General features: G+C 40.2%; 4 protein-coding genes and 1 long non-coding RNA gene across 11 annotated transcripts in view; 1 reads left to right on the top strand and 4 right to left on the bottom strand.

Annotated features, from left to right (window-relative positions):
* The window catches only part of LOC127355195 (receptor-type tyrosine-protein phosphatase mu), a 137,154-nt gene extending 124,890 nt beyond the window's left edge, over positions 1-12,264 (bottom strand). Inside the window, exon 1 of the mRNA XM_051385797.1 lies at positions 11,892-12,264. Within this exon, the coding sequence (XP_051241757.1) occupies positions 11,892-11,979 (88 nt within the window). The 5' untranslated portion in view covers positions 11,980-12,264. The remainder of the gene's footprint in view (positions 1-11,891) is intronic.
* An 8,927-nt stretch (positions 12,265-21,191) lies between these two features.
* On the bottom strand, positions 21,192-29,162 carry LOC127355225 (leucine-rich repeat-containing protein 30-like). Of its 4 annotated transcripts, none has more exons than XM_051385900.1 (9): positions 28,966-29,162; positions 27,226-27,729; positions 25,644-25,775; positions 23,497-23,610; positions 22,876-23,010; positions 21,961-22,094; positions 21,622-21,670; positions 21,418-21,552; positions 21,192-21,335 (listed from the first exon to the last, which is right to left on the bottom strand). In XM_051385900.1, the coding sequence occupies exons 2-9, from the start codon at positions 27,376-27,378 to the stop codon at positions 21,321-21,323; spliced, it is 867 nt and encodes a 288-aa protein (XP_051241860.1). In that variant the 5' UTR covers positions 27,379-27,729; positions 28,966-29,162; the 3' UTR covers positions 21,192-21,320. The 4 variants fall into 4 exon arrangements, with proteins under 4 accessions (XP_051241860.1, XP_051241859.1, XP_051241858.1 ...); XM_051385899.1 differs by adding an exon at positions 28,628-28,693 and having other exon boundaries at positions 21,192-21,552; positions 28,966-29,161; XM_051385898.1 differs by having other exon boundaries at positions 21,192-21,552; positions 28,966-29,161.
* A 1,418-nt stretch (positions 29,163-30,580) lies between these two features.
* LOC127354891 (protein NLRC3) lies at positions 30,581-60,646 on the bottom strand. Its single transcript, XM_051385189.1, has 16 exons — positions 60,573-60,646; positions 56,008-56,243; positions 54,086-55,847; positions 53,676-53,852; positions 52,056-52,229; positions 49,830-50,003; positions 48,228-48,404; positions 47,995-48,114; positions 46,601-46,644; positions 35,488-35,630; positions 35,151-35,206; positions 34,488-34,705; positions 33,096-33,361; positions 32,882-32,995; positions 32,638-32,779; positions 30,581-31,411 (listed from the first exon to the last, which is right to left on the bottom strand). Exons 1-16 carry the CDS (start codon positions 60,644-60,646, stop codon positions 31,107-31,109), a joined length of 4,182 nt encoding a protein of 1,393 aa, XP_051241149.1. The 3' UTR covers positions 30,581-31,106.
* A 3,365-nt stretch (positions 60,647-64,011) lies between these two features.
* On the top strand, positions 64,012-68,071 carry LOC127355260 (uncharacterized). 2 transcript variants are annotated; one of them, XR_007881719.1, is made up of 3 exons: positions 64,012-64,197; positions 66,276-66,391; positions 67,220-68,071. It is a non-coding gene; the product is annotated as an uncharacterized LOC127355260 (long non-coding RNA). The 2 variants fall into 2 exon arrangements; XR_007881718.1 differs by lacking the exon at positions 67,220-68,071 and having other exon boundaries at positions 66,276-67,104.
* A 1,842-nt stretch (positions 68,072-69,913) lies between these two features.
* gcm2 (glial cells missing transcription factor 2) overlaps positions 69,914-72,089 on the bottom strand; it is an 11,084-nt gene continuing 8,908 nt past the window's right edge. For 2 of the 3 annotated variants that reach the window (XM_051385870.1, XM_051385871.1), the window contains one exon: positions 69,914-71,978. In XM_051385870.1, the coding sequence (XP_051241830.1) occupies positions 71,664-71,978 (315 nt within the window). In that variant the 3' untranslated portion in view covers positions 69,914-71,663. The remainder of the gene's footprint in view (positions 71,979-72,089) is intronic. The other variant, XM_051385872.1, reaches the window with a different exon arrangement.

Here is a 72,089-nt window from a genome sequence, read left to right as displayed (position 1 = left end):
GATTCACTGTGAGCAACTTCCTGTCTGTAATGTGAAGTCGTTGTGGTGTCTGATCAGCCAGCATCAGTAATCAATACACAGATTATTAAAGCATTAATCAAACTAATACTGTCAGACAACCTTATAAGACTTCAGCAGTGTTTCTGTAATATTTAATAAAGTTTACATCCAAATTTAACTTAACAGAAACTTTAACAGAAAATCCTCCAAATCACCTCTTTCACAGCAGCCATTTTGACATAAATAGTAGGGTAAAATCAGGTGTTACCAATGATTGATCTGTTCCATTCATGGTGCTTTTATTGTGCTTTACCAGATAGAATGGAATTTACCCTACTATTTCACATCAAAAGAGCTGCTGTGAAAAATAACTCTTTTACTGTAAATTCCAAACATCTCTCTCTCAGAACAGTTTCATTGTCGTCTGTGACCAGAGGCACAGACAGCAGGTGTTTGTTAGCACACCAGACTCCATAGAGAAATCAGAGGATTTTGGAGTGGACAATGAATACAACAAACGACTGGACGGCACACGCACACAGCGGTGTAAATGTCATGGATGATGAAGAGTACACCAGAGTCTGCATCTCACCCTCTGACACCCCCTCCTCACCCCCACTCACCCCACCATACAGAAGGTCATCGCTAACCTCCAGCAGCGAGAGAGCGGGGGGGATCATTCAGCCTGGCAGAGGCTGAAAAGGTCTTCTCCCACAGGACTCACTAACACACCAACACACACTCTCACAGTAACACACTCTCACAGTAACAGCAGGTGTGAGGCTGTTGGGCTTCAGGGAGCAGAGATATGAACAAAAAGTCAAAATGTGGCAGCAAAAGATGCAACTGGTGGCTGCAGAGAAGGAGGAGAGAGGAGGTGATTCAATGCAAGGTGCATATTGAGAAAATCCAGTCTTCCCAAGATCTGTCAAAGTGATAATAAAGTTGTGTTTTTCTACGGCGATGATAAAGTTGTGTGTTTGTACAGTAATCAGTGAGATCCGCTAGCTAGCCATGCTGTTAGCTAGCTAGCTAACTAATGAATCTTCACTCTGTGTGGCTAACAGTTGCAGATTGATTGAATGTTGTGATATCATTGGTTTCAGTTAGTTCATGCTGACGTAAGCACGCATCACATTTTGTTTTACAGACACAATGATTGGATTCTGATATAAAAATACAGAGAAACTGAGTTTGTGTGAATGTTTTGTCAAACATTGTTAAATAGGGGTACGATAAAACTGAGGATGTGATCTTAAAGGCTTAAAATGACATTTTTCATTTCACCTGGACTTTAAAAAGCAAACACTAACTAACAGAGCCGACACAGAGCAGGTTACAGAGATCTGCTGGCAGTTCAGCCAGTATCACTTTAACAATAAAAATGTTCCAGTGCTGGTTAATGGAGGAGGCAGCATGCAGATACAATACGTCACTGTAATCAATCACAGACAACAAAGTAGCTTCCACAAGTTGTTTCTTGGCAGTAAAACCAATTTTCAGTTTGAGCTTCCAAACTAGATTATGTACATTAAATACAGTTTTTCTCAATTGTTTACACACAAATACTGGTACTTGAGACACAATGACCACAACATGTAACTCATGCACCAACCCTCTGAACCAATTCTGCTAAACTATAAGCACAATTCCTGCTTTACACTCAAATTGCAGTTCTTAAACACACTTTTTTCAAAACACTACACACAATTCTCTGCATTCGGCACAATTTTCATGAAGAAAATATCTTGTTTTCACAAAGAACACACTGTCATTAAAAATTCTAAAGTTAATTGCCCTACCATGCACACTGACTCATCACACGGGCAAACACCTGTCACACAGTTTTACAATTAGCAATCAGAGCTTTAGCATAAAAGGGCAACAAGTTAGGGTTAGATATAGCAGTTGATGCTTTTCATGGCTGGATTCGCCATGCTAGGCGATATTTCTCCCACTGCTTGGCCAGGGAAAACATTGCTTGTGATGTGGATGAGGTGCTGTGGCCAGACCCAAACAGAAGAGAGGATGCAGCATGTTTTTTTTTTTGTTTTTACTGTAACTGTATACAGTAAATTCTTCTGTTGTTTTGTATGTAGACCACTGTATGTGCAACTTTGTGTTGGTTGGGATGTACACTGTGTACATTGTTTTTGTGGGAAAAATAAAATATATTTGTTATCGTGTATTTGTGTGTTCTGAGTATAAAAACGATATTCTCAAATATTTTACAACACACTTACTACTGTCTGTAGTAAGTGTAACACTGAACAAAAAAAAAAGTGTGTGTTTTCCATTCATCATAGTGTTTTACATTGAGCACATCAGTGTTCAACTGGTTCTTATAAATGTTTATTCATATGATGGTTTGTGTGTGTCATTAGAAAACAAAATACCATTTTGAGAAGAAATAACATTGTTTTGAATGTAAAGTTTCATTTTGCAGGAGAATTGAGGGGTTTTGCCCATTGTGTGTGTTTTTTGATTCGTGTGTAGAGTTCTGAGAGTATGAAGCATGCTTTCAGAAAATGTGTGTAAACAATCGAGAAAAACTGTAAAATCTTGTTATCAGTGGATTTGCCATCAGATGCTAAAATACTAAAATCATCAAGCAACTGTAAGCAAGCTTTAGAGAAGACCATGAGCTGAGCATTTAAAACCAATTTAAGACTCAGCAGAGTAGTTTGTAATGACTGGAATAAATTACTGTGTCATCGACATAGAAGTGTATTTTTGTCATTTATACTTTTAATTAAAAATACAAAACAAAATAGGTCCCAAACTGGTACCCTGGGGGACACCTTAAGCTATCTCAAGAAAATCTGATATGTGGCCCTCTGAGTGGACACACCGAGTTCAATCTGCTAAATAATATATAATTGTATATTGTAATATTATTTAATACAGTATATGCAACAAGAAAACATTCAATCCTGGCAGTATGTGATCTACACATATACCGGTTGTTATACAAATTGGTGAAATGTGCCGCTGGAGCTGCTGTAGAGGGGGCGCTGTCGAGCCATGTTGCCACGCCCATGATGTGCTGAGGTCCACAGAATATGTAATTCTTCCTTACTCCTAACATGTGTGCCACGTTTCATGAGGTTTGCAGCACGTTGCAGCCTGTAATAAGAACATCAGCTGATTGATGGTTGCTAAATTTTTTTAGGTTTTATTTAATAATTAGTAGAAACATTATTATGTGATTAAAAAGTAATAAAGCTCTGAAATAATAATGTTGGATTTGTTCTGTGTTTAATTACGTAAAACTAATAACTTGTGTGAAACAGTCAGTTAACGCCGTCACCAGCAGTAGAAGACGACTGAATCTGTGTAAAATATACAAACACAGACAGGATCGGATGTGAGACTGTCTGTAGAGAGACAGACAGGTAGAAGCAGAGGGTGGGTGGGGTTGAGGGGAGGTCTAAGTGCCCCCCAGGCTTGGCTCACAGCACATTTGCATTAGTGGCCGACCGCCATAAGGGAGCTGCAGGGAAAAGAGAGAGAGCTCATAATGGTCTAAGAGTGTGTGTGTGGACCTGTATTACTCATATTGTGGGGACACACGTTTGTTTACACAGTGACAATGTGGGGACTCAGTTTAGGGTTCGTCTATAATTCTGTGCGTGGAGCCTAATTGCTGCCAGAAAGACACAGCTCCAGCTATGCTAAGGTAACTGCAGCTCTCACAAGACTGAATGTTGTAAGCCACTACCGCTGTCCAGCGCCGCCGCCAATCTACCAGCCAGATCAGCCCCAGGAGTCTTAGCTGCTGTTAACTAATGTTGGGGACATTCAGCATGGCTGGATTAACATTAGCTTCCCCAAACAGTGAATGTTGTAACAACAATAAATGATGTTGCGGTACAAAGCTATGGTGTATACGTATATATTTCCTTGTGATGGTTGGGTGAGGCGAGGGACAGGAAGCAGCTTTGTTTCATGTTTTAAAAACAGTTAGGAGATAAATCAGGTCAAATAAAAGTTGTTTTACCTACAAATGAATTAAAAGATCTGAAAATATCAGCAGGAATAACTGATCCAACCTCTCCCTGCGCGTCTTTAACCTCTCTTAACCTCGGCCAATCCCAGAGGTGATTCTTGGTTTCCCGCGGTTACGGTCTGACACACATACAGCCAATCATTAATCAGAGTGTGGTGGCATATTAAGAGTCTGGAGCAGCCCGAGGACACACACACACACACACACTGTGACCCAAAAACTCGTCCTCAGTACAAAGACGTCTCAGAAAGCAGGAGGTCGACACACACTGAGCGCGCTCAGCTGGATGGCCGCGTGAAGCCGCTCCGATCTGCCAGCAGCGCTCATGTTTACAGACGGCAGCGAACGCACCGACTGAAGGCTGGCAGTCAGAGTGTCAGTTTGATGTGACGGAAAATATCCACAAAAAATGTACTTTTCTGCGTGTGGAGCCCAGTGATGCCTTCACTGTCAGTCCGTTTTCTCCGGATTCATTGGCCAATCAGGGTCCAACTCTGGTGCATTTATTTCAACTAGTAAATATCAACGTTTCCGCCTCCTCAGGGTCAAACACTAACTGGGACAGTGAGGAAAACAACCAGTATAAACCAGTAAGACAGCTTTTAGTTGGATTCAAACTGCTAATATGAATCATTTTTAATGTTTTGTCTCAACTACAGAAACACTAGCTAACTGCTAAAGTCTGATATGGTTGATTAATGCTTTAATAATAGGAGTATTGATTACTGACACTGATCAGTTTCTAACAGGAGTGTGCTGTAAATGGTTGCCCTTTGTGTGCCTGTTTTTAAACTACTTTCCTAATTAAACATTATGTTATTAATTGTGTTATTAATGGATGACTGTGTGTGAACAAGAGTTTTTAACCAAACTAAAAAAGCTGTGATTTTAGCTTCTGAGGACCACCAGACCTGAGATGCAAACCAGGACCAGGACCTGGACCAGGACTCACAGCTACCCGCAGCTGACTGCTGATTGGTTGGTTGTTGTTGTGTTCATTTCGACTTGGTTGAGTGAACACCTGCTTCAAACTGTGAGCGGCTGAATCCAGCGCTGCCGAGCCCGAAACATGATTAATATTTAAACACACACACAGTACACACACACACACACACACACACACACACACTCAGATATTAGCTGCGTATGAATATTTACTGTAGTAATATAGGTTAAATAGCAGCTTCTGGGCCTGAAGTCCCTGTAGGCTTTACTGTGTGTGTGTGTGTGTGTGTGTGTGTGTGTGTGTGTGTGTGTGTGCGTGTGTGCGTGCGTGTGTGTGTGTGTGTTATCTGTTAGCTGGCAGCACTGTTCAGATAATTATCATAACGATTATGATAAAAAGGAAAAAGAGAAAGCTTTAAAATCTTAATAAAATATTTATCCTTCCCCTTCCTTCCTTTGGTTTCACCAACGGCACAGACAGAGAGACAGACAGACAGACAGATTTGTATAAAGTGGTGGGAGGTGAGATGATGTCTTTAATATTAATCTGATAATAATTTTTCACACAGGGCAATATTAAAAAGTGATGACACAAACTAACTGTCGATCACAGCACCTGAATGCAACACAGCCTCAACGACACCTGAACATAACACAGCCTAAACGACACCTGAACGCAACTTCAACAGACCGTCCACAGTTCCTGGTTTACTGGTCTGGTCTGGTCTGGTCTGGCAGGTCAGCTACAGTCAGTCAGATCTGTAGACTGTTAGCCTTCATGCTCAGCTAGTTTCATTAATAAGTCAAAGTGTCTCTGCAGAAATAAAATTAATCATCTGTCAAACTGCTGAGAATCACCATGAAGATGGTAGTGATGAAGATGATGGTGGTGATGAAGATGAAACTGATGATTATTTATTTAATAAAAGTCTAAATAATAATAATCGTCAGACTTTCATTGTAGGTTTGATATCAGGTTGTTCTTCTTCTGTGGTGTTTTGAGTGCTGTTTGATCCCGACCTCCTCCTCCTCTACACATTCTATCCTCTGTGAATAAAACATGCCGTTAATCTCCAGCTCTGAATTTACTCGATCTGCTCTTCCTCGTTCTTGCGCTCACCTCCCGCCCGCACTCTCACGCTTCATGTTTGTACTTCAGTAATTTAAAAAATGCAGAATTCTTTGTTCGCTTTAATCTCCCCACAAATCCACATCACAGCTGGAATTATCTGCCGCAGCAGAAGAAGGAAAGTTCCAGTTTTCCACTTCATAAAGCGCCACTTCCTTCGCGTGTTTGCGCTCGGTCCAGTCGGATTAAAGCCGTTAGCGAAAGGATCCCCGGCGGCGGGTTGAGACGCCGCGATCGGCCCCGGTGGCCTCTGGGATTAATGTGCCGCCTTCAGACGCAGCGTCTGCAAACCCAGCGGGGATTAAAGGAGCCGGATTAAGACTCCTTTTGTTTAACGTGTGAGATGAGATAGAAGCCATGGAGGAGGATTTGTGTCTCTGAGAGCGCACACAGGGGGGCTGGTGTCAGCCCTAAGCCCTGTCACAGAGATCCAAATCTCCCTCAGTCCCTGAACTCACCACAGGACAGTCACACACTTTGAACACTCGATGTGAGGTTCACTGACACAAAGACGCATTTTACTACACCTCCAAAATATCACCTGGAACCTCAAACGTACCACAAATCATACAACATCCATTCAAACTGTCGTACAAATAAGCCCCGCCCCTTCATTGACATCACTCGTTAGTCAGCTAGCGTTCAGCTAATATTAGCTCACTTAAGATGTGACTACATATGTAGCTAATTAGTTATCTAGGTAGCTAGCATTCTGGTGGCATTAGCTAATTTAGGATGTGAGAATGTGTGTTGGTCACCTGACTGAATGTTTACTGAGGGTGACGCCTGTCGTGGCAACGCAGCGTCTCCCTGACAGCAGACAGGTTGTTGTATTTTCGCTTTAGATTAATGAAATTATCTCTCTGACATCAGATTATACAAACAGTCGGTGTGTCTTCAAGAGATTACAACACACTGCTGAGTGAGTGTGTGTGTGTGTGTGTGTGTGTGTGTGTAATCCCTGTCCAGAGATGTCAGTCTGATTAGTGTTGTGGCCCAAATCCCTGATCATATTCATAGGATTATTGTTTGAAGATGTGTGTGTGTGATGACTTGAAGACAGCGATTAGTGTGTGTGTGTGTGTGTGTGTGTGTTATCAGTATAATCTGTGTTAAGATGCTTCCTGCCTGTTCAGCAGCTCTTAAACTTAAAGAACTCATTAAACACACAAACATGCTGGTATATTAACACAGGTTGATAACAAAGATAAAAATTAAAGTTACAGTTTGTCATTTCTGGACCAATCAGCAACCTGAATGCAGAATAAGGGATCAGGAGGTCTGCGACATAGGAGGGGCGGGCCAGGAAGGGATTTATAGACAAACAGGAGAGCCTAGGTCTACGTGGGAGGATTTAAAGGTGTGGACAACATGAACTTGCTTTAAAGGCGGAATCAAATATTACAGCAAGGACGTGAGGTTTAACAAGGGTGGACAGGTTGTCACCTCGATGGATTCAGGGGACCAAATAAAACAATTTCTGACTTGGTTTCATGCCAAGAACAGCTCCTCACAAACCTATGGGGGACGTCACCAAGACTACAGACTTTTGATTACACAGTGTAACCATCTGTGACATCCGATGACAGCAGCTGTACTGTAACTGAACAGCAGAGTATCATCAGCATAATGGATGACAAACACTATAACTGGTAGACTACACACCTGGGCACGCGGGGGTTCAGCGGATAAATCAGTTCCTTTTACTAAGTTCACTACACAGAAAATCCAAAAAAGCAAGCACAGATAACACGTAAGAGATTGACAATAACCTCGCCGAGTGGGACCATGATTGACCCTCGTAGAAACCCCCTGAGAAAATCCAAGATGGGGACGGCCGAACACACTGAGCTTCACAACGGTCCTTCAGGAACCGGAGGGGGACGTCAGCGAGACTGTTCATTATACATTACACACAGTGCAGACGTATGGATGCAGCAAACACTATTCACTCTTATTACTTTCTTTCTTCACACACACACACACACACACACACACCAGGAGCTGACAGGATCAATGTGACCACACACTGCTGAGAACACTAACACTGTTAAAGGTTACTGTGTGTGTGCGCAGCAGCTAAATTGGCTTAAGAAGCAGCCTGAGAACGACGGACAAGAAGTCATATGATCGCCTTCACACACACACACACACACACACACACAGTTTTATGAGTCATACATTCAAACTACAGGAGACCTGATTCTGACTCGTCTGTTTCTGCACTGTAAAACTCGATGAGTTACATCAACTCAATCAACTTTAACCGTTTAGGTTCATTAACTCAAACAATTTAGATCTGTAAAATTAAGTTAATTGTACTAATTTCATTCAGTTAATTTAAGTTACTCTCATATGCAGAATTTCACCAAACTGCTGCTGGAGCAGCAAAAAACACAGTAAAATAACCCCAAAAAAAAACCAACTCATAAAAGTACAGTAAATCTCTATAATTAAATACAGTTTTTAGCTTTAATTTTACATTAAATCTTTTTAATGTTTAATTAAAAATATTTACAGTGTAAAACAATGATCTATAAATCCAGGTGAACTCTGCTATAATACAAATAATCAGGTTACATTTACAGCAGAGTGCTGTTATTATTGGATTGTTATTATTTTAATGTGAATGTTAAAATTTATAGAACTGTAATAACAGTCATTATCTTCCTTAAATAATCAGTAATTTTATGATTATTTACAGTTACAGGTTTATATTTTTCTTTGTATTTTACATTAAATTCACAAGAAATTTTTTGTGATTTTATTAATATTTCTATGTATTTAACAAATACAAAACAAATCTGTAAAATAAACCGTAAACTAACAGATTATTGTTACAGAGAAGAGCTGTAACTTTAAATGATTTCCATCGTTCAACCTTCGACTGCAGCTCTTCAACGACTCGTCGACTCGTTGAAACGGATCTGTCGGTCTGAATGAGACCGGACAAAGAAACAGGACAAGAAAGAGAGGAAGGAAATAGAGGAAGGAAGTCTCAGAGGTTTGAGGGGAGATAATGAACTCACTGAGGACCCTCAACACACACACACACACACACACACACACACACACACACACACTGTCTTTAATCTGTGAGTTTCATTAAAACCCTGACGAGACAGAACAAAGAGCTGACTGCACCTGAACACACTCACACTCAGGAGGAAAAGGTAAAGTCCTGAATCAGCGACAGTCCTGAACCTGGACACACCGGGTCATCTGGGAGTGTGTGTGTGTGTGTGTGTGTGTGTGTGTGTGTGTGTGTGTGTGTTGCTGAGTTAACAGTCGGCCTAGTGCTGTAATTACAGACACCTCTCTTTACTCCAGCTCTCAGGTTTGAGTCTTCTGCTATTTTATTTTATCCCTAACAATTAACATAAACATGTTAATTGTTATGTTTATTTTATCATGTTTAAACCAGAGACAGAAAACCACCGCAAAGGGACAAAAAAGCTGCGGTAAAGTTATGTTTTATCAAACACTTCATACAATTTTTCAAGTAATGAACACAGGACACCTCGAGCAAGATGGAATTATTTATATACCTTATTAATTATTGTGATTATCAATAAATGTGAAACTTTTTCATTAATAATTAATAGATAGTTCAGGAGGTGTTGTTGCCTGAAGCTCAGCGACCACCGACGCTAATGGTTGAAGGTAAAAACAATAAATAACATCCGAGCCAGGAAACTGACCAACAAACTGCCGTTGCCCCCGACGACGCTCATTAGCTACGCTCCATTGCCACGGTTATCAGGGCGTGGCGGCCATCTTGGACCTGGGCCGCAGAGAGTTTAATTTCATTCTCTGCTGCTTCACCCACACACACACACACACACACACACACACACACACACACACACACACACAGCCCACCATATGTGCAGCAGAGAGGGATGGACAGGAGGAGGAATCCAACACACCCCAAGGCCGCAGACACTCACTGAGAGCCTAGATCTATATCCACTGATTGATTGATCAATAGTTTAGTTACAGTGGAACCAGTCTGTTAATAATCGTCACAAACAGGAGTTCAGTGAACTCATCCTCGACTGTTTATCAGGGACGCCTCGCTCAACTGCTGTTTCTCTTATTTTGTCCACCCCAGTTCAGTGAGGGCACCACCCATTACAGATCATACTGACAATCTATACAGACAATTAGCTTCATCTCTGGGGGGGGACAACAGCCGACTGACCATCATCTTCATCATCATCATCCGGACGCAGGAACCAGCAGTCAGCAGAACCAAAGCGCCAGTTCAAAGAGTTCCCACTGTCTGAAGGGGACAATGAACGCCTCTAACCTCATTCTAGTTAATCAATATCTATGTATTGATCGGTAAATCGAAAACCGGAGCGTGGCCCGAATGAGCCACGGAACCGGAGCAGGGCCCGAATGAGCCGCAGAACCGAAGCGGGGCGGACCAACTGAGGCCGGCTGATGTCCAGCGGCTCCGACCAGGACTCTGACTCTGGGGATGAAGACCCGGCGGGTTCAGGCAGCGACAGGAGAGGAATGAAAGTGAGGAAGAGAGCCAGTTTGTAGCCAGTTAATTAGTCAGTAACTGTTAACATTATCAATCATCCATCGTATCGATCAGCCAGGATCAGTTTCAGTAAGTTGGAAGTTATTGAACAACCAGACTGTGTGATGTCCAAATGCTGCTTCAGTTTCTTTACAGCAGTTCCTTTATGATTATTATATCTTATTGTTTATACCATTTATTTACAGTATTTGTTGACAGTATTTGCAGTATTTGTTTACAGTATTTGTTTGCAGTATTTGTTTGCAGTATTTACAGTATTTGTTTGCAGTATTTACAGTATTTGTTTGCAGTATTTACAGTATTTGTTTACAGTATTTGCAGTATTTGTTTGCAGTATTTACAGTATTTGTTTACAGTATTTGTTTACAGTATTTGCAGTATTTGTTTGCAGTATTTACAGTATTTGTTTGCAGTATTTGCAGTATTTGCAGTATTTGTTTGCAGTATTTACAGTATTTGTTTACAGTATTTGTTTACAGTATTTGCAGTATTTGTTTGCAGTATTTACAGTATTTGTTTACAGTATTTGTTTACAGTATTTGCAGTATTTGTTTGCAGTATTTACAGTATTTGTTTACAGTATTTACAGTATTTGCAGTATTTGTTTGCAGTATTTGCAGTATTTGTTTGCAGTATTTACAGTATTTGTTTACAGTATTTGTTTACAGTATTTGCAGTATTTGTTTGCAGTATTTACAGTATTTGTTTGCAGTATTTGCAGTATTTGTTTGCAGTATTTACAGTATTTGTTTGCAGTATTTACAGTATTTGTTTGCAGTATTTGCAGTATTTGTTTGCAGTATTTACAGTATTTGTTTACAGTATTTGCAGTATTTGTTTGCAGTATTTACAGTATTTGCAGTATTTGTTTGCAGTATTTGTTTGCAGTATTTACAGTATTTGTTTACAGTATTTGTTTACAGTATTTGCAGTATTTGTTTGCAGTATTTACAGTATTTGTTTACAGTATTTGTTTGCAGTATTTCTGCTTTGTCTTCGGTTCTGACGCAGATTGTGTTTTATGAAAGTTTTCCTGGTCTGAGATCAGCTGAAAGTTGAAGGAGAGAAAGAGAAGAGAAAGAAGGAGAGGAGGAAGAAGAGGAGGAGGAAGAGGAGGAGGAGATTTTCCAGCTGGAAACTTGGATACCGACACACAGAAACAACTCCCATGTTCCCCCTTCCTCCCCCCGGGCCCCGAGAGACCCGGACCCCCCTCACCCCTCAGAGACCCGGTCCCTGGAGTCTCCTCTTACCTTTGAAGGTGTCCGCCCGCGCGCCCGTTAGTCCCAGAGAAAGCAGCGCGAGAGCCGCGGAGAGCAGGAAAGTTCCGGTCCGCTCCATGTTCCCCGAGACCCTCCGGAGCGCGAGGAGGGAAAACTACCGACAACTCTTCTTCCTCCGCTTCTTTTCTTCTTCTGTTCCTGTCTGCCGCTCTCTCTCACACACACACATACACACACACACACAGACAGACACACACACACAGACAGACAGACGGGTTGCGGTGTCAGTCTGTCTCTCCGGTTCCTCTCCGGTTCTTTTTCCTCCGTTTCAGACCGGAGAGAGAAAGAGATAGAGAGAGAGAAAGAGAGAGAGAGAGAGACTGGCTCCGTTCACCGAGCACCGCTGACGTCACGGGGGGTGAGAGACATTAGGGGGGCACGAGAGAGAGAGACAGCCTGAGAGAGAGAGAGACAGCCTGAGAGAGAGAGAGACAGACAGAGAGAGAGAGAGACAGCCTGAGAGAGAGAGAGACAGACAGAGAGAGAGAGACAGCCTGAGAGAGAGAGACAGCCTGAGAGAGAGAGAGACAGATTCTTGTTGTAAAATTTGGAAACTTTCAGTAAAGTTTGAACTGAACTGAGAGAATAATTATTATTGTTTATGAATCTTTATTTGTTGTTTTTTGTATTCTAATGGCCTTAATGTTAGAAACAATAAATGCCAATAACAATAACAATAATAATAATAATAATAATAATAATAGTAATAATATGAAAACAAACAATGAAAAAAGAAGTATATTTGAGCATATACTTTCATTGCATTGATTTCATTTTTTAACGAATCTTCTAATTGTGTATTTATTGATCATTGATAGATTTATGTGTATGTAAAGTATGTTTTGATTGGACCTTTCTCTCCCGTCTTTACACCGGCAGCTTGAACGAACACAACCAAACACCAGAGACACGAAGAGAAACTGTAAATGAACAGCAAACAACAGATGGAAGAAACAATATAACAACAACAACAACAACAACAACAGGTAAAGATTTCAGCTTCAGGTGTTCAGACAGTGAGCAGAGCCAGCGATGCTGCCACCTGCTGGTTCCTCACGATAACAACACACTCACTGATGTTCTCTATCATCAATAAACAGACTGGATACTTCATATTGATCAGTATCAATAACAGCTGATCAACTGATCAATGAACACAAACAGTGAACTCAATCACTGCAGGAAGTTTGATTATTTCCTGTGAATATTGATTAGAGATGAGTTTTCCTGATATATTGATCCATTCTCTGTATTCTGTATTTTTATCATTTTAACAATCAGACTTAATATTCTTCTTTCTGACAGATTTACTGATTATTGATCGATCAGCTGTTTATGTTCTGATGCAGGACGAGGCTGTTGATCAGAGACTGAAACTCTGGCACTGTACACTGTGATCAATAACAATAACAATAACAATAATAATAATAATAAAAAGTTTTCTTGCACATCTCTAAATCAAAGCTCTGGAGCCCCCCACTGGTGGTCCTGAATATAAAGTTACCTTATTGCAAGACTTCTTGTTTCACTGGGTTAGTGGTTGTTGTCTGTGTGAGGAACCTTCAGGTCCTTCAGTGACTCCAGATACGAAACAACCAGCAGCCTCGAATCCTAACCATAACCTCAGCAGATGGAAGTGTTGATACCAGTGATCACTGTCAGTAACCAGGACTCAACAATATCTGTGAAATTAACTTTATCTGCAGTGTCTTAAAGATCTGTGTGTGGATTATTGAAGAATAAAGATCCTCATCCTCCTGCTGATGTTTGAGTCTTTAAACACTGACCAGTGGATCAATGAAAGCTGCTCTGTGTGGCAGTGATGAGACAAAGTGCTTCATTCAGGGAGGATTTGTTGCTCTGTGCTACCTCCTGCAGGAACAACTGAGGAACAGCAGAGAACATACACATTCATTTAGAATACAATATATAATATTGGTATATACAGTATACATAACATTATATAATAAATACATCACAAATAACACACCTTGGAGACACATGGAGACCTGGACTACTTATAATACTACTAATACTACTAATACTAATACTACTACTAACTCCAATACCCCCATTAATGCATGTTACTAACCCCACTTCTTCCCTGGAGTTCTTGTGCTTTCTCGTCTCGCAGGTTCTCATGGATCCTGGTTGAGATCATCATCAGTCATTTCTATTACAGTTTTTCTCAATTGTTTACACACAAATACTGGTACTTGAGACACAATGACCACAACATGTAACTCATGCACCAACCCTCTGAACCAATTCTGCTAAACTATAAGCACAATTCCTGCTTTACACTCAAATTGCAGTTCTTAAACACACTTTTTTCAAAACACTACACACAATTCTCTGCATTCGGCACAATTTTCATGACGAAAATATCTTGTTTTCACAAGGAACACACTGTCATTCAAAATTCTAAAGTTAATTGCCCTACCATGCACACTGACTCATCACACGGGCAAACACCTGTCACACAGTTTTACAATTAGCAATCAGAGCTTTAGCATAAAAGGGCAACAGGTTAGGGTTAGATATAGCAGTTGATGCCTTTATGGCTGGATTCGCCATGCTAGGCGATATTTCTCCCACTGCTTGGCCAGGGAAAACATTGCTTGTGATGTGGATGAGGTGCTGTGGCCAGACCCAAACAGAAGAGAGGATGCAGCATGTTTTTTTTTTGTTTTTTTTTACTGTAACTGTATACAGTAAATTCATCTGTTGTTTTGTATGTAGACCACTGTATGTGCAACTTTGTGTTGGTTGGGATGTACACTGTGTATATTGTTTTTGTGGGAAAAATAAAATATATTTGTTACTGTGTATTTGTGTGTTCTGAGTATAAAAACAATATTCTAAAATATTTTACAACACACTTATGTATGTACTGTCTGTAGTTAGTGTAACACTGAACAAAAAAAAGGCCTAAGTCATTATGATGAATGGAGAAGAAGTGTTTTCCATTCATCATAGTGTTTTACATTGAGCACATCAGTGTTCAACTGGTTCTTATAAATGTTTATTCATATGATGGTTTGTGTGTGTCATTTGAAAACAAAATACCATTTTGAGAAGAAATAACATGGTTTTGAATGTAAAGTTTCATTTTGCAGGAGAATTGAGGGGTTTTACCCATTGTGTGTGTGTTTTTTGATTCGTGTGTAGAGTTCTGAGAGTATGAGGCATGCTTTCAGAAAATGTGTGTAAACAATCGAGAAAAACTGTAGTATAGTTGTTGCTGATATAATGATGTTGGTAATTGCTATAATAAATTATAGTAATTGATAACTTAATTATTCTCGACACCACCTACCTCACACACTGAGCCAGGTCAGACAGTTTAGACTCTGTGTTAGAGTAAGCTGAGCAAATACCATACACAAAGGACATTTTCCAGGTGAGGATCATTTTATTCACAAATCAATTCTATCCAAGCAAAGAATTTAGACATATTCTCAGTTGGGATGTGACCAGTAGTATGATAGTATGAACGAGTGTGAATGAGTGAATGTGACATGCAGTGTAAAATCGCTTTGAGTGGTCGGAGGACTAGAAAGGAACCATATGAGTCCATTTACCATTTACCATTACTTGTGACAGGAAGAGGAAAAGCATGAATAAATAATTTTCTTGGTTAATTAAACTACACTGTATGAAAAAACATTTGTGGACATGTTTTTTTAAATCATTAACATACGTAGCCTTGCAGCTGCTCTTTGTATCATTTTAACTGAATAAAATTAACATGATGGCTTGAAAATGTATGTTCCTTTAAAGAAGTTCTGACTTATCAATGCTCATCTTAAATCATAATATACACTTTAAAAATAACAGTTTCACTCATTTTAATTCAAAGAAAGAAACAAAATTCAGAGATATAGACCTACTATTCTAGAGCGCTATAAAGAGTGGGAGCTCGACGCAACAGCTCCCGCTCCGCCTCTTATTTTTTCACCTTAAATCTTACTACTTCTTTATTCCTTCTTAAATAGCACTGTGTTTATTGTTGTAAATAGACTGTCAGTGTTGGTAGTTAATTTTTTACTTTTTTAGCCGTAGTTGAACTTAGTTTTTTAAATATAAACAATGTGAATGAATGTGACCACACAACAAAACGCCAGAGGTTATTCACGTGAAGACCTCCTACGGTATCGGGATTTACGTGTCGCATTCCCGAGGGAGATCCCGGTGGAGTTAAGGAGACGAAGGAGAGGAACCAGAGCAGGCACATTGGTGAGGAGAGAGGCGGTGGAGATACAAGCCATGTCTTCCCTTGGTTGTCATGGGAAACGTGTCGCTGAACAACAAGATGGACGAGCTCTTGGCCCTGGTCAATGGACAGCGAGAGTATCGGGAGTTACACCAGACTGCTCAGTGGAACTAGCCGGCTTTTCACTAGTTCGGGCTGACAGGAAGAAACAGAGCGGTAAAAAGGGAGGAGGAGGGCTTGCTGTCTTTGTTAACTCTAAATGGTGTACCCTGGACATGTTGTCAAGAAGGCAGAAATCTGCACGCCCGACATTGAACTGCTGGCCATCGGGTTAAGGCCATACTATCTGCCCCGTGAGTTTTCGGCCACTATTGTCGTCATTGTTTACATTCCTCCATTGGCAGTAGCGGTGCACGCATGTGACGTCATCCACTCCACCGTAGCAGACCTGCAGACACGTCATCCCAGCATTCATCATAATAAACAGAGATTTTAACCATGCCAAAATCTCAAAGACCCTGACAGACTTTACCCAGTACGTCACCTGTAACACTAGAGGGGAAAAGACCTTGGATCTGCTGTATGCCAATGAAAAGGAGGCATGCAGCGCCACTGCCCTCCCCCTCTTGGCAAATCTGACCGCTGCCTGATACATCTCAATCCCACATACAGGCCTGCTGTTAGGAGGAGACAGTCCATCACCACCAGGACTGTGCAGCAGTGGTCGGTGAAGGCAAAAGAGGCCTTGATGGAGCGTTGCAGACCGACTGGGAAGTGTTCCAGGAAGACCACGGAGACGACATCGAGGGTCTCACCCAGTGTGTCACAGACTACATCAGGTTCTGTGAGGACAGCGTTATCCCCACCAAGAGGATTCGCTGTTTCCCCAACAATAAGCCATGGATCAACAGAGACATCGAAGTCCTGTTGAACAGAAAGAAGATGGCTTTCATGGCAGAAGATGAGGATGCCAAGAAAGACATTCAGAGGGAGCTGAGGAGCGAGTTGAGGAGGGCCAAAGACTGTTACAAGAACAAGATAGACAGAGGTGTGTGTGTGTGGGGGGGGGGGGTCAGTAGGTTCAGTAGAAGGGATAAAGGGATGTGCCAACAAGATAAACCTGTTCTTCAATAGGTTTGACTTACAAACCCCCTCCACCTCCTCAGGTACCCCCAACTCACAGCTGGGGACTGTCACCCCCCAATCACTGCCACAACCAACCCGGTCATCACAAGATGCCAGGTGAGACGGCAGCTCACCAAGACCTGCATAAACAAAGCCAGAGGTCCTGATGAAGTCAACCCGAGAGTCCTTAAGGTGTGCGCAGAGCAACTGGCAGGAGTGTTCCAGCATCTGTTTGACCTCTCCCTCAGGTTGAAGAAGGTGCCAAAGATCTGGAAGACTTCCTGCTTAGTTCCTGTTCCCAAAAAAGGAAGACCCAGTGCTCTCAAAGACTTCAGGCCTGTAGCCTTAACGTCATAGGTTATGAAGACCCTTGAGAGACTGGTTCTGCAGCACCTCAGACCCCTGGTACGCGACTGCTTGGACACTCTGCATTTTGCATACCAGGCCGACGTCACCATCTACCTGCTTCACAGAGCTTACACCCACCTGGAGAAGTCACAGAGCACCGTGAGGATCATGTTATACAACTTTTCCAGTGCCTTTGACACCATCCAGCCTCTCAGACTGGCAGAAAAGCTCTCTGTGATGCAGGTGGATCAGGACCTCATGGCCTGGATCACTGACTACCTCATTGACAGACCACAGTATATCAGACTGCACAGCTGCTTGTCAGATGTGGTAATGAGCAGCACTGGTACACCCCAAGGAACTGTACTGTCACCATTCCTGTTCACCCTCTATACCACTGACTTCTGCGTCAACTCTGGAGTGTGCCACCTACAGAAGTTCTCTGATGACTCCTCCATTGTCGGCTCTATCTCAGATGATAAGGAGGAGGTGACAGAGTCCTGATTGAGAACTTCATTGGATGGTGCGACAGGAACCACCTACAGCTCAACACAGGAAAAACCAAAGAGCTGGTGGTGGACTTCCGGCAGAGCAAGATGACCCCCACCCCAGTTGAGATTAGGCGGGAGAAGGTAGAGATCGTGGACACGTACAAGTTCCTGGGGGTGACACTCAACAGTAAACTGGACTGGATGGATCACACTGAGGACCTCTACAGGAAAGGACAGAGCGGGCTGTTCTTTCTGAGGAGGCTCAAGTCATTCAATGTGCGCACTCGGCTACTACGGATGTTCTACCAGTCTGAAGTGGCCTCTTCTTTGTGGTGGTCTGTTGGGGGGGAGGTATCGGCACTGGGAGCTTAGCAAGCTGGTGGGGATGGAGCTGGACAGTGTGAAGGCTGTGACTGAAAAGAGGATGAGAGGGAACCCCTCTCATCCTCTCTACACTGAGCTGAGGCAGCTCAGGAGCACTTTCAGCTACAGACTGACCCAGCCCCGAGCCTCAAAGCGGTTTGTAGGCTCGTTTGTACCATCAGCCATCAGACTCCACAACGCCACAGCACCCAGAACCTCCAACCCCCGCAGACAAAGACTCCTACCTACAACGCACAAACCTTTTCTCTATTTATATTTAATTTCCACTTGTACAGTTCAGTTTTAGTTTTTTAGTTTTAGTCAAGTTTAATTTTCTGCTCATATTTTGCACTCTATGTCCTACTTGAACAATGCATAGTGTATATACTTTCATTTATAGTTTTATATCTTTTAATATTAATAATATTAGTGATATTTTTATTTGTGATATTCTTTTTTCTCTGTTTTTGCACTACTTTGCCCTATTGCTGCTCGGTCAACCTGAATTTCTCCTAAGGGGGAAAAATAAAGGAATATCTTATCTTATCTTATCTTACTGTATATAGTTTTATGTTTTCTTACACGCCTTAATTCTCAAGAAGGCTTTGCGACACCCTGTGAAGCTTTGGCGACCCCTAGTGGGCGTCCTGACCTCAAGGTTGGGAATCAGTGTTTTAGACAACAATGTTCTTCTTCCAACTTAACAACAGAGGGGTATTGCACAAAACCAAGATAAGGGATTAAGCCGGGATATGTTAGTTATCCTGGCTGAATTTAGCCTCAAGTCGGTTGCATGAAAGCAGGTCAAATTTATCCTATTACTATGGTGATTTATTCTCTGCAGCTAGCCTGCTCCAGACCAGATTAATCCTAGTGATTCACCTGTATTTCCATCGTCAATCCTGTGAGGAATTAATGTGTTTTACAGCATGTCCATGGTCTTTCTAAGTATGTTACATCATTTTAATTATCCTGCATTAAAATATATCATATATATTGTCATTACTCATTTAATTTAAATCTGTTGGCTGTTTGTAATTGCAACAGTCTTTTTATATTGATTCAAGTGGTAGTATTATTACTCAGGACAAGTGTTATATTGCTATGCTAATGAAGACTGCTTGTCAAAATGCCGTCAGAGGTTTCATAAATATGTGTTTTATTGCAGTAATTGAGATTACAAAACACAGCTGATGAAGTTGCAATGGTGTTTTCAATGAAATCTGTGACAAGGGCAATATAGTATATATATATACATATATATATGTATATATATATGTATATATACATCTAGTACATAGTGTTTTTTCTTATTTCCCTACTCTTACTGTTTATTTATACTGTTTTCTCTCTATCCACTTTGCTGCTGTTACATTGGAATTTCCCCATTGTGGGACAAATAAAGGAATTTATTTCTATCTATCTATCTATCTATCTATCTATCTATCTATCTATCTATCTATCTATCTATCTATCTATCTATCTATCTATCTATCTATCCAACTCCCATTCACCTGTTCCGTCTTCATAATGGCTTACCCTTTCTTGGGATTCTTGAGGATGTACTGGATGAGGAAGCCCTAATCCTCAGACGAGCATTTAGTCATGAAAGAGTCTTCCGGGACAGGTCAGACCCATTGGCCGTTGGAGATGACTATCTCATTGAGAGATACAGATTCTCAGGTGATGGACTAAGATATTTATGTAGGCTGAGGGGTCCAAAAATACAGCACCAGACGGCAGGAAGCCATGCTCTCACTGTACCACAGATGGTCTGTGTTTCATTGAGATGTTTTGCAAGTGGGAGCTTCCTTTATTCTGTTGGGGATGCAGAGAACCTCAATAAAGGAACCATTTGCCGCACATATCCTGGCTTGGTAGGCCGCCCCCTGTGCCAGTTCTATGGGCATTTTTTTTTAACTGCTACAATCATACAGACATTCAACATGTCAGCAGACACCTAATCTATTCACCTCATTTGTTCACTGTTATCTACTTTATAGTCACTTACCAGCCTGCAAAATGTTCTTGTATTTAACTTTTTTTTTTAACATTTTTAATGTAACTTGCTGCCAGGTCTTTTTATGGCCAGACAAGTTTGTTCTTTATGAATTGTTTGCACTTAATCATACTCTAGATTTAAGTAACATGCACCTCTACTTGCCACATTTAAAGCAAAGTGTACAACAGTTGATTAGTGGACTCAAAGTAACTCCTTTAGTCCTTTAATTGTAGCCTAATTATGACAGTTCCAGTGGAGCACTGTTTATTCATTGTACAGTTTTGGACTACTTAAGCATTAAGCCGGTCCACTACTGTCTGCCAGGCTTTCTCTCTTTCTTTAATTATGGCATTGGTATTGCCTTTTTTTCTTATATTTTTCACCTCTTCATAGAACTCCATTAGGAGCTGTTTTTCAGTGGTCGTGAAATATGAAGCACGACTCTTATCCATGTTCCCATCGGTAATTCTGTGAGCGATCGCGAGGTCTATTTCAGTATGCCGTGAACACGCACTTATCCCAACTATCTACATCTGGCTTAACATAGCCGTGACTTTTCATCCTGGCTCGGCAAACGTGCAACCATTAAGCCAGGATGCACCGAGCAGGATAGGACAAGCCGCGCTTGCTCAATTATCCTGGATTTCTTTATTCTACTTTTGTGCAATACCCCTCTGCAGTTTGTGTTTCTTTCCTGTGTCAACATAACAGAAAACCAGCTCCAAGTCTTCAAGAAAGAAATTCCTTGTTTTATTCAAGCATTTATTTAGGACAATAACTATAAATAAAATAAAAAGTCTCTGGAAAACATGCAGAAACAGATCTCAAGTAGTTTACAAGCCCCGCCCACACGTCTACACAGCTCTCAGGTAGTTCACAAGCCCCGCCCACACCTCTATACAGCTCTCAGGTAGTTTACAAGCCCCGCCCACAACTCTACACAGCTCTCAGGTAGTTGAAGAGGGCAGTGAGCCCCCCCTCCAGCACTTCCTTTACAGGCTTGAGCAGCGGGTTGTGGACGATGTGGAGTCCTTTATCTAGAGGATGACAGGCCAACTTCTCCAGTCGAGACAACTGGTGCATCTCCTGAAGACATCATCATCATCATTATCATCATTATCATTAGTTACCAACAGAGTGTCACAAGTACTTTACCTGTGGGACGTCCTTAATGTCATTAAAGTCCAGATTCAGTAACTCCAACCTGGAGAAAATCAAATAATCTCAAATTAAATAAAATCTCGAACCAACTGAAATCAGCTGGAGTTTCTACCTGACAGGTATGTGAGCTAGAGTGAGGCTACTTCCTGGGTGTCTGCAGTTACCTTGTATTGTACAGTGCAGTCAATATCTCAAGAGGTGGGTTACTTTGTAATGGAAGTTACCTGGTCAGGTGGGTCTCCCATCCAAGGTAGGATCATCTAGTGAGGTGGGGTTATCTGCTGAGGGGGTTAATTGTATGTTGATGTGGTTTACCTGGTGAGGTGGAGTTACCTGGTGAGGTAGCAGAGGGCCTTAGGCAGAGAGTGGAGGCTGTTTCCCTCCACAATGAGGATCTTAAGCTCCACCAGAGCCTGGATATTCTCTGCCAGGTTCTCCAGACGGTTATAGGCCAGATGGAGGAACACCTGCAGGGACAGATGAAGTGAATGACAGTATCAATAATCACTGACTGACAGTATCAATAATAAATAATCAAGAATTAACCTGAAATACTGTCAAATATATTATGTTCACGGTGTGACTCAGTGAAGGAGACATTAGTGGTGACAGATTCTAGACTTTACTGATCATAATGACACTGAACTAAAACCAAAGATAATAAACAATAAAAACCTCAACCTTCTACCAATAAACATATAAAAGCAAAGGTCTTCAAAATTAAAAGTGATGCATATTATCATCATCATCATTATCATTTCTTATTATTATGGGTCATTTTCATAGTGACCACCAGTGATATCTGGTGGTTTACTCCCCAAGGGCCAGGGTTCAATCAGTGTCTTGTGGAAGTCATTTATAGTGTCAAGCTGCTTTCAGACCTCCAGGTTCAATCACATTTTTCAATTCAGTTTTATTTGTATAGCGCCAATTCATAACAGAAGTTATCTTAGGACACTTTTCAAATAGAGCAGGTCTAGACCGAACTCCTTACAAAATTATTTACAGAGACCCAGCAGTTCCCACCATGAGCAAGATCTTGGCGACGGCGGCAAGGAAAAACTTCATTTTAAGAGGCAGAAACCTCGGACAGACCCCGACTCTAGGTAGGTGGCCGTCTGCTTCGACCAGTATGTGTGAATGTCGGATTCAGAAACTCCCAGAAATGGTCGGATGAAGCCCCATAATGTGAAGCTGGAACTGGAATTGTGGATTTGGATTCAGCCTTTTGGACTGATGTGAACATACCAGAGTCTTCATGTTGTAAACACAGCCAGGGATATGAGCGATGTGGTTGTGACTGAGGTTGAGTTTCCTCAGTCGGGTCAGATTGGAAAGAGAGGCAGGCAGCAAGGACAGCTGGTTGTTGGCCAAACTGAGCACCTGTCAGACACAAAGGAATGGAAGAAGTTTACTTATATTCGAGCAGCTTCTGTCAGATAGGATGATCTCCTGTGGAGGGCGCCAGTGGTGGAAAGAGTACCGACATAGACGGTACTAGGGCGTCATATATTGGGAAGCTAAATTATTATGATGGGGGGCAGCTCCTGATGACAAATAAAACTTTAATCATAAACCTTCCTGTAAGCTTTAGACTCTAACTTAGTCCCATTCCCAGGTCCTCAAATACCAACACTTTGGCAGAACCAGCAGAAGCAACAGTAGTATTTATAAGATAAGATGTTCCTTTATTAATATCCTGTGAGGGAAATAAAAATTTGGCACAGCAGCACAGGGGAATGTAGTGCAAAGAGTAGAGAAAGAATAAAATACAATAAAAAAAATGTTTTAATATAAAACATATATACACAAAATACAATAAAGAAGGAAATTATGTAGTAGAAGTACTTTCAACAGTTTTTGCAGTACCTCCAGTTGTGTACAGGCTCCCAGCTCTTCGGGAACTTCAGTCAGTCTGTTTCTGTAGGCAAATAAAACTCGGAGTCTCCTCAGCTGTCCAATCTCTGCTGGCAGGCTGCTGAGCTGCACACAACAACAAACAACAACAACAACAACATCACAATATATTATGCTAATGTCACAACAAAGAACATGTGCTTCATTAGAGGTATGACATGACACATCTCTTACATATTATCAGAAAGATAAGGTCTACAGATGATTGTGTGAAATATGTTTTAAGTTTGTAATAATTTAATATTAACGCCTTTTGTAACTGTTTAAAAATAAATGGTATTATGCTGTAAGGAAGCCTGTGGCCTGTAGGGGACGCTGGCAGCATTTTACACTGTTAGTGTTGTTTCTCAGTTGAAGTGAAGGTTGAAGGAGTGAGGAGGAAGGTGAAGAGAGGACAGAAACTGGATCCTGGTGGATTAGAGGGGGGATTATAACCTTTATTTATCCAGGAGACAGAGCAGCTGCTCGGGGAGGAGGAGGAGGGAGGGGGGTCAGTGCCTTGCTCATGGGCACATTTGTCGTGTTTCCATCAATGTATGTAATTTTTTTAGATAATTGTCTTTGGTTTTATTGCCTTTATCAGATAAGCAACCAGGAAAGTGGGGTCACTGTAGTAGGGACTCTTCATGTGTACAGTGACATACTTGTTGTCGAGGAAGAACCATTGACAGTATATAATCAGTGGAAGTGTATTAAGGTACATATAAAGTAAGCTTAGATAGAGAGAAAGCTTTCAATTGAATGGATGTATCTTTTCAATGTTCTACACAGATTCTTCTTTTCCTGAAACATTTATTAATTTGGTAACTTTAAACTGGCCCCAAATCTGCAATTTTAAGGAATGGTACACTCATCTGTTTTAACTGAAAACAGAAATACAAGACAAGGGTGCCCCCTATCACTGCTGTTGTTTGCTCTTGTTATGGAACCCCTGGCAGAAACTATTAGTTGTGAAGAAAAAATAACTGGTATAAAAACTACGGAAAGGTACGCACAAAAGTCTTGTATGCAGATGATGTCTTGTTGTTCTCTACCAAACTTGCTAGAACTTCTTGAGCTTATTAATCTATGTAGTAATTTTTCAGGTTATAACAATAATTTTGGGGAGTCAGTGGCCATACCATTGGGCAGTAATCAAACCATTCCATTTCAGATCAATGGTATCAAATACCTTGGTATTTTTATCCCACATGAGCTGAAGCAATTCACAAAAGATAATATAGAGCCAATTATAACAATGATCAAAAATGACTTGAAAGAGGTGCTTCGTCTTTCTGTGATGGGAAGCTTTCCATTAATTAAAATGAATGTATTACCGAGGATATTGTGTCCCATTCATTCGTTGCCAACAGATCTCCCAATGAAACATTCTGCATAACTATGTAGGTAAATTTATATGGGATAATAAAAGATTTAAATGAGTAAAACTACATCTTCCTATATCAAGGAATTTCAGCATGTGCAGTTTTTGTTGGAGGGGTTGGGTGCTCGCAATGCATCCTGGTAGATGTAGACATTGGCTCCCTGAGCAGGATTACTAAGATATTAAAAAAAACGCAATATGGCCAAGTACAATATGCAATTAGGAGAAGGTACAAGGTGAAATGTGACACTTTTCATAGCAGGTCTATACTTTACTCTGTATAATAAAGAGGCATTAGGAAACATGTATTAGTGGAATTGTATTAAATGTAAGGAGGACAGGGGGACAACACATTCATTGTGCCACCTTCCATAATGTAGTGAGAAAAGGAAGATATTTTCCAACTCTACCAGTGCTGCAGAAGACAATTAAGTGTTCTTTCTGTGGAAAAAATAACAAATAAAGATAACAAACCCAGGGACTTTGTAAAGATGTTGAAAAGATTTCCAGCCACAGTAACTCTGTTTGTTTCAATATAAAATGGGCGACTTACATAACCTGTTCACCATTGATCATTTTACATTAATTTCTTCCTTTTGATGGGTTTCTATAATTTCTTTTACTTTGTATATTTTGTTGCCATTCATATATGAATTTCCTTCCTGGTTGTGTTTTGTGTGACTGATGGTGCAGATACTCCGGAGGAGTACAGAAAATTAGGTAACCAATGTTTTACTTGGTTGCCCCACAGGTTGAGGACTACGAGGTTGGAGAGCAGAGCCAGCTGAGGAGGAAGAACCTTCAGACTGTTGAGAGACAAATTCAGCTTCTCCAACTCCAAAAGCTCCCACAATTCATCTGGGACCTCCTGCAGGAAAAGGAAGAGCAAGCAAAAGAGGCAGTGGGAATGGAAAGATCATGAGAAGATTCAGACATCAGTTTGACTTTCACAAAGAACAGATGTATACCCTACCTCGGAGATGTAGAGAAATATATTTTGTAGATTTTTGTCTGAGACAAAAGGGAATCTTTTTCAATAGGCCTCATGCGTCCCTTGAATTTCCCTAGGGATAAATAGAGTATCTATCTATCTATCTATCTATCTATCTATCTATCTATCTATCTATCTATCTATCTATCTATGCAAGAACCACACGTAAGAACATCTTCGTTCTTCAGTGGCTTGGCTTGTGATTGAGGAGAACTTGCAACATTTACAAATATTCTCCTATCAAACACACAATTTTCACTAAAAGATTGTATATTGTATTACTGTTAAGCAATTTTGAGTTTCCTATTTAAATAACACTTCATAATTACATTGACATCATTATTTGATTGTACAGTTCAAATAATAATATAGCCTACTTATATGTAATGTATCATCCAGCCTAATGATTATGTAAATGGCCTTGATGAGGTTAGGGTTCTCTTAAGTCATTTTGCTAATAAGGAAGATGACACCCCCCATATTATATCACAATATCTGTCTAAATAATCACAATATAATATTTTTTTTACCATCAGGTCAAACTTTCCTTGTTCTTGACACGTTGGACCCAATATTCCCATTTTATTTTCTACTTTTAGTAAGAGGACCACGAGGTTTCTGCGCGTAACAATTTTTATTAGATGATGGATAAAAAAACACAGCCTTTACTGCCAGAAGTCAAACAGCAGCGGTTCAGTGACGATGTGCAAACTCTACTGGCATAGAGTATTCTCACATGTCTCTTTATTACAACATTATAACATAGGGTGTTGGTCCTTTGCTTGACAGATCGCTTTAAACTAAAATTTGGTCCATAAATTAAGAGTTTACCCACTTCTCCAGGCACCACTACAGCACTGACACAGTCAACTCAAATACGGTACTGTCCAAGGTCGTGATATGCATGTATTTGTCAAAACTGCATGTTGATACAGCTACTGGTGCTAGTGGGGAGGACTTCAATCTTGTCTTTTAGAATTATGTGATTTTTGATTTATTTATTGGTTGTCTGTTCAATAAAGAACAATAAATCTGTCTGTTCAATAAACAACAATAAAGAACATCTAATCACATCTAATCTAATCTGTCTCACAATATATCGTCACGTTCCCCTTGCATATGATAACACAATGAGCAAGGAGCTACGTCCTTCACATCTCTGGCTGTCCATCTACTCAGAAGTGAGTGCTAGGTCTACCAATCCATTGGCATGAATTGTACGTTACAGATACCTAAAAGAGTGGCGGCCATCTTGTTTACACTTGAAACAATGGAGTTAGCGTTAGCAGCAAGCACTCGCCATCTCCTGATGCATTCACTGTCCTACCTTAAGTCCTCGGCGAGCCAGACTCAGAACATTATATCCAAACTGTTTGACGGTGAACCGACGGATTCTGTCTGCTGACGTCAGACTGTCCTCCCTCCCTACGCTCCTTTTCTTTTCCTCATTCACTTCCTCCTTACACACTGTTCCTCCCATCCCTTCCTCCTTCTGCTGCCTCCTGTGTCTCCTGTGTTCTTCCTCCTCCTCCTACTCCTCCTCCTCCCAGCAGACCCTCCTCAGTTGCCCTCTCCTCCTCTTCTTCCAGTTTCTTTGTTGCTCCAAATCAAGAACAGATGACCAAAGTAATGCAACTGTCTCAATTCTACTGTCTGATGCGATTCTGATATCCAGACATTATTTTATTGTTTGGATGCCCAGATCTACGTTCCACATGCTAATCGTCTGTCCAGATGTTGTTCTACAGACAGATTCTATTGTTCAGATGTTCTCCAGATGTTTTCCAGGTGTCCACACTCTGAGTTTGTTATCTTTGATTCAGGTGAACTCCTGCAGGTTTAAAATGAAGACGTTTGAATCTCTCTGCCTCTTTTACAGTCAGACACAAATTTGACAATGTAACATCAAAGATCAAGAACACAATTCAAGTCTGAATACGACGAAATAAAATGAACTAAATGAAAGTGTTACAGTTGGCTGATAGCTGACTGTTTCTGTCCACTCACAACACACAACAATCATCACCTTTCAAGTTGAAATGTTTAACTTAACAGCTGCTAATTTGCACATCCAGCAGTTACAGAGCAACATGATCATCCCATTCATCATACATTATATTTCGAATTTGGTTAAAGCTACATGAGTTTATTATGTATTCATAATTTTTGTTTATTTAGTAAATTACAATTCTGTACAGACTGAAAACATAACATGAATGTAACAGGTAGAAGACATTTTTATTTCTTCTGGTATGGTATATGCTATGAATATTGCATTACATTTCTGACAATAGATCCTCCTCAATTTTACACACTGGACCTTTAAAATAGGCTAAGCCTAAATTAAATTATGTTATTAATATAACTGAAGGTCATGTAATTGGATTCAGTGAACTGGCATAGGGTTTAATTGACAACAGTGCCCAGCTGGCTGTGTGGAAGCAGCAGCAGAGTAATGAGTAGTGACAGTTGTTGATTCAGCCAAATGGTTAATTCTAATTTTAAATTATGTTTCTACATGTTACACTTATAATTGTGCAAGTACAAATATGACTGTGTTGAATAATTGCTGTACCCAAGATTTTAGAAATACCAACAATTTGACTTTCCTTTAACTTTTATTGTATACCTCTTGGAAAAAATACAGGTTACCTCAATGGTGGGAACCACCATTCTTACCAGAGGTCTCAATAGGAAGTAAGGGTACTCAGAGGCAGACGGTCACTCACCTAGAGCCGGGGTCTGTCTGAGGTTTCTACTTCTTAAAAGGAAGGTTTTTCTGGCCTGTTGGAAATCTGTAAATAATGTTATAAGGAGTACGGTCTACACCTGATCTATTTTGAAAAGTGTCCTGAGATAACTTCTTTTATGAATTAGCGCTATAGAAATTGAATTGAATTGATATTGAAATGTGGACAAAAATCAGAAGAGCTGCCACTCAGTACTGGTGGGTTTCTGCTGATAATTCACTACCAGAGTCACCCAACACACTGTCACATTTTATACATTATTATAAAAACATTGATTATAGAAGCTTTAAGACAAATGCATTAAATGGATTTCCTACCTCATAAAATGTCTTTATTGAGTTGTAGAGTTGCTGACATGTCCCCGTCCAAGTAAAAATCCTCATAAACATGGATGTTGTTGAGTCACCTGACCTGTTTCCTGACTGATCAGTTTATTAATTAATTTAATGTGTAACTGATTGACTCACTGTTAGTGCAGGAGAGAGGCAACGATTGAGTTTGTGTTCACAGAGAAAGAGGAGCAGGAAACTCTATTTGAGGACGAACACTGACAGACAACTAGATCTCACCTCTGACCAACACACACACACACACACACACACACACACACACACACACACACACACAGTTGCTGCTGTCAGTCAGCAGCAGAGTCTGTTTGGATAGAGATGACTGTGGAGCTGAAGCTGCAAGACAAAACAGATGTTTGAAAATATTTAATTTAATGCACTGCTCAACTGTTACAGCACGTTTTAAATCACTATATGTTTTTGAAAAATGTATTGAACTTATTATAACTCAAACTGATTGAGTTATCTCTACCACTCAGTTTATGTCTGTTATGCTAAAAGAATCCACTAGATGTCACTGTGTCTTTAAAGTTTGGCCCATTTCAGTTCATCCCCTTCAGGAAGTTAGCAACAAACAGTCACTACAGAGATGGGAGGTCTGTCCGAAATCACATTGTAACATACTGCATACTATATACTCAATCAGTATGTACCACATACTGTGTACTACATACTCAGTGTACCACATACTGCGTGCTACATACAAAGTATAAGTATGCCATGTGTTTGAACTGGAGTATATTCAAACATACGTACATACTCTATATCATATGACTGTATTGATCTCAACAAGCTCCGACACAGCGCTGTGCAGGCTGATCACAACATTACGGTCAGAGTTACTGTTCACTAATGTGAACCAGTATTATGTGTTACACTTGATGGAATGTTCTCCAGGATTATTGTAAGGCTAATTTAAAATGGGGAAGAGATTGTTTGTGGTTTGATTAAACGAAGAATAAAGCAAAGGTAAATATTAATATCACAGAGGAGCGGGCAGTATTAACAGCTACCTTTGGTATATTTTACTATGTTCTTACGTCCTGTTATGCCATATGCCTTATTGGGTACTTGCAGGACCACACTATTAGTAGACGACCTCTGCCCTGTATCTACAGCACTGACTGCTGCCTCGTATCAAAAGCAATGATAATGATAATGATAATAATAAATATGTCATTATTGTTACTATTATTGGAATCAAATCAACAGTACAGACTTCTGACCTGAATCTGTCCTGTCTGCTGTAACTTACTATTATTTATTAACGGTAGAATTGTATGAAATGTTATATGTGCTTGCAATGTGGCTTTTATTCTTCTTCTTCTTCTAATTATTATTATTATTATGATCTTTGGGTATATATATATATATACTGTCCTTTGTTTCATCAGTATATTTAACCCAAAACAATGGTTACAATCATGACACTAAAATAAAACAATAAAAGTCATAAAATAACATGAACAGCTTTGACAGAATAGTGATTGGAAGAGGCAAACAAGTTTCAGCTCAACTATTATAAAGTGAACTAACATCTGGTTTGGCCAGTCTTTAATATCATTTAGACGAGAGGAAGAACTGATTTATTAGAATTTTATTAAACTTTTTCTTGGATGATACAAAAAGGAGACTAAGATTATGACAACCCGCCCAAAACTACTTTACCCACAAAACATCACAAAGTAAGCCAGGTAACACAATCAAAGAGGCTCATTTGAAATATATTCATTTCATGAGACTCCCAGCTGTTGGTCAGGATACATCGAGGTCTGGAAGAAAAGATGAACAATGTGAAGTTTTCTTGTCCTGGTCAACGAGCCATCAGGGTGACTCAGGTTACGGTCATAGGAAGTGAGCGCCATAATAAAAGTTCAAGTTTAATCATACAAAATTAATGAATTGATAATTAAAGGTGCCAGTAGTCTCAATAAACCTGGACATTAAAGATTCAACTTCTCTGGGAGTTTTTGGAAATCTGTTCATGCTTTCAATAAATCAAAGCAAAACAAACTTTCTGTTTTCTGTGAGTAAAAAGATGCTGGATACCACTTCTATCTATGGTTGTCGATTTCCTTTTGTTTCATTTGCTGAGTCTCATTCCTACTTCAGTTCAAATTCAGTGTTCTGAAAAGTTGTGCATCAAACATACTCAAGTCTTCAATCAGGGAGGAACAGGCTTCTGTTCCTTTGTTTTGTACCATGTCAATCACAGCTCGCGCATTGTCAGCCCTGGTTCTGGTTCTGGCCGACTCCATTTCTTCTTGATTTATAATGCCCCGTTCTAGAAGTTTATCCAGCAGCTGGTTTAGAACAGAGTCAGACACTGAACTAACAAACTGTGAGCGAACTGATAACAACCTTCCCTGTGCTGAGCGAGGCCTCTGTGGATTTTCTTCACGTAGAGCCGGATCTAAGGGATGACCAGAACAAAAACAGTTCAGTAGCACATCTCTGAGTGTGTGTTCAGAAACAACACAAAGTGAATTTTACAGACAGTGTCAACGTTTATGTAAATTAAACACAAATTCACCCGATGCAAACTGAAAAAAAATCACACTTATCCTGAAGCTTCACAAACATGCAGAGAGGAAACAGGAGAGAGTGTGGAGGGGAAAGAGAAAGAGCTAACTGATTATGTAATAGAGCGGAAGTATTTAGGCACAGATTCTCAGTTAACTCATGCTAAAAAGATTAAGGATGATCTTAGCTGTTTAAGATGACCGTAAAATTCTTGACATTTGATTGTGCCTTGATGTTTGAAGATTCAATGATTTTCTTATATATGTCCTGTGGTTTGACAACCTGAACCCTTGCCAACCAGTATGTAGTTAAATCCATAGAGTGTCTATATAATCAAGCCTTGAAATGCAAATCAGGTACCATCATTGCTGCAATTTAGATAATTACAAGATTAAGATTAATTAAGCGTTTGCAAATTTAATTGATTTTTATTATGTAAAACCTGTCTTTAAAGATCCAGTGTGTAGGATTTAGTGGAATCTGGTGGTGTAATTGCAGATTGCAACTCACTTACTTCACCCTCCCTTTCCATGCAGTAGGGAGAAACTATGGTGGCCACGAAACTTGCCAAAAAACACGAACAGCCCTATCTACAGCCAGTGTTTCCTTTGTCCGTAGAAACATTGTGGTTTAACATGGTAGACTAGAAGAGGACCTTCTGTACACAGCGATTCTTATTTTCAGTTGATTATACACAAATAAAAACATATCTGTGAATATTATATTCCATTTTTGCCAATAGAACCTCCTTTAGACCTTTAAATGGTTAAGTGGACTTGTCCCTCACCCTCTCTGCAAATATATCATGAGACTGCAGAGCTGCAGCAAATCTACCAGCAGCTTCAAGTGGCAATGGTAAAGACTAAATCTGTAAAATATATTTTGCTCAGACAGCGTTTTATGTGAGAGGAGGTACTCTGGTACTCGCTGTCTAACCTTTTGAAATTTGCTACAAACTTTATCTCTTTTAAGAGAGCTACCAAGGCTTGGTTAATTAAGCAACAAACTTGTACTCATAAATAGTTTTGACATGTGATATGCTCTATTTCACATTGTGACATCTGAGGCTGCTGTACTGTCAGGTGGAGTAATGCTGCAGGTGGATAAAGACTTTACCAATCAGATCAACATCATGCTCCCAGACCTCCATCTGTGTTTGGTCTCGGACCGTTAAAGTCACTTCTTCTTCATTTGTGGACAGGCGGATCTCAAACGCTGGGTAGTAATTTGGTCCAAACTCCAGGATAAAATCTGCGCTCTGAAAACCAAAGTGTCTGTATCTCATAGTGTCCAAGTAAACGGAAGATAACCAACAGCACTTTGAGAAATCATCACAAAGACCTTTATTTAAAATACTCACTCTAGGCTGAATTTTGATGGCCTGAGGACAGTGAAGAGTGTAACTTTGGTCTTTGATGAGTTTACATGTGGACATGGCCTTGATGTTTTCATAAGGTCGCTGTTGTTTTCTGACCTTAACAGACATCAGAACATTTAAATTAGAGTCTTAATCCTCAGTATAGCCCGACTTATCAATCAGCAGGCCTATTATATCTCATTACAGATAGCTTTACCTCATCCCGATTGATGTTCAACGGCAGGAGAAACACATTGAGTTTTTGCCTTTGTGTATTTTGGTTTGGTGGTCCGAGGAAAAGCAGAACTTGGCCGCTTACTGGTTTCGTCCACAACCTCTTAACAATGTCCCAGACTAGGCCAAAGATAGAGAGGTGAGGAACTTTAACAACTACATGAGTGTCTGTAATCTCCGGCGGTTCCAGGATACTCATTCCGTCATCAGTGATGTGAACAACAGACAACAGACTATCAGGCAGCAGAGCTGTGAAGACAAAGAGCAGTTAAACTTTTGTTTTACTGATAACAACAAAATGTTAGTCTTAACTATATCATATTTCTAAGTTGATTCATTGTAGAATATAACTGCTTAAACACAACTGTCAGCGTTGGTGGATGGGAACCCAATGAGGGATTGAGCCCTTTCTGTTGTAATACAGACATTTTAGGGCTTCTGTGAGGCCTAAAGGGAAACTAACCGTTCCAAATTCAGGAGAAATGGAACAATGTGAAATAGGTAAAAGGAAAAGGAAAGAACTAAACATTTTTAAAGAAAGGTTTTTGGAATATTTATGATCCTCAGATACATTCTGACCAGCCCTGTCTCCTAGAAATTAAGTTTATATACAACTGATCTGCAACAGCAAATACGTTTAGAGAGCAATGTGAATTAGGTTTTCTATTAACATAATAATGACATAATGTCAATTAAAGTACCTGGCATGTCACAAAAATGTTGATACTGAATGTATCAGTGAAATGTTCATATATATATATGTGTGTGAATATATTTAGCAATACAATCCACGCATAGTGATTACAGCACTATTCAAAAGTCAGCAGTGACTTGAGACCAAGTGTGAACCCATCGTGATGTCACCCATTGGTTTGTGGAGAAACGTTTTGAAGCCTCCAATTCGCCATGACAGTGACACGGAGCCAGCGAGAGCCAGCAGATGTGACGTACAGAAAGTTTATCTACACTCATTGGCTGCACGTTTTTGACTCATCCGTAGCTGAAAACAATGGCGGCTCACCTGGTCACACACAATCATGGCTAAACAGTACACTCCCTGCTGTTCAGATTCTAATGCTGCAGTCCCACAGAGGCGAAAAAAATGTCGATTACTGGCAAGAGGAAAGCTTGGGGTTTATTTTTAAACTATTCTTAAAGTGGATTTGTCATAAGTAACTTAAAATATAAATTACCCTAACGTAACGCAAGACAAATACTTGCTTCCCCTTTGGTGGGAATGTAGCATAACTACAGATAAATCATCAGGATGCTGTTTGTTCAGACTGTGGCTGGATTCTGTAGCATGTAGGGGGCGCTAACATGTATTTACAGTTTTATCAACAAAACTCTCCACAAAGAACAATAATGTCCTTACCATCCACAATTTCACAGTGTGGGAGGTGGAGCTGACAGAGAGCAGCATCCTTTGAACACTTGATATCAAACAGCAGCCCTGCAGCCATCTTGCCAGCTGATTGGAGGAGGCTCTCATCCCATTGGACAGTCCTGTACAGCAGCTCTGCCTCCTGAGCCACAACAAACACCAGTCCAGTCACAGTACAATGAAACACACCTGGACCAGGACACCTGAACCTGTAGGACACAGAAGGGTTGATTACCTTCAGCACTGAAAGGAGCTAAACTGAACTTTTATTAAAGGAGTTGATGATGTCGAAGTATTTGTAATGGGTTGGAAAACACCATATGTTAAGTTGTGTTTAGCAGACACCCCCTCTATTTTTGTAATAATTGAGTCATTCTAACACTGAAGGTAGTACAGTATTACGCCAGCAGGTGGTGCTCTAGTGCTGCTGTGGATCCATTAGGGAGACTGTAGCTACAAGCTCTGCACATGCGCAGCTCAGAAATAAACAAGCTCTGGCATGAGCAAGACGCTAACTTTCGTCATCTCTCTGTCAATCCACAGTTTATGTATTGGCTACACAGTGCTCCCTAGCCTGTGTAACCCTTGCTGCTGGTCCAGATTTCCCCTAGGTCTGGTGCCGGTAACATATTCTGCATTTTATGATCTGGTTACCTGTATGAACTCTTTCCAGACTCAGTCAGCAGTTCAGGTCTGAAACTTAACTTGTCCTAAAAGTGAAAAGGGTACAAACTTAGTTAATGAAACTGGACTGGAGAGTTAATTAGAAGACATTGAGATGGGAGCAGAAACTGGCTGTAGGTGACAGGATCCTCACTGCTTCACTTTCTACTCTACGTAAAGCCTGCAGGACTACGTTGGACAGCAGCTGGTAGTTATATATTAGTAGAATTTAGAAGGTCAGAAATATTCCACCCTGGAGGGGGTAAAACTAACGAACCAGAGTCTGATCACTGACAGATGAATAAAAATGTTAAAGTTAAACACTGACAGGATTCAGAGCCTCTCCACACAGAGGCTGCTGTTGCTGCTTCAGCCTCTCTGGATCATCAGGACACAGCTGATCCTCTTCATCCACACTCTCCTTTCTGCTCTCCTCAGACACATCCAGGAAGGTGCTTGATGTGGACGGATCTGGTGGGTGATTAGAGCCATTGCATGGGGACAAGAAGACACACAGCAGATGTCAAACTCACTTTTGGACATCCTGGTGACCCAACATTAAAAGAAATTGTAACGGGGGGGGGGCGCTAGTGAGCAGGCGATGGAGTAGGCAACACAAGCAACATGCTCTGCTGAATTTCGGGTTAAAAGCTCTTCTTAGGCACCTTATATCAACAAAAAACTACAACACATCGCTCTGAGTTAATTCTTTTTCATTATATGTTATTTTTATTGCAATACCGCAGCGCAAATGGCCAATAATTTGCGAAACTTCAAGTTCACCGGAGGAGCCTCTGCAACTGGGCCCAAAGCCTCAAGCTCATATGATTCACCACCCAGGTGTAGCACTAAGACACCTCAGCCTGATGACCAAATGGATGTCGCGGACCTGAAGGCAGAAATCCTCACATTGCTGAAAACAGACATTGCTATGCTGCTCAGGTCGGAACTGAAGACCGCTCTGGCTGAAGATTTTGAAAACATCAAATCCGAGCTACACGCAGTAAAAACGGAGCTAGCAAAGAACATCACAGCGATTCGCTCCAAGGTGGAGATGATGAAAATAACAGTGTTGCACATGGAGCAGGGCCTTTCACCATGTTCAGACGACGTAACTTCGTTGTTAACGAAAGTGGGGAAACTCGAGACAGAAGTCGGCAATCTGCGGGAGAAATGTCTTGATATGGAAGGAAGAATGAGGCGCTCCAACATCTGAATATTAAACGTCCCAGAGACCCCAGGCTCAAACACATCGACAGCTGTCTCCAAACTATTAAGAGAGGTACTGAAAATGGACAAAGACGTCCTGATCGACTGGTCTCACAGGGGTCTACAGCCGTGGAGCCAAGATGGTAAACCTTGTGTCATTGTGGCGAAAGTCCACTATTACCAAGATTGTGTTGATATCCTTTGCCTTGCCAGGGAGTTCCGGCCGCTCTGGTTCAAAGGGACCGACATCTACATTTTCCCGGACTATCCCCTGAGTGTTGTGCAGGCCAGATCAGCTTTCAGCGAGGTGAGACGACTACTTCGTGGACGAGACGGTGTTAAATACGGCCTTCTCTACCCAGCACGGCTCCAGAGCACATATAACGGAACTGAGAAACGGTTTCAAAACCAAGAGGAAGCCATGGCCTACGTGAAAACCAGAATTCTATCGGACTCTTCAAAAGACTGACCATGACTTGAAATGAGTGAGAATAGCTAAGTTTTACATCTGAATAAGGTTGTCACTTTGACAGATACACTGTACAGCGCTACAGAGCCATAAGACTCCAGACTGTTCCAGATGGAGAAATAGAGAGAACCTAAGGAATCAAAACTGTGCTGTTTTTTTTCTCTTTTATTTTGTTATAAAGTATTGTAGTGTGTCTCCCTTATTATTGTTATTTCCCTTTCTATCTATGCTCAACGCTTAGATAACAGAAGAAATCATTTTTGTTTACAAAAAAACAAACAAAAAAAAACTTTAAGTTTGAAATGTTTAATCCGTTGTTCTCCAAGGTGCCTCATACAAAACTACATTTTATATACAGCAGAGTTTGTTCCTTTAATGCTATTGTATCCTCACACAAGCACTTAAATGTGTAGATATCTTTGCGAGGGGTTTGGGAGTCACCTTGTTCTGACAGCTGAGTGTTTGGGATTTACTGTACCTGGGTTTACAATCAGCCTTATTTTTCCTTGGTTCATTGTTCATACTTACTTCTCTTTTAAAGGTCCTTTCAACATTCTAGAAAGTATAAATGCAGGCAGACGTAATACACCACTAATCTTTCTCTGCCTTGAATATGGCTACGACTAACACAGATTTCTCAAACAGATCAGCTAATTACGATGTAAACTTTGTAAGCTGGAATGTAAAATCCTTGACCCACCCCATCAAACGAAAGAAAGTATTGACTCATTTTAGTAAATTATAGACGGGAATTGCCTTTCTTCAGGAGACACATCTCCGAACCTTTGACCATTTTCGACTTAGGGGAGGATGGATTGGACAATCATATCATTCTAATTTCCATTCCAAATCTAGAGGTGTGGCCATCCTTGTTAATAAGAATATCCCATTTGTTAGGTCAAAGGTTGAAACAGACTCCTCAGGGCGTTACATAATTGTAGTGGGCAGGCTGTACAACACACCGGTTGTCCTGGCCAATGTATACGCACCATATTGGGATGATAGTTCTTTTTTTATAAATTTCTTTGCTCATATCCCCAACATGGATACATATTATCTTATCCTCGGAGTAGATATGAACTGCACATTATCACCTACTCTGGACCGTAGCTTGTCTAGGACTGCGTCCAAATCCAGTGCAGCCTCTCAACTGCAGCTTTTTCTTAATACGAATGGTATAGCTGATGCGTGGCGCTTTCAAAATCCTACAGCTAGAAGTTACTCCTTCTTTTCTCCCATCCACGGAATATACTCCCGCATAGACTATTTCTTTTTGGATAGCCTTCTTTCACTAATAAGAAAGTGTGAATGTCAAGCTATAAGTATTTCAGATCACGCCCCTTTGTCGATGACGTTATGTATACCAATTTCTCATGCCAACTATCACCCCTACTTTCAGATGAATACTTCATTAAGTTTAATTCTTCTGACATAATTTTCTTCCTCGAATATAACCAGACCCCAGGAATGTCTCCTTTAACAGTGTGGGAATCCGTGAAGGCGTACTTGAGGGGACAAATAATATCATATAGCACACAACAAAGAAAACGTCACAATATGAAACTTGAACAGCTAACAAATGATATTCTCAAATTAGATACTACACTTGCTGTCACCCCATCCAATGATTTATTCAAACTGCGATTAACTCTTCAAACAGAGTTCAACATGCTATCAACAAGACGCATTGAAAACCTAATAAATAAATCACAGAGTGAAGCATACGAATGCGGTGAAAAGACAGGGAAGATTCTTGCCCATCAGCTCCACCAGAAAACCGTGGCTAGGACTAGAGCTGAGATAAATGATGAATCGGACACTAAGCATATAGATCATTCTGAGATTAATTCATGTTTTCATAGATTTTACTCAACTGTATGATAGTGAATCCCTTGGCAACCACACTTTATTTGATTCATTTTTCAGGAAAATAAACGTCCCCATAATTGATAACAGAACTGCATCTGAACTAGACAAACCATTTTCTGTAGAGGAACTTATTAATGCAATCAAGTCCATGCAAACTGGAAAATCCCCAGGACCCGATGGGTTCCCGAGTGAATTCTTTAAAAAATTTGCAGACCACCTTTCTCCTATCCTGCTCTCTGTATTTGAGGAGTCACATGCCACTGGTTCCCTTCCTCTGACTATGCGACAAGCGGTCATATCTCTTATTCCTAAAAAAGGTAAAAACCTTCTGGATTGCGGCTCATTCCGTCCAGTTTCACTCTTAAATGTAGACAGTAAAATCCTTTCTAAACTGCTGGCCTGCCACTTAGAGGCGGTCTTGCCCTCAATTGTAGCTGACGATCAAACAGGCTTTATTAAAGGTCGTCACTCCTTTTTTCACATTAGACGCCTATTTAATATTCTTTATGGTCCCACTCCACCTGACATTCCAGAAATATTACTATCACTGGACGCTGAGAAGGCATTTGATCGGGTGGAGTGGGATTATCTCTTCCATACTCAAAAATAATTTGGCTTTGGTGAAAAATTCATCTCCTGGATTAAAATTCTGTATTCTTCTCCTTTAGCAGCTGTCCGAACAAACAACAACCTCTCTTCTTACTTCCCTCTCCATCGTGGCACCAGACAGGGCTGTCCACTGTTGCCCCTCCTATTCGCTATTGCGATCGAGCCATTGGCTTTAGTGTTACGTGGTGAAGCTAATATAAAGGGAATACGGAGATATGACTCTGATAATAAGATGTCCCTGTATGCTGATGATATGCTTTTATAACTGTCCCATCCTTTAACTAGTCTACCAAATACCCTGAACCTGCTTGAGGAATTCGGCAAAATATCGGGATACAAAATTAATCTACAAAAGTGTGAAATTATGCCAGTGAACACAGCAGCTAAGCAAATTGACTTTGGTTTATTCCCACTTAAAGTCAGTCTACAGAAACTTAAATACTTAGGAATCTGGATAACACATGCCTTTAAAGATATATTCAAAGCTAACTTTTCACCACTTTTAACCCACCTTAAGCAAGATTTGGAACATTGGAGTTTACTCCCCCTGTCACTAGGAGGCAGAATTAACATAATTAAAATTAATGTTTTGCCAAAATTTCTTTATATATTTCAATGCATTCCCCTACACTTATCTAAATCCTCTTTTATGTCAGTGGACAATTTGGTGTCGAGATTTATATGGAATAAGAAAAACCCTTGATTACGGAAAAGGATCTTACAACAGCATCGTCAGCATGGAGGATTATCCCTCCCTAACTTCCAATTTTACTATTGGGCTGCCAACATTAGATCTATGCTGTTTTGGAAAGATTCTGCATCTGGTGACACTACCCACGAGTGGTTATGAATGGTCCTCTTGTCTTCATTATTCTTTACACTCACTATTCTGCTCAAAACCTCCTCTTTTGGAATCTGTATCTAAACTCACCTTAAATCCAATTGTGAAACACTCTTTTAGAATTCTGACACAGTTCAGACGAGCTTTTTCTCTCAGGGATCTGCCCACTTGTGCTCCTATAATAAAAAATCACCAGTTCATGCCATCAATTATAGACAGTGCTTTTCATGAATGGGTTAATAGAGGAGTTGCCACAATAGAGAATCTATTCATTGATAATACTTTTGCATCCTTTGATCAATTAATGCTTAAATTTAACATTCCTAATTCTCATTCTTTTTAGATTTTTGCAGCTCTGTAGTCTTATATCAACATCATTTATTCACTTCCCATCCCAGCCACCCAACTCCCTCTTTCAGGTTCCTGAGGGACTATTGGGAAAATATACTCCTTACTAAATACATATAATTTGGAGCCTTTGACGTCATTAAAGACTCAATGGGAGAGCGAATTGGGGTTCAAACTTCCTGAGGAGATCTCGAAAAGAGCTTTAGATAGAATACATTCCTCTTCAATCTGCCTATGACACACAGTTACCCAGTTCAAGGTTATGCATCGCCTTCACTGGTCTAAAGTGAGACTAGCAAAGTTCACACCTAGCATCAATCCCATTTGTGATCGGTGTAGGCAAATGCCAGCCACCCTCTCACATATGTTCTGGCTTTGTTCAAAACTAGACAATTACTGGCAGTCAATATTTAAAACTTTTTCAGATGTTTTATGATGTTTATACTTGTATTATTTCTGTTCACCTATGCTTCTGAATTTACGTACTTTGTACACTATCTCTCTTTGTATAAATGTGAATGAAAAGACTTGGAGCAAAAAAAAAAAAAAAACTTTGTAACAGCAACGTCTCCCGTTAGAGGCTGGACAAGGCCTCTGTTGCATGTCTTTCCCCTAATGTTTCCTGTTGTTACCTACAGACAAACCCAATAGTCCAAATATAAAGAAGGAGTCGATACAATACAATGTATTAAAAAATAACAAGGACTGAGACTAACCACACACACATACGTGTCAAACGTGACGTGCTACGGTAAGCGTACTGAGACATTTCCGGTTTACTTCCTGCTCTGTGTACACAGTTTGGTGCAGTAGCTCTGTCAGTGAACGCTAAATCTAAATTAGTTTTACTCATTACAGCGGTTATTTTCCCGCTTAACATTTAAACGTAGACTAGTTCTACCTAAGCACTCGGAGTTACTCCTTCTTTTAGCAACTTTTCACTACTTTCAAAGTTTTTCATACACTCTAGTTTCATTAGCATTAGCAGTTAGCTATGGCTTCTCCCTCTCCCTCTCCCTCTCCTCTGTCCTGCTCAGTGTGTCAGATGTTCAGTTATTCCTCTGCCTCCTTTAATGATAATGGTACATGTATTAAGTGTAGTTTATTTACTGCGCTGGAGGCGAGGCTTAGTGAGTTAGAGGAACAGTACCACAGAGATATCTCTTATCTATCAGAGCCCGTCTACGGAGAGCCTGGCCACTCTCTATTAAGTCCCATTGTACCGAATTTTGGTTGCAGTTCCACCAGAGTTCCACTGGGGGCGATCGCCATGAGTGCAGAATGAATGGGAGCAGATGGAGCTAGATGGCTAAATTTGTCTCTTTCACCTGATTCTCGTTGAGAAATCTCAGATTTGATTGTAGTTTTTGCAAGTTCAACATGGGTTATAGGTCGAAAGTTGAATGAACGAGTACTTACGTCCTTTCGATTTCTTACAGGTTGAGTTGTTGTTGCCCATAACGCGCTAGCATTCTGCTAATGAACGCTGATTGGTCAGTGAAGGACTGATTACGACCAGAGATCCCGCTTGATGGCAACGTGGCATCCGAAGCCCGACCACAATGTTAAGGCGGATTTTTTCGCCCAAGTTCTTTTTTTTAACACAGCAACTTTTTGGGGTTTGCTGGTACTTTTATCTGCCTATCGTTATGTCTGTGTTGTCGATGCCTCGATAGAAAAGGAAGTGCCGAGCGCGGAAGCACAAAGTGACTCCAGGCTTGCCATAAAGCAGTATCTCTGGCCGTACGATGTGTATGACGTCATTGACATTTTAAAAGACTTTTTAAAGCAAATAAGTGACTCTAAAAAATCTAACACCCAGCAATGTGTAATTTCTTTGCATCGCCTTTCGTATGCAACATTCAAATTACTAGACAAAAAATTATATCCTGAGAAAAGTAGTTCCCCCGGTAGTTCCTCCGGTAGTTCCCGGCAGCCGGGAAGACAGGGAGGCTGGGTGACTGAGCGAAGGAAGACTAAAACACAGAAGCCCACAGTTCACCACAAATAGATTCAAGTTTCTAATAAATTTTCCCCACTCAGCGACACACCCGCTGAGGAACCGGCAGCTCCATATTCAGAAACTTAAAGTTAGTGAAGCCAGCGGCCATAGTTAAATGTATCCCTGGGGCCAGAGCGGGCGACATTGAATCCTATTTAAAACTGCTGGCTAAAGATAAACGTAAATATGGTAAGATTGTTATCGTCGGCGGTAATGACACCCGTTTACGCCAATCGGAGGTCACCAAAATGAATGTGGAGTCGGTTTGTAACTATGCCAAAACTATGTCGGACTCCGTAGTTTTGGGGAAAACCTGGTCTGATTAGGAGAGACGGCATCCATCCCACTTTGGATGGAGCGGCTCTCTTATCTAGCAATATGGCGAAGTTTATTTCTAAAACCTGACAGTCCAGAGTTGGGACCAGGAAGCAGAGCTGCTGTCTTACACACTTCTCTGCGCTTTCTTTAGAACAGTCACCCACCCAAAACCCCATAGAGACTGTGTCTGTCCCACGACCACCTAAACTATTTAAAGAAATAAAAACAAGAGGAGTTCAACATAAAAATCTAATAAAAATTAAAACTAACTCCTCAGTAGCACAAAATAAGAGAATGAAATGTGGACTGTTAAATATCAGGTCTCTGTCCTCTAAAGCTGTTTTAGTGAATGAATTAATATCAGATTATGATATTGATTTACTTTGTCTTACTGAGACCTGGTTGTCCCACGAGGAGTATGTTAGCCTAAATGAATCCACCCCCCCAGTCATATTAATACTCACATTCCTCGAGGCACTGGCCGAGGAGGTGGAGTAGCAGCCATATATGATTTGAGCGTTTTAATGGACCCTAAACCTAAACTAAATTATAATTCATTTGAAAGCCTTGTTCTTAGTCTTTCTCACCCAAACTGGAAAACACTGCAGCCAGTTCTATTTGTTATAGTGTTCCGCGCTCCTGGACCGTACTCTGATTTTATATCTGAATTCTCAGAGTTTTTATCAAGTTTAGTCCTTAAATCAGATAAAGTAATTATTGTAGGTGATTTTAATATTCATGTGGATGTTAACAATGACAGCCTTAGTAATGCATTTATATCATTAATAGACTCAATTGGCTTCTGTCAGAGTGTAAATAAACCAACTCATTGTTTCACACTCTTGACCTTGTTCTATCATATGGCATTGATATTGAACATTATACATAATCCTTTCCTATCTGACCATTTAATAACCTTTGAATTCATACTATTAGATTATAAGCCATCAGGCAAAACTTCCTACAGCAGATGTCTATCTGACAGTGCTGTAGCTAAATTTAAGGAGGAGATTCCTTCAGTGTTTAATTCAATGTCATGTCTGAATTTAACAGAGTCCTATAACGACTTTAGTCCCTCTGAAATTGATAATCTTGTCGATAGTGCTACAGGCTCACTACAATCAACATTAGACTCTATCGCTCCTATAAAAAGGAAATTATTAAAACATAGGAGATTAGCACCGTGGTATAACCACCAAACCCGCCAGTTAAAACAAATAGCTAGGAAATCTGAAAGGAAATGGCGCTCTTCCAAATTATCAGAATATCGCTCAATTTGGCAAGATAATCTTAAAACTTATAGAAAGGCCCTCCGTAATGCCAGAGGAGCCTATTACTCAGCACTAATAGAAGAAAATAAGAATAACCCCAGGTTCCTCTTCAGCACTGTAGCCAGGCTGACAGAGAGTCACAGCTCTATTGAGCCACATATCCCCATAAACTTAAGTAGCAATGACTTTATGAGCTTCTTTTATAATACAATTATTACTATTAGAGAGAAAATTAATCACCAACTGCCATCAACAGTTATCAGTGGCTCTCCAAGTTCAGGGACTTCTGCCAATGTAAACTTAGATATATATTTACTGTTTTTCTGCTATCGATCTTCATCAGTTAACTTCAAACATTTCTTCATCGAAGCCATCAACCTGTCTATTAGACCCGATCCCAACTAGGCTGCTTAAAGAAGTTGTTCCCTTAATTGCCACTTCTTTACTGGATATGATTAATCTTTCTTTATTATCAGGATATGTACCACAGTCCTTTAAAGTAGCTGTAATTAAACCCCTTCTTAGCCCTCTCTTGACCGATTTCTAACCTCCCCTTCCTCTCTAAGATTCTGTAGAAAGTAGTCGCCAAAGAGTTGTGTGACTTTCTACATAACAATAGTTTATTTGAGGATTTTCAGTCAGGATTTAGAGTTCATCACAGCACAGAGACAGCTCTGGTTAAAGTTAATAATGACCTTCTGATTGCTTTTGACAATGGACTTGTCTCTGTACTTGTATTATTAGATCTTAGTGCTGCATTTGACACCATTGACCATAACATTCTTTTACAGAGACTTGAGCATCAAATTGGCATTAAAGGAACCGCACTAAGCTGGTTTAAGTCATATTTATCAGATCGCTCGCAGTTTGTACATGTTAACGATGAATCTACAATAAATACTACAGCTAGTCATGGAGTTCCACAAGGTTCTGTACTTGGACCAATACTATTTACTTTATATATGCTCCCTTTAGGCAACATTATTAGGAATCACTCCATTAACTTTCACTGTTATGCAGATGATATGCAGTTGTATCTATCAATCAAGCCCGATGAAATTAATCAATTATCTAAATTACAAACATGTCTTAAGGACATAAAATCCTGGATGAGCTGCAATTTTCTGATGTTAAACTCAGAAAAAAACGAAATTCTTGTTCTTGGCCCCAAAAACCTTAGAGACTCACTGTCTAAAGATATAGTTACTCTAGATGGCATTACCTTGGCCTCTAGCACCACTGTCAGGAATCTTGGAGTTATCTTTGATCAGGATTTGTCATTTAACTCCCACATAAAGCAGACCTCTAGGACTGCCTTCTTTCATTTACGTAATATTACAAAACTTAGACACATACTATCACAGACAGATGCAGAAAAACTAATCCATGAATTTGTTACTTCAAGGCTAGATTACTGCAACTCCTTATTATCAGGTTGCCCCAATAAGTCCATTAAAACGCTCCAATTAATTCGGAACGCTGCAGCACGAGTACTGACAGGAACTATAAAAAGAGATCACATCTCTCCTGTACTAGCTTCTCTGCATTGGCTCCCTGTAAAATGTAGAATAGAATTTAAAATCCTCCTCCTCACCTATAAAGCTCTTCATGGTCAGGCCCCTTCATATATTAAAGAGCACATAGTACCCTATTACCCCTCTAGAACACTACGTTCTCTGAATGCTGGGCTACTTGTGGTTCCTATAGTCTCTAAAAGTAGAACAGGAGCCAGAGCCTTCAGTTACCAAGCTCCTCTCCTGTGGAACCAGCTTCCAGTTGTGGTTCGGGAGGCAGACACCCTCACCACATTCAAGAGTAGGCTTAAGACATTCCTCTTTGATAAAGCTTATAGTTAGGGCTGGATCAGGTGAGTCCTGAACCATCCCTTAGTTATGCTGCTATAGGCCTAGACTATCGGGGGATTTCCCATGGTGCACTGAGCTTCCTCTCTCTTTCTGCACTCATTCATGTCCCATTAATGCATGTTACTAACTTCACTTCTTCCCCGGAGTTTTTGTGCTTTCTCGTCTCGCAGGTTCTTATCGATCCTGGTTGGGGCCTCCTGCCATGGTCCTGCTAGATTGCCATTGCCAATACTGTTGTTGCTGTGCACCTGTCTGTCTGTCTGTCTGTCTGTCTGTCTGTCTCTCTCTCTCACCCCAACTGGTCGAGACAGACGACCACCCACCTAGAGCCGAAGGATCTGTCCTAGGTTTCTGCCTTTTAACAGGCAGTTTTTCCTTGCCCTTGTCGCCAAGGTCTTGCTCATGGTGGTACTGTTGGGTCTCTGTAATTAATGTTTTAAAGAGTTAGGTCTAGACCTGCTCTATTTGAAAAGTGTCCTGAGATAACTTCTGTTATGAATTGGCGCTATACAAAGAAAATTGAATTGAATTGAATAGAATTGAATTGAATTAACCCACAAGAGCCCACAGCAGCCAATCTTCCAGTTATGCTTTAATACCAGTTTAGTTTCTTTAATACATCCAGTGGGCATTTACTCACGTCCTTCATGTCGGTGAGGTGTAGTCCTGTATTCTCCGTCCATCCTGTAGGAACAAACACAAAAACAGCAGTTATCTCTCATGAAGAGAGTTAAAATGGTCAGCCTTCTTCTTCTCAATCTATCAACCTGATTTTTACAGCCGAGCTATGAGTGCATTCACATGAAACGGAGTAGTCTGGAGTGGTGGGCTTCAATAATGGCCAATCACATCAGCTCCTTTCATCCATTGTGAGAGCAGCAGAATACGTTATGGGTCCAAACAGCTTGACAGGAGACTCTAGACTGACTTCTCTGGAGGAACCGTTCTGCACAGGAATGTCCCCAAGCACAGATATAGTAGAGCAGCCAGTATGTTCAAATGTGGAACCCAAATAAAGGCCTACTACATATTAATAATATATGACCACATACATTTCATCCAAAAGATGATCACGTCCCCTTTGAGGTGGGTTTATGATCCAGGAGATGCAAAATTTTCTATGATTCTTCTCTATGAGGTCTCTGTGCTTGTCCACTAACTACACTTCCAACCAGACTGAGAGACTGCAGTCATGCTAGCGTCTCTCAAATCTGTCATTACACACAGTGGAGCTTGGAGCTAAATTCTAACATCAGCATGCTAACATGCAGATGTTTACCAGGTATAATGTGCACCATCTTTTTATAGCATATTAAATGGTAAATGGACCTCTACTTGTATAGCGCCTTTCTAGTCTTCCGACCACTCAAAGCACTTTTACACTATGTGCCACATTCACCCTTTCACACACATTCACACAGTGATGGCAAAGCCCATCGAACATAAAACTAACATTCACACACCAATGCACGGCATCGGGAGCAGTTTGGGGTTCAGTATCTTGCTCAAGGATACTTCGACATGTGACAGGAGGAGCTGGGGATTGCACCACCAACCTTCCGATTAGGGGACAACCCACTCTGCCTCTGAGCCACAGCCGCTCCGATATTAAGGCCTTCACTTTTTCAAGCTGTTACGTGCTGCAGTGTGACCCCAAGACCCCTGAGAGCTCTGCAAGCTTATACCGGTAAGAATAGTTTCGATGCAATATATTCACAAGAGAGTACTTCACATTTTTGTATTGTTTATTCATCAGGTCTCCCCTGTGTAAAGGCTTTTAGCATGCTAACATTAGCCAGTTAGTAGTAAAGACAAAGTCAAGCTGAATCTCATGGGAATGTCATTAGTTCTACAGGTGTTTTCTCATAAACTAAAGTATTGGAAAATGTCCACTGATGATGGTGCCAGAGGAAAAGTATGTAAAGAATGTCTGAACCTCATTTCATTACAATCCATCCAACAGTTGTACATTATTGAATTGTATTTCTTTGTGTGAACAGTTCAGGTCAGTTTACAGTACAAACTGTTTCTTACTTGAAGTCTGAAGGTCCAGGTTCATCACTGAAGCCTGGAGGTTTGTATTTAAACCAGCTGGATCCTGGAGACTCTGATCTGTCCTCCTCTGTCTCCAAATCACTCATTTCACTCAAGAACCTAGACAAATATACCCAGATACATTGCAGATAGACTTTCATCAAGGAAATGATCATTTATAGCCAATAACAACTGGACTCATCAGCACAGACTGACTTCAACTCACTACAAACCTCAGAGTATGCAGGCTATAGAGTGGATTCTTCAGAAGAATAGAAAGCAGCTTCACTCCTGTATCCTGCAGGTTGTTGTTGTCACTCAGGTCCAGCTCTCTCAGATGTGAGGGGTTGGACTTCAGAGCTGAGACCAGATAATCACAGCTGATGTCTGACAAACTGCAGTCACCCAGACTGGAAAAAGAATGCATTACAAAGATAACAATAATTTATAATCCAATCAGATGTGTTCAGGTTTTAAATGTGGAGATCAACATTACTATGTCCTAATCAAAGAGCTTTTCTCTAAAATGAGTAGAGTGACTTTGTCATTGTGTTATTGTGGATCATCATAATGTCAGCCTTCTACAGACATCATCCAAATGTCAGCACAACATTCATTCATACACCTATTGATGTCAACACTGATCAATAACATGCTACTAATCTTAGTCAGGTCTGGAATCAGAGGATCAATAAGAAATCAGAGATGTTGGACTAAAAACTGTCCATTACTTCATGTATTACATGATCTTCTTTCTGTATTTGGAAGCTTAGTAGGTAAATGTCATTAAAAGGAGATTCATTCATACACATATTGATGTCAACACTGATACTGATCTCAATCAGGTCTGTAATCAGAGGATCAATACTATATTGATCCTTTATAGAGCTGTGCGTGCGTGCGTGCGTGCGTGCGTGTGTGTGTGTGTGTGAAGGATCAATATCAATGATCAGACATTACACTCCTGAACAAAATCTTAAGACGGTGGAAAAATTGCAAGTATTCGCATTTTGCGTTGGTGGAACGTAACCAGATTCTAAGTAGAGCTTCAAAATGCAAAAAGAAGAAACAGGAGCAAGAGACAAAATAATAGATTAGGCAGTTTATTGAAAACTGCATTTAAACTCAAACAGGCTGTTCATCAGCTCATCAAAAGTTTAAGCTTAAAAAGTCAAAATCTGTGCACAAATCTGGCTGTCTGTCATTTTCTATCAGGCATTCACGCTGTCATGACCCCCTGATGGCAAAGGCAAAAGGCTTTCTGCCTTTGAACGTGGTAGGATTGTTGAGCTGCACAAGAAAGGCCTCTTGCAACGCGCCATCGCTGCCGAGGTTGGACGCAGTAAGACAGTCATTTTACATTTCTTAAAAGGTCCTGAGGGTTATGGGACAAAAAAATCAAGTGCTAGACCCAAAAAAATTTCACCTGCGCTGAGCCAGAGGATCCAACCATTGTCTTAAGATTTTGTTCAGGAGTGTATTTGTAAAAGCACATTGAAATGAACAGAAAGCAAATAAATATTTCTCCTTCAGTAAAGTTGATCAATGTAAACAAATATTAGTTCAGAGGATCTTCTGTATCCAGATGTGACCATTTACCAACAATGATAAACATTAATTTACTTCAACAACTAACAGCGGACATTTTCTACAGTTTCTATAAGAAACACAAGTCTTTGTGACTGCAGACGAAATTTAGTTCAACAAACATGAAAATATGAAGAAAAGGAAATGTACAACTTTATGGATGTAAGTTATGTATGAACATAAATTAGGTTCAATTGTTAATGAAACATATCAGATCTACAACAGTAACAGAGAGTCAGTGAACTGACCTCAGAGTCTCCAGTCTACAGTGTGGACTCTCCAGAAAACCACACAGCAGCTTCACTCCTGAATCCTTCAGCTTATTGAGACTCAGGTCCAGCTTTCTCAGATGGGAGGGGTTGGACTTCAGAGCTGAGACCAGAGAATCACAGCTGATCTTTGACAAGCTACAGCACCTCAATCTGAATAAAGAATAAAAGATGTGAGTTTAGAAGACAATGTTCCTGCTTGAAATCATTCAGTGTTTAATAATCTGCTCAGAGCTGAAGAAGGTTTACAATGTACAAGTTTAGAAAATGGAAACTCCAAACACCTGAACCCAACAGGATGCAGGTTGCAAACTGTAAAATACAAAGAGTGAAAAAGAGCTCTCATTAATATTAATGACAACGTGCTGCTGCTTCAATAAAGACGTAGTGACTTCAGCTCTTAACCTCTGCCAGCTCCACCAGTGGCTCCATCTATACAAACTCATGTTGTGCAGCCAAACACAAAGAAAAACCCACAGAAAGTGATTGAAGGTTCCACTCAAGATCCCAAAGTTTACCAAGATACCAAATATGTCAGGATGGATTTTGGGGAAATATGAACAAAAGACATCTACAATATTTCTTTTAGGATATCATAAAATGTCATAAAATCAAATCAGCTTCAGTTTAAACTATTCAGTCAGTATAAGCATCATATAGCTTCATAACAATGTTGGAAAAAGTAAAAAGTGAATCTATTTGTTATTGTCTGATAGTTGAAATAGAGATTATTGATTTATTCATTGTATTCATTGTCATCATTTCTTTTAAAACACATGATGGGGAATATAAGATGGAAATAAAGAGTGAATTATTCAGTGTAGATTCTTCTTGTTATATGAAGGTCTTAAATGTGGAGTTCAACATTGCTCTGCCACAGTCAATGGACTAAACCACTGAAGAAGAAAACAGACTTTAGCATTAAGATACTCAGTGTGGATCAGTATAATATCAGCCTTATGTCTACACTTTACTGTCAGTGTAACGGGGTAGAATACACATGGTTTAATTATGGCAAAAGTGGCAAAAGTGGGGCAACAGTGCCATCTACTGGCACGGCAGTAGATATGACATTGTGGGTTGGTGTTTATCAACTACACAGAGTGATATGCACTGTGGTAGGTCACATTCTCTCACATGGTCTGGGATAATTAATAATTTTGTGAGATTCCAAATGTTCATACTTTGTATTTTACCGTGTAATGTACACATATTGACTTTAGCTAACTGTCTTGAGCCCAGACTATAAGCTATCTAGTCTTTAAAATGATATTTTAGAAACTTGCTGAAACGTACATTGTCAGTGTTACCCTAGCATAATTATTTGCACCTGTTCCATGTTTTATTCAGACTGTTATCCTGAGACCAATGCCGATTGACATACCACTGTCGTACTGTGTTACAGGTAATATTCTATGCATTTCTGTGTTAGTTTTCATGATGTTTTATTGCATGTTATTGTTTGTCTGCGTGAGCAGCCCTTTTTAACTGTTCAGTTAAGTAGCTCACGCTAGTTTGGCTAGCTCATAGTTTAGTGAAGCAGCCTGTTGATTAGGTGTGTATGATGTATACCTGTGCAGTGTTTATGCTCACCTTATGCTAAATGGTGAATTGGCTTTTCCATCTTTTCTTATATTATAAAACGGATTACTGTGGGGTGTTTTCACCAGTATAATGTCAGTGCATATGGAGATGTATTTGATTGTGCAAATTTGAATAGAATATAGCCTAAGGCATTGTAATGTACTAGAATATATTAGGTAATATACACTATACGATCACATCAAGCTATAATAATTTCTGTTGTATTATTATTATTATTATTTTTGTTTATGGAACTACACAGAGTGATACAGAATTCAATTCAATTCAATTCAATTTTATTTGTATAGCGCCAATTCATAACAGAAGTTATCTCAGGACACTTTTCAAATAGAGCAGGTCTAGACCGAACTCTTTAACATTGCACTGTGACTGTTATCCTGAGACCAATGCTGATTGACATACCACTGTTGTACTGTGTTACAGAGCGATAAGGAAAGTACTGTGCAATAAAGAGCCCTGTAATCCACCTGGCCGTCTGTGATGTGTAGAAGCAACAGTACTGTGGAGCTGCACCTCATCACATACAATTGTGACTCGTCACATCAGCACAACTTTCACATAAGATTCATCTCAGCACAGAAGGAAAAAATGGTGTCTGACCTCAGAGTCTCCAGTCTACAGTGTGGACTCTCCAGAAAACCACACAGCAGCTTCACTCCTGAATCATACAGGTTGTTGTTACTAAGGTCCAGCTTTCTCAGATGGGAGGGGTTGGACTTCAGAGCTGAGACCAGATAATCACAGCTGATCTCTGACAACCTGCATAGCCTCAATCTGAATAAAGAATAAAAGATGAAGATAAAGTAATTTATAATTCAATCAGATATGTTCAGGTTTTAAATGTGGAGATCAACATTACTATGTCCTAATCAATGAGCTTTTCTCTTAAATGAGTAGAGTGACTTTGTCATTGTGTTATTGTGGATCATCATAATGTCAGCCTTCTACAGACATCATGCAAATGTCAGCATAACATTCATTCATACACCTATTGATGTCAACACTGATCAATAACATGCTACTATTCTTAGTCAGGTCTGGAATCAGAGGATCAATAAGAAATCAGAGACGTTGGACTAAAAACTGTCCATTACTTCATGTATTACATGATCTTCTTTCTGTATTTGGAAGCTTAGTAGGTAAATGTCATTAAAAGGAGATGAAGCGTGTCTTAAAACAACAGCCACATGCTATATGTACATTCAATGAGTTATTGATGGCATGATGGCAGTAATCATTCCTCCTGTACATACTGAGTATGAAGAGTGAGAGGCAAATCAAGAGGGCATCTCCCAAAGATACTATTTAGAACCTAATTCATTGTTTCGATTCCTCCACTGCAGCTCAACAAGGAAACAGTCAAACACTAAATACGTACTTTATATGTGTAACTCAGACTGTTGAAGCCTTATATTAGTTCTAGTTAAACTTCATTTTCACACAGAACAAGACTGTGGATTGTTTCCTCCATCTTGTAACAATGGAGTCAGGTTATAAGAGACTTCCTCACAGACAGTATGGATAGAATGAATGATTGCAGACACCAATAACTCTCTGAATGAACATATGGACCTGTGAGTACTGTACTGAAACAGTATGAACCTGTCCTTTAAGACAAAGATTCCAGTGCAGTCTAATGGTCTGTGGCTTCAAATAATAAATGCAGACATGAAAACAGCAACAGTTAGATCTGCTCTTCTTTGACTTTAAGTAGGTGTAATAAGTGTTTGTTGGAGAGTGCTTCAAATGAGCAACAGAACCAGAGGAACTGTGAGTTTGATGAGCATTTTAATCTTCATCAGGCTTCTAAAACTTTACTGGACTTCAAGATCAAAAGATCTATGAATAAACTCCATGTTTCATTTCTTAAAGATAAAAAGTTTGATGATTCTTAAATAGTTTGATCTGTTTGGGAACTGAAACTCTTTAAAGACTAAATAGATTCTGTTGTTGCTCTAAATTACTGAGACTGCTCTCAGCTACCATCTTTGTGTAGTCACTACAACAGAGTCTGTTTTGTCCTGCAACTTAAAATCCTCCAACAGACCTTGAATCCTACTTGTTGTCACATTTTTACTGCTGTTTATTACTCCTAGCTCTGGTTTAACGCCCAGCACAGCACAGCAGCCAAACCTGTGTGGGTTGTCTCTGTAGCAGCCACATCAGCTTCTGATATCATGAAGATCAAAAAACAACATAAGCTACAGTGACTGAACTGACCTCAAAGTCTCCAGTCTACAGTTTGGACTCTCCAGTCCAGCAGACAACAGCTTCACTCCTGAATCCTGCAGGTTGTAATTGAGACTCAGGTCCAGCTCTCTCAGATGGGAGGGGTTGGACGTAAGAGCTGAGACCAGAACCTCACAATGAGTGTCTGAGAGTCCACAGCCAGAAAGTCTGTCATGACATATATATAAAAAACTATAAAATGTTAGAAATAAAAAGTTAATTAACTTGACAGCTATGAACAACCAACTATTTATCTCTCACAGCATCTGTGACAAAACATACTGACTAACATATAATGTATGTAATGGAAGACAAGTGGAAAACATTTTGTGGTGTTTATATTTGAAGAACTAAACTACTAATCTACACTCATTTATAATGTTAATGACATCTGGACTTACTGAGCCTTTCTGCAGTACCTCACAGCTGGAATCAGTCTCCGTCGTCCCTCCTCCGATGTGTTGTACTTCTTCAGATTCAACACATCGAGAACCTCCCATGACATCTGCAGAATGTAGGCCAGAGCTGAGCAGTGGATCTCAGAGAGTTCCTTCTCTGATCTGTTCTCTGACTTCAGGAACTCTTGGATCTCCTGATGGACTGAGTGGTCGTTCATCTCCATCAGACAGTGGAAGATGTTGATGCTTCTGTCAGGAGATATTTTGTGGGTGTTCATCTGCTTTAGGTTGTTGATGACTTTCTGGATGATTTCTGGACTGTTGTCTGTCTGACCCAGCAGGCCTCCTAAGAGTCTCTGGTTAGACTTCAGAGAGAGGCCATGAAGGAAGCGAACAAACAGGTCCAGGTGGCCATTTTTACTTTTAAGGGATTTCTGCATGGCGCACCTCAGGAAGTCATTCAGGGTTGAACCAACAAGTTTTTGTCCCAGGAAGTCCTCCAGTACGTCTGTGTTGCTGTTGGTGTGACAGTGGAACATGTAGACGGCAGCCAGAAACTCCTGAATGCTGAGATGAACGAAGCAGTAGACTGTTTTCTGGAAGATCACACTCTCTCTTTTGAAGATAACTGTACAAACTCCTGAGTACACCAAGGCCTCTGTGACATCAAGACCACACTGCTCCAGATCTTCTTGATAGAACATGATGTTTCCTTTCTCCAGCTGTTCAAACGCCAGCCTCCCCAGCTTCAGAAGAACTTCCCTGTCAGCCTCCATCAGCTCCTGTGGACTCGTCTCATGTCCCTCATCATACTTCTGCTTCTTCCTCTTTGTCTGAACCAGCAGGAAGTGTGAGTACAGGTCAGTCAGGGTCTTGGGCAGCTCTCCTCTCTGGTCTGTAGTCAACATGTGGTCCAGAACTGTAGCAGTAATCCAGCAGAAGACTGGGATTAGACACATGATGTGGAGGCTCCTGGAGGTCTTGATGTGTGAGATTATTCTGTTGGACAGATCTTTATCACTGAATCTCCTCCTGAAGTACTCCTCCTTCTGGGCGTCAGTGAAGCCTCGTACTTCTGTTACCCTGTCAACACATTTAGGAGGGATCTGATTGGCTGCTGCAGGTCTGGAAGTTATCCAGACGAGAGCCGAGGGAAGCAGATTCCCCTTGATGAGGTTTGTCAACAGCACGTTGACTGAAGACTTCTGTGTGACGTCAGACACAACCTCATTGTTGTGGAAATCCAGTGAAAGTCTGCTTTCATCCAGGCCGTCAAAGATGAACAAAAGTTTACAGACAGCGAGCTGCTCTGCTGTGACCTTCTGTAATGTTGGATGGAAAACATGAATTAGCCTGAGAAGACTGTACTGCTCATCTTTTATCAGGTTCAGCTCCCTGAATGAAAGCAGAACCACCAGACTGACATCTTGGTTCTCCAAACCCACTGCCCAGTCCAGAGTAAACTTTTGCACTGAGAAGGTTTTTCCAACGCCAGTGACGCCGTTCGTGAGAACCACTCTGATGTGTCTCTGTTGGTCAGGTAAGGCTTTAAAGATCTCGTGGCACTTGATTGGAGTGTCATGGAGGATCTTCTTGGAAGCTGTCTCAAGCTGCCTCACCTCATGTTGAGTATTAACCTCTTCACTCTGTCCCTCTGTGATGTAGAGCTCAATGTTGATCCTGATTCCTAGTTCAGTTACACATTCACATTTCCTCCTCAGACTGATCTTGTGTTCATCTAAAACCTCCTGCAGACCAACATCCACTGTAAGATAATAAAAAAGGTCTAAATTATAAACAGTGTATGATGGAGAGATGAAGATTTTTTTAAAGGCAGAAAAACTTGATGATTAAATACTACATGACTGTTGCAACACAAGAAGAATTCAGTTTTCAGTCATCAGCAGACAGATGTTCAGTCTTACTTTGTACAGAGCTGGTCTGACTGTCTGTCTGCAGTCCTGCTCTTGTTCTGGATCTTCCTCCACACTGGGGACAGGAGGAGTCTCCAGATGAACCAGACTGGTCCCAGTATGAGGTGATGCACTGTCTGCAGAACCAGTGTCCACAGCTGGTAGAGACCAGATCCTTCAGGATGTCCTGACACAAAGAACAGCAGGACAGGTGCTCCTGCACAGGAACATGACTCCTCTTCCTCTCTCTGTGGACAAAAAGACATTTATTTTAACATTAAAACCTTTTCATGGATAACTAAAGCCAAATATTTGACCAACACTGTGGAAATGATTAGATAACAGAACGCTGCCACAGAGCCCTGTTTCAATTGTATGAGTTCAACCAGCAGAGCAAACTGTCGGGTCTCAGACTGTGGGTGTCTCCACCTGCTGTTCTGGTTCATGTATGTGCAGCAGCACAAAGTGTTACAGTGCTGGATAAAGGTGACAGCAACAGCTGAACTAATGAAGAAACAATATTGAGATTGTCTGTTTCTTCACAACTGGTCAGTTTACGACTGGAACGACTTCGCATCGATCTCACAAAGGACAATACAGAAAGACACACAAAGTTAAATACAGGGAGGAAACACAGAACAAAGAAAGTTTGGAATTGTAATGACAACAACAACAGCACACACTACAACAGCTCTCTATCTGGCTTTGGGGGCCTCCCATAAAACCACTGGGCCCTCCTAGAAAATATCTGACCCTCATATAAAACTTATAGTGCCCCCTACTGGCAACAGGAAATTACATGTTTTCTACTTTCATGTACGACTCCGACTGACCAGATCCATGTTATGCATCTTGTGAGTGTTCATTGAACCCTGTTTTCATGTCTATACAGCCAATGTTGATGTATAGTTCTTATGAATTCATCACACGCGCTTGAAAAGTCATGAAACCCGGCACAGGAGTCACAAATAGTGGGGCATTACATTTTATGTTGGTCTTGTGAGTGGGTGTTGCAAAATGTCAAGAAAGCAGCCATTTCGAGAGGAGATTAACCAAGTTCCTGCTTCTGGGAGTTTGAGAGTCGCTACAGAGAGCAAAAGTGTTTGTCTTTGTCTTCTGTCAGCAGCTTCACCCTGAAACCAGCTGCAGATGTGCATGTTGCAACCTGTCTGTCACTGTGTGTAATGTAGCAGAGACTCAGCAGTTCCATTAAAGGTTTGAATTCTCTCATGTTTCAGTTTGATGCAGAACAAAAGCTCTTCTTTATTTGATAGATAAGTTTGTTCATGATATTTGAAGACCTTTTCTCCCTTTAATACTATGATCAGACTGTCTGTCCTCAGCTGTGAGATCACTGAGGAAGCTTCCTGTTTGATTTAATAATGTTCAAACTATAATGATAACGCTTTTGATCTTCAGTAAAGTGAAGTCAGACACACACAGCTGAACACTCACCTGTTGTCTTCTTTCTGCTGTCTGAACCGAGTCACTGATCACTTCCTCATTTATTCACTTCCTCATGACATTCCTGTGACTCAGCCCCCTGTGGTTTCACTGAGATGTACCAGCAGTGAGTCCTAACTTTCAAACTGAACTCCCTCTGGAGGAGCAACAGTGCGTCTGTGTCCTTTGTAATGTAACGGTTCTCCAACAGGACAAATGTGTTTCTCGAGAACAATTAAAGGCTGAATAACTTTAAAAGTTTGGACCTCGCCCAACAAACACACCATCAGCGACAAAGTGAAACAACTTTCTTTATTTAACAAAACATTTAACAAAAGTTCATATAATATTATGAAAATATTAATCAACTTTAATATTATATGAAATAAGTCAAACTTAATATAATATGGGAATATTAGTAGAAGTTAATATACATATTAATATAATATTATATATATAATAATATGTATAATATAATATAATATATCTCTTCATATCATTTATTTGCACCATGTTGAGGTCATGTTATGGCTGCGTGGCGTTTTGTGTCTCTGTGATTGTGTAAATTGAAGTGTAGTTAAAGTCTGTTGAGTTGGCGTCCCACACAGATGATCACTGTGATTTTTTAAACTGTTTTTATATCAACAATTCTTTCTTTTATTTTAAATATACTGAATATGGTTAGAAGCAGAAAGGTTTGACTGTCAGAGGCTGTTTTATATTTATCTATCAGACTGACTGGCACTCAGCAGTGAATGAGGAAGTTCAGCTGGTAGTTTGTTGGTTTGAACAGCAGGTGTTGCTGCTGCACAACAAACGCCTGAGAGTCTGACACACTTTACCTCATGTTTCTCTTTATTACGGATGGATCACACGTCATAAACAACTAATCAGTAAAGAAATTATCAAATGATTATTAGTAACTATAGAAAGAAAAAAATATAAATATTTCACTCTTTTACAGGTAATTTCTATAATAATCATAATTTTAGTTTTGTAGATTATTGATTGAATATAGAACATAGCTCTAGAGTGTATACACTGTTTAATGATTATAGATTATTGATTGAATATAGAACATAGCTCTAGAGTTTATACACTGTTTAATGATTATAGATTATTGATTGAATATAGAACATAGCTCTAGAGTTTATACACTGTTTAATGATTATAGATTATTGACTGAATATAGAACATAACTAGAGTTTATACACTGTTAATGATTTTGGATTATTGATTGAATATAGAACATAGCTCTAGAGTTTATACACTGATTTATGATTATAGATTATTGATTGAACATAGAACATAGCTCTAGTGTTAGTACATTATAGATTTCAATCAGTAAATGTTTTGAGTTGTGTTTCAGTTTCCAAATGAGAGTGAGAATGTGGAGGAAGATTTTCTTTTCTTTTCCCACCTTGAACACAGAAAAATAAAACTGCTGGAGTGGAACCAAGAACCACTGAGTGATTCTCTATAGAAGCCCAAAAGTACCCGACTGGTTCGGTCAATAAAACCCTTTAAATGTAGCTGGGGAAAAAAAGAAAGAAAGAAAGCTGCTAATTAAGTAATTGATTGACAATTAATGATGTTTTATGTTTCTGTTAAAGATTTTGATATCAAGAGTAAATGGGATTTACATAGCGAATATCTGCATACATAAAGATCATTTTATGTCACCTTCACTTCATTTGTGTATCAGAAATTATTATCAGGACAATATACTGTAAATACAGAGCTGTGCTATAGTGTCATTAGATCAGTTTTACTGATGGACTCATGCTTCAGGAGCAGTTTATTGTTGAGGTGAAGCTGTAATTTATCTGTTGTTTATTTTCTCTTTTCTGAGTGATTTTTAAGGTGTAAGAAAATTGTGAGAAAGTGAATGTTTAAGTTTTGATGTTCAGTTTGGTGTAAAACAAAGAAAATCCTCACATTTAAGAAGCTGAAACCCTCCAAATCTTTCAGGTATTTTTACCTAACAAAATACCATCAAACTGTACTTAAGAGTAAAAATACTTAGTTACTTCCCACCACTATTGTGCATCTAATGTATGAACAGAGTGAAGAAGAGGAGGAGGGAGATGAAGGAACGTTGGGAGCTGCATGTTTGAGTGATTTTAGTGCCGTTATATCAGAGAAAGCAGCTGGTGTCTTCCACTCTTCACCTCCATCACTCTGCTCCTTTCATCTCAACCTGAGGGGGGTGGGGGGGTCAAACCTTGTGTCTGACCCCTCCACCCCCAAAGCTTTTTATTTACCAACAAAATAACATGTTTATACCCCCCCAAAAAAAAAGAGCTGTGTGCAATCAATCAGTCACAGGTGGCTGTTATTTTTACTGATTCTTAAATGAGATTTGGTGCTGTATGTTTATATCAGTCAGTCTAATGATACAATAAATTCATATTTGATCACAACCGAAAAGGAGGAACCATAGGAGCATGGAAGTCAACAACGGATAAAGATTTTATAATATTGTGACATAAAGCAATGAGAATATAGAACATATTGATATTAAAGAAGAATGAAAGAACAAACCAAACCAAACTCCATTGAGAAAACAGGAAAAACAACAAAGACTGAACTGAAAATCTCTCCAGCAACACAACAACAACAATAACAACAACAACAACAACAACAACATGGCAATACAGTGGAATATTTTCTGAATTGTTTAATGTCTCACTCTGGTTTCAGATCTGTTATCTGCTGAAACTTTGCTGGGGTGTCCAGAAGGTGGCAGAAATATGAGATTTAATCTCAAACCATCACATAGATCGTCACTTAGGAGAAATATCTAAAGGAGGCGTTAGAAATCAATACATTGTTTTATTTCAAACTTGATCAACTGAACTACTTCTATTGGACAAATGAATATATAACCTTATATAGTTGGCCGAATGTGGCCAGAAATAAGCGGACAGCTGCTCATACAGCCTCCAACGTCTGTGTTTGGGTGGATGTGAGGGACCTTCGACTCTGCTCCTGTTTTGATCCTTTTGTCTACTTGAGCTCCTCTTGTTTCCTCCTCCTCTCTGCTCTGCTTTCATCTTCCAGCTCCTCCACATTCTCTCCGTCCTCCTAATGCTCTCTTGTTGTGTCTCAGTGTTTAAAGCCCACCTGCTCACCTCCTCTCCACCTTTTCATCTCCTCCCTGCTGCTCCCTTTCTCTCCTCCTGACTCCTGATGGATGAGGAGACATTGAGATATAACTGTACATACAGTATATTCTATAGTTCTCCTTCATGCAGTATCTGTCCACCCTAACTTATAGTACATATCAGAAATATACAAAACATATATAATAAATATAATATAAATAACCATCAAAATATACTTAAAGTACTCTTTATGCAGAATATGTATGTATACATATATATTTATTGATATATATATACATATATTACACATTAGTACTGCAGAATAAGAGCTTCATGTTAAACACAGTGGACATGTTGTTGTTGTTCAGACTGAAGGAGAAAGTGATGGATGACTTTCTGTGTTTACAGCTAACAGGACAGGTACAGGTGAGTGTCCAGGTGTGTGTGACACTCTCAGGTTACCTGTGCGTGTGTGTGTGTGTGTGTGTGTGTGTTTGTGTGTGTGTGTGTGTTTGTGTGTGTGTGTCTGTGTGTGTGTGTGTGTGTTTGTGTGTGTGTGTCTGTGTGTGTGTGTGTGTGTAAGTGTGTGTGTGTAAGTGTGTGTGTGACTTGAGCTGTTTGGATCAAACACTCTCTGCTTGTTGTGTGTTTTCATCGGCTCATTAACTCCAACAACACAACATGTCCGTCCCAACGGCGGACAGAGGACGTTAATGACAGGGTGTCATCTCTTCTTCTTCTAATGCCCCCTGTCCCTGCACTAATGCCACAGTAAGGTAAATTAAATTATGATGACATTAATCCCTCACATTATAAAACAGCCTCGCTGTATGTGCTGACTAACAGTTAACTAAGGTAGCATTAGCTTACCTGCGTAATGTGTGGTACGGGGGGGCTGTCTAAATTAAAATTTCTGCTTAATTGACAGCGATATTAGTCGCCAGGAACTTCCTTCTAGTTCTAACAAGGTTTCATCTCTTCTTCTTTTGTGTTACTAACGGTACAACGCAAACACCAACCTTGCTGTTTCTATGTTAGCTAGCAAGCTAATGTTATTGGTGCTCACCACAATTAATAAAAACAAACAGATGCACAAAGACAGTAAAAATATAAACAACAGGTAAACTCCCTGAAGACGTGATCACAGGTGTGTGTGTGTGGGATGACTTGTTTTACTGTATTCAGGGGTCCAAAAACCAGAAGCTCACTGTACTTGTGAGGTCCGACCGGTTTGTGAGGACTGTGTGAGGGTTAACACCTGGTTGTGGGGTCAGGGGTCAATGACTGGCAGTGACGCGTCCCCACAGACATACTAACACAAGGACGTGTGTGTGTGCCAGGGTGTTAGCGTAGCTAGCGTAGCTAGCGTAGCTGACATTCCTGCTGCGGATCAGTGAGGAGGACAAAGAAACAGCATCCATCATGTGACGGTCTGCAGGTAACACACCTGAGTGACACACCTGAGTGACACAGCTGGGACGGCTCACAGGTACCTGGAGTCAGTTTATCACTGATCACTGAGACCCCATTAATTTAACATTAACAGTGTTCAGGTAGACAGGTACAGAGACAGACAGGTACAGAGACAGACCGGTAAAGAGTAAGACAGGTAAAGAGTAAGTCAGGTAAAGAGACAGACAGGTACGGAGACAGACAGGTAAAGACACAGACCGGTACAGTCACAGACAGGTAAAGACACAGACCGGTACGGACACAGACAGGTAATGACACAGACAGGTACAGACACAGACCGGTACAGAGACAGACAGGTAAAGAGTAAGACAGGTAAAGAGTAAGTCAGGTAAAGAGACAGACAGGTACGGAGACAGACAGGTAAAGACACAGACCGGTACAGACGCAGACAGGTAATGACACAGACAGGTAAAGACACAGACAGGTAATGACACAGACAGGTACGGACACAGACCGGTACAGACACAGACAGGTAAAATGCCAAGGTCTTGCTCATGGTGGTACTGTTGGGTCTCTGTAATTAATGTTAAAGAGTTCGGTCTAGACCTGCTCTATTTGAAAAGTGTCCTGAGATAACTTCTGTTATGAATTGGTGCTATACAAATAAAACTGAATTGAATTGAAAATTAAAGACACAGACAGGTAATGAGCAGCAGATCTGGGGTCAGGTCACTTGCTTCTTGATAAACAGGTGAGTCAGAGATCTCAGGTGTGATTAGAAGATAAACATCACTTCCTGCTAACGATGAGTCATGTGACTGTTTCCTCTTCAAAACTACAATCGATGCTGATTGGACAGTTTTTCACCCAATAGGACGACTTATTTAAAGGGACAGTTCAACTTTCAGTGAAACGGCTATCTTAGCTTAGCACAGATACTAATTATAGGGGGAAACTGATAGCTTAGCATAACGACGAAGAAGTGTGTGTGTGTGTGTGTGTGTAATCTCTGAAATGTTTCTCTGTTTCCTGAATCTGGATTAAATCTTTTAATCTGTTTGTTAGTGAGACCCAGTGAGAGTCAGACCAGTGTTCCCAGTTCAAACCAGCTGTAGTACTACTACTACTAATAATAATAGTAATAATAGTAATAATAATAATAATAATAATAATAATAATAGTAATAATGATAATAATGGTAATAATAATAATAGTAATAATAATAATAACAATAATAATAGTAATAATAATAATGATAATAACAATAATAATAACAATAACAATCGTAATAATGATAATAATAATAATGATAATAATAATAATATTAGTAATAATGATAATAGTAATAATAATAATAACAATAATAATAGTAATAATGATAATAATAATAATAGTAATAATAATAATAATAGTTATAATGATAATAATAATAATAATAATAGTAATAATGATAATAATAATAGTAATAATGATATAATAAAGATAATAATAATTATAGTAATAATAATAACAATAATAATAGTAATACTGATAAAAAAAATAAATAATTATAATTATAATAATAGTAATAATGATAATAATAACAATAATAACAACAATAATAGTAATAATGATAATAATAATAGTAATAATAATAACAACAATAATAGTAATAATGATAATAATAATAATAATACTAATAATAACAACAATAATAAATGATAATAATAATAATAATCATAATAACAATAATAATAATAATAATAACAATAATAATAGGTATAATAATAATAACCATCATATAATAATAACAGTAATAATAACATTTTAAATATAATTATATTTATCAACCTTTCATTAACCCTTATTAACCCTTTGTTGACCCTTATTGACCCTTATTAACCCTTTGTTGACCTTATATTGAACCCTGCTTTATGTGAGTAACCCAGGAAGGTTTTGGTTCATCAACGTGACTTCCACATTATCTGATCTCTCTCTCTCTCTCTCTCTCTCTCTCTCTCTCTCTCTCTCTCTCTCTCTCTCTGCATGTGTAGCGGTTGTCTCTCGCCCTCAGGTTCAGACTCGTCCCGTCAGTCTCGTTCTCGTCTCTCTAAAGATAAACTTCATTCTTCTTCACTCAACCACAAACACTTCCTGTTCTGTCAAAACACCAGACGAAGAAACAGCTCCTGCTCCCTGCACACAGGAGACATTTACAGACGTCACACTGGTCCTGTTCCTAGCCCCAGTCCTGGTCCGGGTATGTAACATTAACCTGGTTCTGGTCTGTCACCATAATCTGGTCCGGGTCTTTTACCTGGACCTGATAATGTTAATGAAAAATGTTTTCAGGGCGGTCGTGTAATGCTCTCATCCTTCCGTTAACACTTTGTCCTCCTAATGAACTGTCTGTCAGAGAGTCTACCTGCCAAGGTGAGGACAGACAGACAGACAGTCAGATAGACATTCAGACAAACAGTCAGACAGACAGTCAGTGACACCATTGCTCTTCTTTTACCTCCTTGTTATTATGGTTTTATTGTACTGCTGTTGCCCCTGTGGCTTCTGTTGTCCCTGTTGCCTGTGTTGCCCCCTGTTGCCCTCTATTGGCCCTGTTGCCCCATTGCCCCGTTGCCCCTGTTGTTCCTGTTACCTCTGTTGTCTCTGTGGCCTCTGTTGGCCTCTGTTGGCCCCTGTTGTCCCTGTTTCCTCTGTTGGCCTCTGTTGGCCCTGTGGCCTGTGTTTCCTCTGTTGGCCTCTGTTGTCACTGTGGCCTGTGTTGGCCCTGTGGCCTGTGTTGTCTCTGTGGCCTGTGTTGCCCCCTGTGGCCTCTGTTGGCCCTGTGGCCTGTGTTGTCTCTGTGGCCTCTGTTGGCCCTGTTGCCCCCTGTTGTCCCTGTGGCCGCTGTAGGCCCCCTGTTGCCTGTGTTGGCCCCTGTGGACTCTGTTGCTTATGTTGCTCCTGTTGCCCCGTGTTGTCCCTATGGCATGTGTTGCCCCCTGTTGCCTGTGTTACCCCCTGTTGCCGCTGTCTGTCTAGTTTATGTTAGTGTCGGCAGCGTTGCGGCACACAGCAGCAGTTTGTTTTGAAGAGACATCAAAGCTACCAGCATGTTGCTGCTGGCGGGCGGCCATGACGGTCTTCATGCCTACGTGATGTTTGTTCGAGTCCTGACAGCGAGGTTTGATGAAGAGATGAAGGGGAGATAAAGATAGAGGACAAACATGCAGATTAAAAGGCAACAGGTACGACTGGTTTGGGTCCAAATAAACAACCACTGGTCAGATGATGTTTCCCAGCAAGCAGTGGGGCAATGACACCTCAGTAACATGATTGGATGTACAGAGAACCAATCATCTGTTACCCAACAGAGTAATGGAATCTGGTGAGAAGCACTACAGCACTGTGATAAAACACTGAGTTGATCTCACTTGATTAAACCTTCTGTCTGCATCCAGTCAAAGTGCTGCTAACAAACTCGTGATGGGTTTCTTCTTGATGTCTCGACAGAACATCCTGCTTGAACTTTATACCTCACTTTTAAGGTTCCATATGTCAGATAGTGAATCCTGTCTCTATAATAATCAGTGTGTGTGAGCAGAGAGTGAACGGGTTGTAGCGTAGCTTTGTTCCTCTGCTGCCTGTGGACTGATTTCTATGTGTCTCTATGTAGGGATGAGGGTCAAAGGTTGTGACCTTTATGCTCCCGAGTGCCTTCTCTCTCCACTTCCCTACAGTGCCAACAGTGGGCAACACTAGCTAACGTTATATTATAAATGGAGTCTGCTAACGTCTACCAACGACTGACACCCACCACAACACAGAGTCCAACACAGAGTCCAACGACGCTGACTGCAGTTCAGTGAACTGCCACTGATGGCACTATTAACAATGGTTTAATGAACGTTACATATAGAACCTTCAAAGCAGCCTGCAGCTCTCAGAATGATCCCTCAGAGATCCTCCAGCTGCGTCTTATCAACGCTTGAGTCACAAAAATATCCTGATTTTCCAGGGAGCTGTAAACATCATCTGGCTGAGAGATGCTATCAAAGCGCGATGCTCTGAGCTGCGCAGATAGAGATCAGACCGGCACTGTCATGCCTCTTTAAGAAGACAGTACATTTCTATGAGTTGTCCTGCTCCGATAAGACTTCTCACGGCACGAAAAACATCGAGTATCAGCACACTCATAACACACCAACACACAAATACACTCCGCAGTGACCTGCTGTGTATTAGTGCAGTTTGATAGCTTTTATCTTCTCTTTCATCTTTGTTTCCAAAGTTTTGCTTTTTTGGCTTTGAAGCTGATATGATTTTCATTTCTTTCTTCAGCAGCTATTTGTTTATAGGGGCCCCCTCCTCCCTCCATCCTCCATCATCCATCCATCTTCTGCCTGTTCTCCAGCTGCAGCTTGTTGTATCAGCACACAGGGAATTATTTTCAACCTGTGAGTTTATAAAGTTAACACTCACACAACAACCACTGTCTTACTTCTATTTACTAATAATAACACTCTAGGCTGGGGAACTACAGTTCCCATGATGCTTTGGGGGATGTCAACAGGACGTACGATGTTGAATTTTTTTGTTTTTACATTTCCTCAATAAAATGTGTATACACACTAGACCTATGTTATATATTGTGTTCAGATGTATACTTACATTATCCCAAATGCGTCCGAATAATAAAACAGCTCATGGTCCAGACCAATACACGCCAGGTTTTTACTGATGCTTTTGGTCCAGCAGGGTTGCGGTTTTATTTTTTGGTGATGCAGCATCAAGTATTTAGACTAGTTTGCGGTATAATTCAAGAGTCATCGGATCAGCCTGTTGTATTTTTTATGCTAACCGTTTTCTTCTTTCTTCCAGTGTCTGGGAATGCATAAAAGTAAAATCAATCAATTAATCAATCAATCAATCAATCAATCAGTAAATCTTTGTTGCTCACAGCCAACCAATACATTTTAATACATTTTATGCATTGTGTGTAAACCATCAGCAATAAACACATCTTGCAGTGCAGATTTAACACAACCCGCTGAGCCCCAATATGTTATAATAATACAGCAGTATATATAAACCAGTATTATCTTTTAATGTCTGTTGTAAAGCAGTTTAATCCATTATTTTGTACGATGCATTAAAGTTATATAAAGTATGTCTAAACTTTGTTTCATTCTTTCTCCATCACCTGTCTCTCTCTCTCTGTCTGTCTGTCCGTTGGTCTGTCTATCTGTCTGTCTGTGTCTCTGTTGTAAATCACAACCATGTAGCATCAAATTGAAAACATCCATTAGTGCAGAGCCACATCACAGTGAGGGGACGGATGGATGGAGGGGCAGATGGGGGGGGGTATCTCATGTCAGCAGACGGGATGATTTATTTAGGGGAGGAGAAGAAGAAGAAGAAGAAGAAGAAGAAGAACAAGGAGTAGAAGAAGAGGGATGAAATGATTTGCGTGTGAAAAAGCAGTGATGTAGATCTGCAGAGAAAAAGAAAAAGGAGATAAAAAGATAAGAAGACAGGATGAGGTGATTGTTGGTGAAAGGATAGAATTACACAGCTCAGGATTATCTGTGCTCAGCTCACCTGGTTTACAGGTGAGAGACAGGTGAGGCGTTGGCTGATGAGCTGAGAGCTGCTGCGACTTCAAAACATCTTTTACCCACAAGCCTGATCTGTGAAAACACATTTAAACATCAGCCAATCAGAGGAGAGTGCTGCCTTTCTAAACAGGACAGGAAACAAGTTGTTCAGTCGAGGTCACCTGTCAGGACTTTAATGTTCTTTTTCTTCAACAGAATGACCTCTGACATTCCTACAGAAACTTACTGTGTTTAAATGTTGGTGGCACAGAAAGGTCTGTATCATCAGCATACATACAGAGTCCTTTTTAGTGGGTTCAGTGTTTACCATGTTCACCATCATCAGTACAGATGAAACTCTGGTGAAAGAGAATTCTGAGATCTTTGTCAGATTAATATAATAAAATAAGGATACTGTATTGATTTCAGCTATTAGAGCCAAAATCCTACAGCCACCAATGCAAACGATGATGTTTTGTTGCTGTCATTCTGTATACAAAATAAAGAAATAGAGGATCAATAAAGTACAATTCATCCTGAGGGGAATATGAATGTCTGATGTGTTGGACACTCCCCTTTTGTTGGATATTCACCTATTGTTGGACACTCACCTGTTGTTGGACACTCACCTGGTGCTTTCAGCTCTAGCACACGTGACCTGTGATTCTGGCCTATATCTTGAATCTCATCTGCTGACGGTCATTCAGCAGGTACTTTGTAATGGACTCACCTGGTTCTCTCACCTGTCTAGAAAAGGTTAAGAATGTCAGCGTGTCGTGTCTTATTTGTTATTTCCTGTCCCAGAACTGAGTGGTAAACCATACTTTTATTTTCTACATTTAAATAAAACTTTATTGAACACTGTGTGCATCAGTCACAGTGTGTCGGGATCAGAGTGGGTGGTTGAGTCTGTCTGCCAGCCTCTGAACACTGAACATAATTATGTACTGATGGATGATAATGTAAACTGAAGGGAAGGTAACGAGTGAGACGAGGAAAAGGGCAAAAGAAGGAGTGATTTTAATGGAAGGTAGTGAAAGAGAGGAGGAGGAAAGAGGAGTCCGTTTGAGGGTTTTAAAGGTTCACAGTAAGGACAGCAGAGTGACTCCTGTCCCGACGCGTTCTTGTCAAAACAACATTTATTACTCATATGGACTGAAACCAGCCAACATCCAAACACCAGCTCTTTGATCCTCTGCTGCAGGGTTCTCACTCTGAGGCTCCAGACCCAGGAGGGGACGCAGGTCCACATGTGAACGGTGTTAACACCATAGTGAACGGAGCACTGCCGGAAATCTGTTCATTGTGATTCAACCTCTGGTGTTTGTTTAACAGATTAACATTTCAGCACAGCAGAGTCCGATACTCAGTGAAGTCTCCTGATCTCAGATGTTTGACACAGGAGCTCTGGATCAGGGTTTTTAGCATTTCATAATCTTATCAATAGACACAACGTTGATGATGTGTTCAATGTCACGGTTCATTTGTGATAACCGTTACAGTGTGAAGAAACATTTACTGCACATAGATGTGTTATATACAGTGTAAACTCCTGTAAACATTTGTTTGGTAATTATTCGGCTGGGATGGGTGTATGTGCTGTAAGTGATTACTGCTAGTGATTAGCATTAGAAGCTCACTGGCTAATATAGATGTTGGCAATTAATATTCATGATGAGCGTTACAGAGTAATGAGTGATTGGCAGATTAAAGTGTGGAGCAACATTAGCAGTTTATCTGGTGTTATTTTATAGTTTTATCTGACAAAGTCAGTGTAAAGAAAGTGTTCTGTGTCACTGAAACTGTGTTAAAGTCAATTATATTGCTAGTAGATGCAGTAAGCTCGTAGAGTTAAACCCATATGTCAGTAGAAATGAGTAGGTAACAGGGCTATACCTAAAGTACCTAAATCAAGTAGTAAAGGGGTAACACGAGGACTTCAACCTGAAAAACATAAAAAAAAGAGTGGAACAGAGTTGTGGACTACTCATACAGGTGTAACATATTATTTAGTTTGGGTGCAGTCTACACCTTAAATGATTTCTGATATTATGTTTTTACAGTACATTATGAGCAGTTTATTGCAGAATTATATATGGAGATTATTATAGCCCCCTTTACAGATGATATGAACAGTGTTCCTGTGTATCATTATAAATATGTTTTGCTGGTAACTCTGTAATTATTGTGTCCAAATGCACTAGTCTGGACCTGACTGGCGCTTTTCAACAACAACCTTTTAACTCCATACATACGTTTAAAGGGATATTAACATATTTAATTTCTCTGGTCTGTAACAATTCATCTTTTTGTTAAATCCGTCAGTATAATTCTAGATTCTGCTTTATTCTCTGTTACATTTAAATAAAAGAGAAAACAAGAGTCTGTACAACAGTTTGTTTAATGTGAGACATTCTGACATATTTTCATCTGACAAATCTCTTCAGTCAACAACCGTCTGATTCAGTTTGTTCTTTCATTCTGTATGTAGGCCTAACAGGTTTACTGACCATTCAATAAATAACCCAGACAACAGAAACATTGCGATAATCAATTATAGATTCAATGTACTTTCTGAATTCAGTGACTTTAAAATAATCTTTGAAGGTCTAATATTTTATGTTTTTAGTAAATCTGATCAGAAAACAGAGAGACTTCTTACTAAAATCTGTTCAAATATAAAAGAGGACATTAGAAATAAAGACCTGGTTCTTTCTGAGGTAATTTGTGGTTTAATATTATTTCGAAATAACTGAGTCCTGAGCATGAATGTTAATACTTGGCTATGGAACATTTGAAAAAACTGTAAATTTGGTAAATTGTGATTTATGATTTTGGTCGATATAAATAAAATTTGACTTGACTTGTGTTGAAGCTTCAGCCACATCTCATGGCCTTCTTCAGCAAACAGTGTTCCACATTTGCAAATAGGGATAGTTTAGTTTGTTATCACGTGACCCAATGCACCTCAGTTCTGAGAACCCTAAAAGAAGTGATGCATCTCACTTCTGGAAGATTCTAAGAAGAGTGATACACCTTACTCCTGGGGACTCTAAAGGGAGTGACACATCACTTCTGGGGACTCTAAAGGGAGTGACACACATCACTTCTGGGGACTCTAAAGGGAGTGACACACATCACTTCTCGGGACTCTAAAGGGAGTGACACACCTCACTCTGGGGGACTCTAAAGGGAGTGACACACAACACTTCTGAGGACTCTAAAGGGAGTGACACACCTCACTCCTGGGGACTCTAAAGGGAGTGACATACATAACTCCTGGGGACTCTAAAGGGAGTGACATACATCACTCCTGGGGACTCTAAAGGGAGTGACACACCGCACTCCGGGGGACTCTAAATGGAGTGTCAACTCACTCACATGATAACCTGTAGAGACCCTCTACCCCGAATATGTCACCTGTACCGAAATTCCAGACTTCATTTGACAACAGACAAAACCATGAAATGCCAATTGCAACTCTTTTCAATGAGGAAGGCCATAAGATCTGCCTGAAAGTTCCAGAAACACCACAAGTGTATGGTTCTTGTTTTAAGGTATTAGGCCCAACAGAACTCTGGATTTTGAGATACCATTTTGACATAACATTTAATTTCAGTTAATTCACTTTCTATCCTGAAAGCGGTACTCGAGGAAGACTGGAGCTGGAGTCTCTGAGCTAGAAAAGGATCTTCTTCAGAAACATAAAAGTACTCCATTCTTGTCTTCAGAAAGTTTCTCATGGACCAAAGTTTTGGTTCAGTTCGAGTTTAGTCCTGATATTCCACGCCCTCTCAACTGCATCCAGTAGTTCAGCAGAAGTTCAATATGTCATTCAGTAGTTATTGTATGACACAGTTTGTAGTAGACTAAGTATCTGTTTGGGCAGTAGCAATAGTTTCTCTCATTGTAGTAGTTGTAGTATCAGTAGTCCCAGCAATGGAGATAATGCTGTATCATCAGTCATCATAGTGGTACATGTAGGGTAGCAGTAGTCGTGGTAACGGCTGTGAGGGTAGTGCTGCGTCACTATTAGCATAGCTGTACATGTTGGGGTAAGCATGGTGGTAGTTGTGGTAACAGTAGTTGTAGTACCAGAAGCCGTGGTAACGATGGTGGGGGTAGTGCTGTGTCAGTAGTCATCGTAGCGGTACGTGTTGGGGTAGGCGTAGCGGTAGTCGTACCCATCGGCTCGCTCTGTTTTGGTCTGCAGGTGTTCGGGCTGAAATGACAGAGACTTGATGACTCCACCTGACTCCTCCGTCACTTTTACCTCAGTGGAGTACGAGGAAGAGGAGGCGTCGTCCATCAGGGAAGAGCAGCCTGGAAGACCAGGAGGTTTTGGGGGTGCACAGGGCTGGTAAGACTGGAGGCCAGCAGGAGGTTTAGGACATGATTGATAAGAAGGGAGGGCTGCAGGAGGCTTTGGACAGGGCTGATAAGAGACCTGAGGAGGAATACTGGTATTAATGTGACAGTTCAACCACCTGCTTCTTAGTTACTGCTGCCTGTCCAACTCTCCAATATACACATACACATACAATACAATGACAACAGA

This window comes from Dicentrarchus labrax, unplaced genomic scaffold, assembly GCF_905237075.1.
Source record: "Dicentrarchus labrax unplaced genomic scaffold, dlabrax2021, whole genome shotgun sequence".
Taxonomy (NCBI): domain Eukaryota; kingdom Metazoa; phylum Chordata; class Actinopteri; family Moronidae; genus Dicentrarchus; species Dicentrarchus labrax.
This window is presented reverse-complemented; position numbering and strand designations above follow the sequence as displayed.

Excerpts from the sequence above, each read along its gene's own strand:
- LOC127355225 (XM_051385900.1), bottom strand. The coding sequence starts at position 27,378 with ATGGGAGGAACAGTGTGTAAGGAGGAAGTGAATGAGGAAAAGAAAAGG. Across the intron at positions 25,776-27,225 it reads TGGCTCGCCGAGGACTTAAG|GAGGTCCCAGATGAATTGTG; the intron begins GTAGGACAGTGA and ends CTTTTCCTGCAG. Across the intron at positions 22,095-22,875 it reads TTTACAACATGAAGACTCTG|GTGTTCCTCCATCTGGCCTA; the intron begins GTATGTTCACAT and ends CTGTCCCTGCAG.
- LOC127354891 (XM_051385189.1), bottom strand. The coding sequence starts at position 60,646 with ATGTCTCCTCATCCATCAGGAGTCAGGAGGAGAGAAAGGGAGCAGCAG. Across the intron at positions 56,244-60,572 it reads GATGAAAAGGTGGAGAGGAG|AGAGAGGAAGAGGAGTCATG; the intron begins GTGAGCAGGTGG and ends TTTTGTCCACAG. Across the intron at positions 35,631-46,600 it reads ACCTCACCGACATGAAGGAC|ATCCGTCCACATCAAGCACC; the intron begins GTGAGTAAATGC and ends ATCACCCACCAG.